At 43.0% G+C, this 72,089-nt stretch overlaps 1 pseudogene; it reads right to left on the bottom strand.

Annotated features, from left to right (window-relative positions):
- Positions 1-35,672: 35,672 nt before the first annotated feature.
- On the bottom strand, positions 35,673-65,428 carry LOC118992483 (LYR motif-containing protein 1-like; annotated as a pseudogene).
- Between the last annotated feature and the right edge of the window lie 6,661 nt (positions 65,429-72,089).

The following is a 72,089-nucleotide window of genomic DNA, read 5'->3' as shown; positions in this document are numbered from 1 at the left end:
CTACTCCATTTCCTATATTGTTCTTAACATTTCCCTGCTTATTCTGAACCTACCAATTTGTACTTCGTAATCTCACCACATTTCCTCCATTCTCCCCTTTCCCCTCCCAACTGGTAACCATCCGAATGAGCTCCATATCTATGATTCTGTTTCTGTTCTTCTTCTCTCTTTAGAGATTTTATTTATTATTATTTTTTTAGAGAGAGGGGAAGGGAAGGAGAAAGAGAGGGAGAGAAACATCAATATGTGGTTACCTCTTACATACCCCAAACTGGGGACCTGGACCACTACCCGGGCATGTGCCCTGACTAGGAGTCGAACCAACAACCCTCTGGCTTACAGGCCCATGCTCAATCCACAGAGACACACCAGCCAGGGCTATTTCTGTTCTTCTTGTTTGCTTAGTTTGTGTTTTAGATTGAATTGTTGGTAGCTCTGAATTGATTGCCATTTTAATGTTCATAGTTTTGATCTTTTCTTTTTCTTAAATAAGTCCCTTTAACATTTCATGTAATAATGGTTTGGTGATGATGAACTCCTTTAGATTTACCTTCTCTGGGAAGCACTTTATCTGCTTTTCAATTCTGAATGATAGCTTTGCTGAATAGAGTAATCTAGGTTGTAGTTTCTTGCTTTTCATCACTTTGAATACTTCTTGCCAGTTCATTCTAGGCTACAAAGTTTCTTTTGAGAAATCAGCTGACAATCTTATGGGAACTCCCCTGTAGGTAACACTCTACTTTTCTCTTTCTGTTTTTAAGATTCTCTCTTTATCTGTAACCTGTGGCAGTTTTATTGCCGCATCATAATGTGTCTTGGCGTGGTCCTCTTTGGGTCCATCTTTTTTAGGACTCTGTGTACATCCTGGACTTGTATGTCTATTTCCTCCACCAAATTACAGAAGTTTCCTTTCATTATTTTTTCAATTAAGTTTTCAATTTCTTGCCTCTCCCCTTCTCCTTCTGGTACCCCTATGATGTGAATAGTGGTACATTTGAAGTTGACCCAGAGGCTCCTGGGTCAATCTTCATTGGGTCAGTTCAATCTTCAAACTCCTGGGTCAGTTCATCTTCATTTATTGAATTCTTTTTCTTTCTGCTGTTCTGAATGAACTTTTTCTCTTCCTTATGTTCCAAATCATTGATTTGATTCTCAGCTTCATCCACTGCATTGTTGATTCCCTGTAAATCTTTTTAATTTCACTTGGTGCAACTTTCATTTCTGCCTGGGTCTTTTTTATGCTGTTGAAATATTCAGTGAGTTCCTTGAGCATCCTAGTAACCTGTGTTTTGAATTCTGCATCTGATAGATTGCTCATCTCCATTTTGTTTACCTCTTTTTCTGGAGTTTTGTTCTGTTCTTCCATTTGGGCCATATTTCTTTGTCTCCTCATTTTGGCAGCCTTCCTGTGTTTGTTTCTATGTTTTACTTAGAGCTGCTTTGACTTCCCAACTTAGTATTGTGGCCTATTGTTGAAAAGTGCACCCATAAGCTGGGTGGGCAGAGCCTTAGGTAATCTCCAGGGTGAGGCAACCTGTGTGAACTAGGTTGATGGAGACTCCAATATGGTGCTGCTGCCCTGTGGCTCTGTGCGAGGGAGGGCTCAGAAATGGGACAATGGCCACTGCCTGGCCTCTGGGGTTTTTGTCCAGGAGGAAGTGGTCCCCTTGCACTCACTCTGATACCAGACACTTTGGTTTCTCCCTATGTGCCAATGGTGTTCCTCTAGCTGCTGCCCTGGTGCTGGAGCCCTGAGGGAGTGAATCTGAATAAGTCTTACATCTGCTTGGGGCCCTTTAGAAGGAAACTCCTGAGAAACCACAATCTCCTCCACTACCCCAACCCTCAATGGTTTTTACAAACAGAAGTTATGGGGACTCTTTCTGGCACTGGAACTCTGGGCCGGGTGGTCTGGTGTGAGGCTGGGATCCCTCACTCCTGAGATTTCTCCTCCGATTTTTATCCATCACACATGGTGTGGGACTGTCCATTCTGTATCTCCATATCTCCTCCCCTCCTACCCATCTGGATGAATGTGACTTCTTTAATTCCTTGGTTGTCAGACTTCCATGCAGCTCAATTTTCTGATGATTCTGGGAGATAGTTGTTTTGCATTTTAGTTGTAATTTTTGCTATGGTTGTGCCAAAAGGTGAGCCATGTTTACCCATGCCTCATTCTTGACTGGAAGATGAGAACAGTGAGACATTTTTAATTGTCGCAGTTGGTCAAAGTAGCAGATTGACTTGCCCTGGAGAGTACAGTCACCTGTCTTGTCTCCATAGGTGTTGAAGGAACCTAGTGGTAATAGTGAGCAAGGAGTCAGCTGTATAATAAGAGCAGTGTGTTGTCTACTACCCTTTCCCAACCCATCTACAACCCTAATCAGAGAATACTCTATTTTGCCATTTGATCCTGAGATATGATTTGGAGTCGTGAGAGACTGGGGAGGCAATGTGGAGACATGTGTGTAAACTCCAGCTATCAAATTGAACAGACCCAGGTTTAAACCTTGTTTCTACAACCTCTTGTTCTGTGATTCAGGCAAATTACTAACCTCTTCAATCTGTTTGCTTATCTGTAAAATAGGAATAGTATTGTTTTTTTTATCAAAGACCTGTTTTATAAAGATTAGTTGAGATAATCATTTACTTAATGTGTTTAATGCATAGTAGCACAGTGAATTCTCAATAGGTAATTTTACATTAGTTAGGTGAATTATGCTTGTCTTCCTTATTATATAGTTTGGCTTTTAACGGAGTGAAGCAGGAGTGTTTTCTGATGAATCTTGGCCAGAACCATAAGTTTCTCTGTATTAGAATATCATTTTGTGAGACTTCTGAGGTTTATAAACCTCAGTTTATCCAGTTCACTTAATATATTTGGTTGCTTTCCAGGTAGGTCTATGTCACCAAAAAAGAGCACTGGACCACTGACCAGTGTGGCTCAGTTGGTTGGATGTTATCCTGCAAAGTAAAGGGTCTCTGGTTCGATTCCCAGTCAGGGCACTTACCTAAGTTGTAGCTTTGGTCCTGGTTGGTTGGGGCACTTACATAAGAGGCAATCAATAGAGGTTTCTCCCTTACATCAGTGTGTCCCTTCCTGTCTTTCTCCCTCCCTTCTCCTATCTCTAAAAAATAAATAAATGTTTTTTTAGAAAAGAAAAGAGAACACTGAATCTCTACTCATTGGATCCAAATCTAGGACTTCTGGCTGTCATGTCTTAGGTAGGTAAATAGATCTGGAGTATCAGTTTTCTCCTCCATAAGGATAGGCACACATATACTAGTTAACTCACGGACTTGTATGGAAGAATAAATAGTATAACATATAGAAGTGCTTTTCAAATGATAAAATACTAGGCAATTAGAAACTATTATTGTTGTCATCACTTGCAAAATGGGCAAAAACTGTGATCTCTGACTCTAAAAAACTAACACTACCAAAGACAGGACCATTCATTCTGAGAATTTAACCCTAAACTTTGTAGGGTATAGAATTATATTTGTAAAATAATAATAATAACAATGGAAAAAAGAGTTGTCATCCTTGTGAAAGTAAGCATCATCAGCTTCATAGAAAACCCTTTGCAACTTTATCTTACCAAGTAAAAGAAGTATAGGAACCTGTGTATGACAAAGCATTTGTCCAAATGCTTCTCTTGAGAGTAGAATTTGCCATTTAATTAATTATTTAGTTATAACACTTTGAACATTCTGTTGCTAATTATGATGGCAGAAAGGGGTACGCTCGAGGGAGGGCTGTGTCATAGCAGCACAAATACACACAGGTTTAAGAATTCAAGACCTTTAGCACTGGATGGGATCTTGGAGACAAGGGAGGGACTTGGTAAAGATGTAAAGTAATTTGCCCCTAATGTTGTTGCTCAAATTGGCAGCACTGACCACGCCCTACCCAAAGCTTATGTTTTGGTGGTTTTTGTGTTAATTTCCAAGTAGATTCTGAGGAGCAAGTAAGGTAAGAAGGACAAAGAAGAGAAAAGATCCTTTAACTGAAAGGAAATAATTTCTGTTACCCCTCACAAAAGAGTCTAACATGTTCACGAATATATGTGAGGAATGCTTGGCTTTTAATGAAGGATCATTTTTTTCCATGACGATAAAATGTCAAAATCAGTACATGGACTCTATTCTAAGGGAAAAGTATTAGAAGTTTAAAAAGGTTTCACACTCCAAGGTGTTTATTATAGAATCATTTTCAGTAGTGATGAATAGGAAAAATCCATGTGTTCAACCAAGGAAAGGATGTTTAGTTATGACATAGTCTATCCAGCATCGTATAGCCATTATGAATGGTGGTACCAAGACTATGAAATAAAATAAACAGTGCTTCTGTTATTGTGAGGAGAGAAAGGAGGACAGCATTGGGTGGACAGTACTGGCCAGAGGGAGTAATCAGAGTAGGAGCTTATTGTACCATAGGAGGAAAAGGTTAGTAGATATTCAAAGAATTAAATCAAGGAGAGGTAAAGGAAGTTGGAATAGTTTGTAGTGTTTTGACTGCAGGAATAAGGAGGCCAAGAACAGAGTGGGAGTGTGCCTAGGTGGGGTTACCAAGTCCATGTAGGCTGCATTGAGCACTCCTTATGCCCAGTGGCTTTGACAATGAGACAGCTCCATTATGATGAGAAATTCCACATGTAAATTTGGTGAATAGTCATAAGAGGTAATGACACGTTGGGAGAAGGTCCCAGGAAGAATGTGAGAACAGTCTTCAATATCATGATAGACAATTTATAACTGTGAAAAAGAGAGCGTGCTCTTGTGCCAGGAGATGGCAGGTCTTTTGTTTCTTCCCTGGCTTCATTGCAAAAAAATCAAATACTTTCCTCTCCACACCATCTCACCTGGGCATACCAGTGTAATTGTCACCTGGAAAGCACCTTCTAAGCCCCTTCTGCAAAAGCGGGTGAGGTTGCCCTGGCCAGTGTGTGGCTCAGCTGGTTAGATGTCTTCCCATAAACCAAAAGGTCACAGGTTCAATTCCCGGTCAGGACACATACCTAGGTTGCAGCTTTGGTCCCCAGTCAGGGTGCATACAAAGGGCAACCTATCAGTGTTTCTCTCCTTCTCTCTCTCCCTCCTCTCCCTTCTCTCTTGGAGAAAAAAAGAGCTGGTAGGGTTGTAGCAATTGTCATGGCCTGTTGGGTGGATTTCTCTCACTGTTCTTACCATTCCCCAGAAGGACTGAGGGTATCTAGAAAGGACAGCAGGCCAAAAAACAGGAGTCAACAGTCACAATATACCTTCACAGTATTATTATCAAAACCATGGATGCAGAAAAAAAAATCAGGAAGGAAACACATTCCAGTACCAACAGTGATTGCCTTTGGGTGATACCAACATGGGAGAATTACCTTCTTTTACATGGCTGTGGGTTTTACAGATTTCTTTTAATGAAAGAGTGTAACTATTATAATATGTAAGGATTTAAAAATAAGCACCAGCCTAGAGAATAGCACCATTTGGTGGCAGAGAAAATTTTCCTTCTTCTTTAATTTTATTTTGTTTCTCATTACTGAAGTGATACACACTTATTGTAGAAAATCCTTGATACTAATTCCCCTCTAGCTTCATTTTACTAGACTACTACTCTTATTTTTTCTTCAACCTCTCAAAAATGTAAGAAAGAGAAGAGGCATCAACTCATCAAGCTCTTGTTCTTTTTATTTTATTAGATTTTTTACAATATTAAGGTGAATAATGAAAATATTAACAATCTTCTTAATTTCCACCTCACCCAGATAATCAGTGTTAACACATGATTTGTGTTCTACCACCCTTTCTCTATTCTCATATTCAAAGGAATACGAATGATACTCTCATTTGAAATGATGCTTTACTAAACATATTACTCTTCTAGACAGGAGTCACTGAGACAAACTGATCGATCATCTATGCCCATCAGGGGAAAAGCTGGGACTTGAACCAATGAAAGTGACTGGAGTCTGAGCTCTTAGCCACTATAAACAACCACCCCCAGCAGAAGAGAGGGCCCAGAACCTAGCCAAGGAAGCCAGTCAGTGTTTAGGGGGAAAAGGATGAAAAGGAGCATGCTAGCCCACACTGATTTTCCCTCCTCCTTCTAAACTTCCAGCAGTACTACTCACTGACTTCGCACATCCTCTCTCTGCACCCACACCCCTTCATAAAGAGGGGCAGTTGCTGGCTCCGTACTTCCTGTGTTGGCCGCACTGTAGGTGCTCAGGAGATGGTGGGGGGTGGTAAGTTACTTTGGACAAAGCCTGCCTATTCATGCTTTGCAGATAGCTGTGCCTTTTGACTTATGAATGTTCCCAGTTGTTTGCTTTCACACCAAGCAACCTCTGGTTCTTGGATTAAGGGGGAAGGGTGTCAATATTTCTGCCTGCAAACAAGGTTTGATTCAGGTGATTCTCAACATGACAGACAATTTTTACAACTGTGAAAAAAACTGTACATATGTGCCAACTGACTTTGGGCACTTAGCGGCTCTTTTAATTAAAATTCAGGCAGAAATTTTGGATTTGTTACCGAATAACCATTGATAATACCAAGGAATAGTTCTGTGTTGATCATAACACATAGGAAATTGCCATTTGTAATTCACACATCACTTTCTTCCCCGCCTCTTTCCATCTTCATTCCACTTTCCCTTCTCTATTCTCCTCTTGTTGCCATTATCTTCCTGAAAAAGAAGGAAAAAGAGCTTTGTTTATTAAATACTGCATTACTATGAAATGTATATTGAAACTCTGATCTTCAGGTTTATAAATAAAGTCACAGAATTGTTATTTGTCACACGAATTCAATTTATTCAGTAAATACCTGAGGAGTGCTAATATAGCCTGCAGTGTAGCAGGAGCTGGGGATGTGAAGGTCAATCACAGTAAGTGTAAGTAGATGGTCTGTGGGTGGTGTGCAAAGGATGATGGAAATGTGAGTATATTATAGTGGGAGCACAGAGAAGAAACTGATGAGCGAGGGGGGGCGTGGGGAAAGACTCGGTAGAAATAGTTGTTTAGTTGGGGTTTAAGGATGAATAAGAGTTCTATAGGTGGTCCAGTATAAAAAGAAAGTGATTAAAGACAAAGGAAACATCATTTTGCAAAGGCACGGCAGTGAGAAGTTGCATGTGCAGCTGCCATTTAGTGATAATAGCATAAGATGGGCAGAGGAAGGAGGGGTACGAAACGGGAAAGAATAGGTTTGCAGGGGTTAGGCTTTTAACCATTATAACAGGGTCTTTAAATTTTTATTTACCCCTGCTATGTATCAGACACTGCTGTTTTACAAACACTAAGTCACTTAACCCTTGTGACAGTTTAGACAGACTGTTGCACCACCGAGTTGAAATAAGGGTTGTCTTCAAAAATCTGGGATGCTTGGTCAGGGTGTGGGAGGAAGAAACCGTGGTAAACGTCATGTTATAGAACCAGATCCAGAACTTTTAAAGGTTTTATTTTATTTATTTATTTTTAGAGAGCGGAGAAGGGAGGGAGAAAGAGAGAAGCAGTGATGTGTGAGAGAAACATTATCAGTTGTCTCCTGCGCGCCCTGACCTGGGGACTTGGCCTGCAACCCAGGTCTGTGCCCTGACTGGGAACAGCAACCCCTCAATTCACAGGCTGGTGCTCAATCCACACAGCCACACCACCCAGGGCCAGATTCAGGACTTTTAAATCCACATGCAATCCCTTGTCTGGCAATAAGTCGTTAGGCCCTAAGGAGATTGTTGGCTTGATTCTGGGGTAGGGAAGAGGGAGCCTATGTACAGTCACTGTGCTCCTGAGCCTTTTCATACACATGTCACTTGATCTTCAGTATCATCCTAGGAGTTTGCGGTGAGGCCTGGAGAGGTCAGACAGGCTCTCCAAATCACACAACTCAAAATCGAGGTTTCACTGCAAGGGCCAGAGAGAGCCAGACACTAGGAATTTTCCTCAAGCGACTCCAACCTGGCCTAGCTACAGGCAGGGGTCCACATGGTGCTTTCTTGGACAGTGTGTCATGGAGTGTAAAGACAGGTGGAAGAAAGAGCTCTATCCTTTGGTAGGCGGTATTTAAGACAAAGATCTGATGACACTAATGAAAGATCTGATGACACTAACGAAATATTTACTGGGACAGTCTGCTCTTTCTTTCTGAAGTTCATCACAAAACAAACATTTGGGTGGGGACAATTTATGACCAAGACTACCTCTTCCCCCAACTGCCAAGCTTTGATAGGTATGAGACAGAGTAGCTGAAATTAAGCTGCTCTAGAAAAATTGGTATATATACATACCATCATGACCCTAATAGTGATCATTTTAAAAGGTAAACTCATGGGAAAAAAATACTTAGCATTTCGCAGGACTAACGCCCAAGAACTTTGAAATCCTCATCCACCGGGGAGGTTTTTTCCTTGAGGTTCTTTATGTTGTACCTTGGTGATTAAACTGCTCTTAAACACACTCTTCTGCTCGAACTCACCTGTCTGGTATTGTCTTATTGGCCCCAGTTACAGAGAAAGGGGAGCAGGTACGTTAACTAACACAAAAGCTTTGGTGACTAATGGAGACTTTCTCTGCTGTCCCTTTTTGTGGTGTACACAATTTGCATTTTTAAGAAGCCTTGAGGCAGGGGTGTTCCTCCCCAAGGAGTGACTCTCCAACCATCAAATTTCTGACAACCCTCCTAGGGAGAACTGATTATGATAACAATCCTTGGGTGTTTTGCTCTGGTCTCTCATGAGCCCCGCACGATGCTAAACAGCCCTTGCAGGCCTGACTGACTCTCACAACAACCTGCCAGGGAGGCACAGGCATCCCCATCCAGAAAAGGACACTAGTTTTCAGAGGGATGAAGTCATTAAGGCCAAGGGAGAATAGAGCTGAGGAGTGTTTGGCTTCCAAGTCCTACCTTTTTTGACACTCCGACTGAGTGTCAAATATCTTCCCTAAAAGGAGATAGTAGGGTTCCTGTGGTCAGCTGGTCTCCATGGTGCTGGATGGCTTCCTCCACCTACTGCACCTAAGACAGGTACAGCATGCACCCACCCATCAATGAAAGGAGAAAGAGGCAGGGCTCTGCAGGTTCCTCCAGAACAAACACCACCCCAGAGTTCTGCCTGCAAGGCTGGTCACTTCTGTGGTCTCCACTTTACCCACTTGGCAGGACTTCCTGCTACTCCAGTAGGGTTTCTCACACCAAAGGATTTCCTCAAGTGAAGGAATCAAAAACAAAACTAGGCACCCAGGGCTTATTGTGACATCCTTACGTGGACATGCGCCAATAAACTCACAGTGAGTGGTCTTTTCAAATTGCCTTCAGGTGTTAGTTTAAGAGAGTAGATAAAAAAGAAAAGTTAAAAAGATTTTTAAGATTTGGTCAAAGGGAACGATGGATACGCATCGGGCCCAGTAATAACGCCCTGCGAGGCTGTCAGTTGGAAGTAAAGTGACAAGAGGGGCTGAAGGGAATGCCTGCATGGTTTATGGTCATACACTTGGATCACTTGGACGAATCCACTAGGTTGAGTTATTAGAAAAATGAAATGAAATGTTTGCCCTGGTTCCAGAATTTCCAACTGCCCCTGCAGGACCAAAAACAAAAGTCCTTTTCTGTATCTATTTAATTTTATAATATGCATAACAGTTTCCATGAAGTATCTTGTTCGGAATTCATCACCGCTTTAAACAAATGTCACGACCCGTTTTAATTTAATGAGTAATGTTATCCATTTAAATATAGTAGATCCCTTCTTGCCCTTGCTAAAGTTGCCCACAGGTGGGGACTTTCTCTATATAAAGGCAGATAACTAAGTACCACTTAGAAATGGAGAGAGAACAAGAAAAAAAGTGTGTCTGCAGTAAATATTGCAGCCAATTAGGCTTCATCATGGTAATTTCTCTGGTCTTGTAATATTTGTTTACTGGATTTTGTTGGGAAATTTTTGCCATTTCTAATTTGAGACTCGTCAAACCTCCACCCACACGTTTTCCTGCAGTGGGATGTTCCGATAATGGGAAATATTTTCTTCCTCACCAGACCCCAACTCAGTTATGAATTAGACATTCAAAGATCCAGACCCAAACATGTAAATCTGTTTGTACACAGATTTCTTATCCAAGAAAGCTCTCATACGTTTCCTAAAAACCCACACATTAATACTGCTTACTTTTCGGCGGGGCTAAAGGGGGGTCTCAGAGACCTACTCAGAACACGCTGGAGTTAAATAATATTGCGTGTTTTTCATTTTACTGTGATGAATGCAAAGCTATTAAATAACCTTTTAAAGAGTTGGTGTAATTATATGTAAACAGTAATGCTACAAAAAAAAGGTCAAGTTGTCCTGCCATTACATGTTTATGGATATAAACTAGATTTATGTTTCCATAAAACAGGGACTGACTAAACTAGATTAATTCTCCACAAACTAAACCAACTGTAGTAATATTTAGACACAATAAAATGATGCCAATTAAAACAATTTTATCTTTTGTGTCATATTGATTAATGGTGCACTCAAATTAACCAGAGACCTTAAACTCAGAATGGCTGGCAAAAGGCGTCCACATCTCAATGTTATTACCAACAAGAAGAGCCGTTAAGTGAGATGGCTGTGCAATAGTATGAATATTTAATTAATAATTAGTCATGTAATTTCTCCTCAGGAATTATTATCCCTCAAACTGGTTTGTGAATTTAATTATTAGCAGCCTTTTTGTTTCCATGTCCCCTCATTACTGTCAGGATTGATGTAACATAAACTTCATTAAAAATTAAAGCAAGAGTCTTAATTACAAGGCTACCCTGACTGAAGTTAGAATTAGCCAAGTCAGTGATGTGCAAATGAGTGCATTATTTAAGAAACATGCTGGAAGTAGTTATGCTAATGTAGAAGGTTCGCAGTAGCAGACCTTTTCACTTGCAGTTGCATATTCATTAAATGCACTATGCAAATTTAATGTAGCAGTCTTAGTAATGCGTTGTTAATTTATTCAGATTTATTGAGTACGACTTGTAAAAAAAGTCCAAATTTAATTACTCTATCTAGTAGGGATAACATGAGGAGCTAGCAGAGGTTTAAAATGTGTTGATCTGGATTACTGTAGTTTGATGGAAGACGTGGTATCAAAGGACACAATTTTGATAACTGGGCTTGAAAGAATATTTGATTTACTTATGGAATGATCTAAGAAATCACTAAAATTGCACATGCTCTTTCCCAATAGGAAAGTAAAAAAGTCTCGGTTGTATTAACTTAAGAGCTAAAGCAGTGCTGAGTCCACAGCCTAATGGTCCTAATGACTCTACAGAGACCCGTAAAGGTTATGGATTGAGCTCCGTGTGAAGCAAACTGTCTTTGTGGAAAGTTCATTGGTGGCCGCCTGCGCCGCCACGGTGCGCGGACGACTGGCGGGTGGAACCGCAGCAACACTTGCCTCACTCTCCGGTGGAAGTGCCCTGGTGCCCACATAGGGCGCTGTCTTTTAAGGTGGGTGAGTGCTTGGGTGAAGAAATCGTTCTTCAAAAGAGATCACAAACCACACCTGCGCCAGACACCCTGGCATGACATTTTCTAAGAGGACAAGCAGGGACTGCTCTTTACACATCTGTGCTCACCCAATTCCCTTAAAACCCTGAAATGTAGGTTTTTCGTATCCCCATTTTACAGATAGAAAACCAAAGCCGGGACTGGAATAGCCGTTGCTGCAGGTGGAAGAGCTGGGATTCAAATCCAGACCAGTGTTCCTGCCAAACCTGAGTTCACTGCTCCTCTCTTCCTCCTTTTCCTGCACCTTTACCCAAAGTCCCCTTCCATCCTCTTTCCTTCTCTTTCCTCTTTTTCTCTCAGGAATTCTTCTCATCTTGCAAGCCTCTTCCACTATTTCCACCTCTCCTTCCATTGCTCTCTCTTCCTCTCCCTCCTCACTCTCTTTCTTTCTTTCCCTCCCTCTATCTTCCCCCCTTACATTTCCTCCCTCCTTATATTCCATCCCATTCTTCACTTGTCCCTTTAATATCTTTTCCTTCACTCTCTGATTCATTCATATATACAGGGTGGGACAAAAGTAGGTTTATAGCTGTTGCAATGGAAAATATTACAATAATAAATAAATAATAACAGAAATAAACTGTTAAACAAAAAAACAGAAATAAACTGTTTTGCATACTCGCAACCATAAACCTACTTTTGCCCCACCCTCTGTACACCTAGGTGCGTAGCTATAATTTAAAAGGTGAAAATGGCTGACTTTTTTTTTAAGTAAGTGCTACAAACAGATATAAGTTAAATTGGAATAGAACTGTTTACATTTAACAAAGCCACCATGATAACCCCATGAAGACTGTGGTGGGAAAAGAACGAAGTACTCTCTCTGACCCCAAGGCTCGGAGACCAGTGACTATGTCATCCCTAGAAGCTTGGTTGGCCTAGAGCCCCCAACCCATCTTTTAAAATTTTTTTAACAGTTTCTTGGCTTTTATAATCACAAAAGTGAGTCCAGTGCATTTTAATAATATTAATATCTTATCTTGGTTTTGGAATATACTGCTTTGAATTGGTAAATCTTTTGGAGAAAAATCAATACACACATTACTGAGTTCCAGTAATGTTCAGGCCAAGTTATTATTCACCACTCCGAGTGCCTGGTTCTCAGCACCCACCTTTGGAGGTCATCCAAGCGCTGTGATAGATTTAGAGAGTCTGACCTGTAAGTATTGATCTCTGTCTGGCAGAAGGAAAAGCTGAGCACCTCACCTTAAGGCAGGCGTATGAATTGATCACAGACTGAAACTTGGCACCTATATAAAGATCTTTTTGAGTAATTAATTAATACAAATCCCCCAAATTAGTTAGGTGGCAAAACAGATGTTCTGAGTTTCCTGTATGAACCTTTTCTTAGCAGAATCGGATCTTATGCCCTGCTTCTGAAGCTGATTCGAATGAATCGGATTCGAGCCACCTCTTTCTGGATGCTGTCCATTGCTCTATTCCAGGCACGCCGTCCTGCCTTGGAGCACACTTAACTCTCTCCCCCTCTCGTGTCTGTCCCTGGATTACAAACTTCTGGGCATCAGGACTGATCTTGTTTGTCTTTGGGCACTGGCAGTGGTGGGCTGGTAAATGCTTAACAACCAGCTACCTAAAAAATAATAATAAGGCTTGGATTGTAGTGAACACTACAATTGCTCCCACCCTGTCAAATGCTTGGCATTTGATTCCCTTGGCAAATGCTCCCACCCTGTCAACTCCAAGCTACCAACACGACATCACTAAATGCAAAGCTGAGAAGAGAGAAACAGTGGTGTGCCATTATATAGTACGTCTAACCCACCTCACGGACACAATGGATGTAAATAACCTCAAGAATATGAGTAGAGTAAACTGTAGCAAAGTAAATAGGTAGTGATGAGTGTTGCATATTTATTACCTTGGCTTTTAATCTAACTAGTTACTTACACATATATACTTTTTAATAATGTCTATCCTCCAGTCAGCTCACAGAAGTCCATGATCAGCTCCAGCTTCCCAGCAGCTTTGTGGTTAGAAACACCACCACAACCAATGGTGAGAAAACGGACTGAGGCTATTTCTCCCAGTAATGTGGCGATTTATTATTCCTCTTAGGGGGAGACACCCAACCCCAAAATAAGTTGGCTCATGTTAAGAGAAAATCTGCAATTTTGTAGCATGTCCTCAGATTTTTCCTGCAAAAAGTTGGCATCGTGGAGCAGATAGACAAGTTTTTTTTTTTTAGTGGTGGCAGTGACGAGGGCATATTTATCACCCAGATACATGGGATGAGAGAGCAGTGAATCCGTGATGTGTTATTCAGTATTCAGCCCCCCAAATCCATGGTTCTGGCATCATATATACCAGGTACAATATTGGTGTGAGGGATACAAAGAGGTATTAGACTGAAGATACATTAGATACAGAGATATATGAGTCTGCTGGTGTGGGGTCAAGGATGGAGTCCCTGAAGAAGGGACAGTTACGAATCCACATAAAAGGAGGACGGGGCTGGGGACAGAGCCCAGGCCTGAGCCTGACGAGAAGCCAGTGTGTAACTGAGTGGGAAAGAAGCTGAGCTGGCTGGCGTGTAGTTGGCAACAGGGACAGGATGTGAAAGAAGCCTGGAACGGCACAGTGGTGAGTCGGTTCTGGCCCCCACTGCCCGGGCTCGTGCCTTGGCTATCCCACTCCCTCCCTCTCCGTGTGCCTTTGGGAAAATGACTTAACTTCTTTCTGCCTTGATTTCCTTTGTGTAAACAGGGGAATAAAAAAAGGCCCTACTCATAGGGTTGTTGTAAAGACTTATCATAAAGTGCTTAGCACAATACTAGGCAAATAGTAGGCGTGCTGATGATATCTGGTAGATTATTATTAGACTGCTTGGCACATGCAGGTCTTAATGCATATGATTTTCCCTTCGGATGAGGGAACTGGACCCAAAAGCCAGGGTCAGCAGGCAGTCTTTTTCTCCACTAATTCTCTAGTCAAGAGTGAAAAGTGCACATTGGCTTTTCTCCAATGATTTTAGAGAATGAAGCAGGGACCACACAAAGAGAGAAGTTTAGACTCTCCGTTCATCATCTTACTCTTGAGGCTGCAGAGAGGGTGCACCCATCCCTCCACAGGAAGAGGGAGAAACAGTCTCTCCTAGTCGTCCTCAGTCTTGAGCAAGTCACTTCTCCTCTCTGAACATAGTTCCCTCATTTTTAAAAGGCTCCTTCTAGCTCTGAAATTCTATGATTCAATGAAAAATACTCCTTGAACCCAACCTTCAAATGTTGGCTACTTTGCTGGCAAATTCGGGGACTGGGGAGAAATCACCAGGGAGATCGGGCTGTTATGACTTTCGCCTCAGCGAGTAGCCCTGTTATTGAAGACCCCTCAGTCATATAGGTTTTCAAATGCGTGTGGTTTTGCTCAGCTTGTCCTTCTGAAACGATAGTCTTAATCATAAATTCTAATTGAAACAGGATCCACCTCAATTTATTCCTAATGCCTCGGAAAAGCAGAACTGTTTCTAGGAATAAATTGAGATGGATTCTATTCCAATTAACAGTTTGACTCAGCTAAAGTGTTGTTAACCCACTGTTGTCCTCTGATCACCATCCAATTCATGGACAGCGAGTTGCTGGCCTCGCCAGAACTAGCAAGGTGATGAGAGCCATTTAGATATGGTCACCACTTTAAATGGTGTGGACTCAATTCCCTCCTCTCCACCTCACTCCTTATTTTCACCTGAGCTATTTAAGGGGCACTATCAGTAGGCTTGCTTCAACCTGTGGTTAAATTAAGCTATTTTCTCTGAATTGGAAGTAGAATGTTCCCTTCTTCTTCTGGCAGATTCTGTCTTAGAGAAATAGAACCAATAGAATGTGTGTACACAGAGAGAAGTTTATTTTAAGGAATGAGCTCATGTGACTGGGCCACCTGGCAAATCTGAAATGTGTGGTGTGGGCCAGCAGGCTAGACACTCAGACAGGGCTTCCCTGTTACAGTCTTGGGGCAGAATTCCCTCTTCTGGAAACTTCAGTTTTTGCTCTTGAAGTCTTCACTTGTTTGAATGAGACCCACCCACATTATGGAGGACAATGTCCTTTATTTAAAGCCCACTGATTGCAAATGTTAAAGACAACTATCAAATACCCTCACAGCAACATTGAGACTAGTTTTTGACTGAGCAGTTGGGCACCATAGTCTGGGCAAGTTGATACATAAAATTAACCATCACAGATTCTGTGGGTTATAGTCCCAGTCCCCCGAAGGAATCTGCCTAACCTTGAGACCTGGTAAAAAGAAAGGCAGCAGGCATGAGGCATTGTAACTCTGAGGGTCACCCAGTGCCACCCAACACTGAGGGGCAGGTTTTTATTTTAGATACCCTTCCCATATCACATCTCTCATGTCATGACTCCAGGTATGATTTTCCCATGGCAAGAATAAAAAAAGGCAGGACCATGCTTCTCTTTGGTGGCCCAGTAATGTCAGGCTCATAGTAATGTGTAAGCCCACAGATGCCAAGGGGGGAGTAGACATGAACCACAGAATTCTATCAACCAGTAGGTAAATATTCCTGATTAAACCCCCAGCCTGGCAGGCATACCTGGGAGATTTTGAGCAAAACAGAGCCTCGGATTTTCCACTTCCACTTGGAAGACAGGAAAGTGAGATGATATGAAATAGATGTGTGTGGAAAGCAAAGTGATTGGGTATTTACATCTATTTAATTAAAGAACACATTGTAACCTCTATTTACTTCTGTTTAATTAAGGGATTGCTCATTTAGAAGGAGACATCATGCTGGGACTTCTACTACTTTTGTGATTCAAAGCTCAGCTAAAAGAAGTATGGGAAATAGCTTGGTGATCTTAGCTCAGTCCCTAGTGGTGAGAACTTCATAAAGCCAATAGACTACCCTGCCAGACTTGCAAAAAGAGAGTCAAGGGGCTTATCAAGAAAATAATGTCTTCAAGACACCGGAGGTCATTCATGAGAATGTATGTTATTCTAGAATAATTCTAATAAAAGTTAGAACCACAGTGGATTCTTTGTGGGATAACCAACAGTATTTGAGTAGGAAAGGGAAGAGCCAAGGAAAATTATTAGAGCTTTAGAAGTTCCTAACTTATATGAAATTTTTTTAAAAGATTTTATTTATTTATTTATCTTTAGAGGGGAAGGAGAGGGAGAGAAACATTAATGTATGGTTGCCTTTCGTGTGTCCCCTGCTGGGAGTTGGCCTGCAGGGAACCCACCTGCAACCCAGGCATGTGCCCTGACTGAGAATCGAACCGTGATCCTCTGGTTCACAGGCCCGCGCTCAATCCACTGAGCTATACCAGCCAGGGCCTAACTTATATGAAATTTATTTAGTTTATTGACCAAAATAAAAATGCCCTCTCAGACAAATAATTGGCTCTGCTGAGGCAGAGGCAGAGGGTAAGAGGGAGGATAGAGAGGGGATGTGTTTTTTATATACATGACAGTTCCCATATTACTTAGGTATTGATTACATCTTTTCTGCATGAAGGAGGCATTTCAGGATGAAGGGGACTCATTATTTCATCAGACATTTTATTATCCTTTTCCACATTGCCCTGAGAAATGTCCCTAGAGTGCCCCTATTCTTTTTAAATTTCATGAGTCTCTGGTAAGTAGAAAAGGAGAATGGAAGGAGAGCTATTTGAGAAGAAGGAAGGAAGGAAGGAAGGAAGGAAGGAAGGAAGGAAGGAAGGAAGGAAGGAAGGAAGGGAGGAGATGGTGAGTAATTTTAGGGAGTGAAGAGTGGGCAGAGGAACGTTTGAGATTTCCATCCAGTTTGCCAGTGTCCGCCATATCTAGCTAGATCCCCTATGTCTATTAAACATCTCATTTAGCATCTACCAAGGTACTAGTTAGCTAAGAAGATGAAGCAATCAGTGGGGTACCACAAGCTTCCTTAGTGTCCTTCCTCTATTACCAGGAAGCAAATGTGCTTTTTATCAGTGGTCTCCTGGAGATGACACTCTCTACACTTGTCTAAATCAAAGCAGAGAATAGGATGACACAAGGAGATGAACCGCTACTGTCTTGATTGCTGGTTCTTTTTGTGCATGTCTAGATTGTAACTCCTCTAGAGAAGGGGCCACACCCTCTACCTGTGTGACAACCTCCCAGCACCTCACCAGTGCTTTGCACATTTTGAGTACTGGGTTAATACAAAAAAGATGGGTGAATGTTTTGCTTCTGCAAAGTTGATTTGTTTTACTTAAGCTCACCACACATTCTTCTCTCTCTTCCCAGAATGTCTTCTTTCTGGCTCTTCTCCATGTATCCAAGCCCCAGCCATCTGCCAAAGCCCAGACAAGTCCCTCCTTCTCATTGAGGTCTTTCAGACTTACCTGCCCTTGGCAAACAATCCTGCCTCCAAAGACCCATAACCACCCGGTAACCGATTTCCTGGTTGGTAAGGAGCATATGGTACCTGTTTGTTTGTTTGTTTTTTAAATATGTGTCCTGTCTCCTCAACTGATGCTGACTCTGTGCATGACCCATCTCTGGGTGCTCCCTACCTTCATACCCCAGCAAATGCATAGTTTCCATGGCACGATGACTTGTACATCATAGGGTCTCAATTACTGCCTGTGGTTGGTGATAGTTTTGATGGCTGTCTGAGAGGCTGCAACATAAGGTCCTCAAGGAAAAGAGCCCAGCCTGTCTTGTTCAGTGTTGGATTCCTAGTTCCTATTATGGGAGCTGTTCACAGAACAATTGTTAAATGAATAGTTGACTACATTTATGTTTAGGATACAATGCCTGGCTGCTAAGTCTGAAATCATACTATGAATATACATCAGAGTTCCTGACCACATAGGCACTTAAGGAAATACTTTCTCTTCCTCTTCCCTAAAAGTAGATTGAATTTTAACCAGTAGACAGCGTCTTAAAACTTCTGAGTAGAGAGTTAATTCAAGACACTTTTTTTTTGAACAGCTATAGGGAACCTATCCGAGTGGCAGTGGCTAATGTAGCCCAACCCCCGATTCACAAAACTGGCGAGGAATGAGTCAACACACAAGAACCAAGCCCACGGATCGTTTTTCCCATGGGGAATCAGGACTGCATCGTACCTAGGCTACCCTGAGGCTTGCTTTTTGCTAAAACTCCCTCACACTGAATTGAGGCATCAAAGGTTTACTTCGTATCTCTAAAGTAACTTCCTAAATTCTGTTCTAAACTTCCCAAGTATGGAGTGTAACCAGTTCAATCACTTTTCCCCTTGCATCTGTAACTTCTTTTTCTTTAAAGTAATTAGCAACATTCTTTCCTTTGCTATCTGTAAAAGGTAACCACCTAAAGTGAACCTGTGCATAGTAAATGAGGACCATCCTCGATGTGATGTACCCAGAAAAGCAATCAAAGCCTGTCCAGGCAAAGGTCAAGGCCCTCTCTCACTTAGAGAGTGGCTATGGCGTCCCTTTTCTCCACAGGACTTCTGTAGTTTGTTTGAATTTGTTCACAAATTCACATTCCTTCACGGACTCCGCTGGCCAGAATGCACATCAAACACCCACTACTTCAAGGCACTAGGCTAGACTGACGTGGCAGGAGTGAACGAGTGATGCAATACAGTCTCTCCTCCACAAGAGCTGCAGTAGTAGAGTTCATCGAGGAAGCAAGCAAACATCACAAGGAAGAATGTAAAGCAAGGAGTGGTATAGGAATAGAGCATGTGAGGTTGGAAGGATCAGGAAAGATTTCATGGATGTGCTAACTATTAGAAGAGATGAATTGAAATAGGCAGAAATAAACGAGAATGGCATTTAAGTGAAGGGGCAAAACAGGTATAAGGGTATAAAAGGTTATGGTATGCTAAAAAAAATAGCTAGTGGTTCAGGGAGCACAGGGGAGGAAAAGTAGGTGTTGAGATAAAAAGGTGAGCTAGGGCCAGCTGTAAAGAACCTCACTTATGGTGATAGGGCAATCAAAGAACATCTTACAGGCAAAGTGGGGCAGGGGTGGTATACTGCTTGTAGGTACCAAAATATTCTGCTCCCACCAAAACTTTTAGTTCTCCTAATTCACAGCTGAAAAGATGCTAGTTCTGTTCTATTTGTGGAAGTGGAGAATTGTTCATGAATCTAAATCACAGGGTGGATTCTCGATAAGCCTTCAACTCAGTTCTCTGTAGTTTTGAGGGTTTAGATTGTGTGCAGTGGAACCTTGGAATTCTACCGAGGTTTGCCTAGATTCCATAGGAGTTATTTTTTCTGATAGAGTAAACATCTATTTTTGTGATTGCTCATCTATTTTTGTAGTTGCTCAGACATTGGCAAAGATAAAACTAAAGTGCTACCTTCTCACCTGTGCCCCTTGTTCTAGACGGTTCCAGGACTGTCACTACTTCCGGAGAGAGCCAGAGAGCAGCAAAGAGGAAGAGAGAGGTGAAGCAGACTCAAAAACTGTGTCTAAAAAACCCTTAGGTGGGTTACTCCATGGGAAACTAACTAGAAGCAACCAGGCTTACTAAATTTTAAGTACTGTCAAAGCAACCCTGAACCTGGCCTATAAAACCATGTAATAATTCCAGCTGTAAGCAAGCCTTAGGCTCCCAATCTGAATCAGCAGGGGAAGCTGTGAAAGGGGTTCAGCCACCAGTAGGGGCCTCTTCCAACACCCACTTCAAGTGTGGTAACTGAAGATAAAGGACAAGGGGAGACTTTTTAGAGGTTGAAGTCAGAGGTCACATGGGAAGATCAATTTCTCTTGGTGAATACCCAGGATCTCATCAGAGAATTTCCTCCATGTGAGGCCATGGGGCTTTCCATTCTTTCATGATTTTTAAAATTATATTTTGTTGAATATGCTACTACTGTTGTCCCAATTTTTCTCCTTTTGGCTTCTTCCACCCAGCACCCCCCACTCCCCCAGACAATCCTCACACCACTGTTCATGTCCATGGATCATGAGTATAAGTTTTTAGGCTACTCCGTTTCCTATACTTCACTACACATCCCCATGGCTATTCTGTAACTACCTATTTGTACTTCTTAATCCCCTCACCTCTTCACCCATTCCCTTATACCCCTCTCCCATCTGGCAACCATCAAATGCTCTATGTATCTGATTCTGTCTCTGTTCTTCTTGTTTGCTTAGTTTGTTAGATTCAATTTTTGATAGATATGTATTTTTGTCAGCTTATTGTTTATAGTTTTGATCTTATTTTTCTTAAATAAGTCCCTTTAGGATTTTATATAATAATGGTTTGGTAATAGTGAACTCCCTTAGTTTTTTCTGGTCTGGAAAGCTCTTTATCTGCCCTTTGATTCTAAATGATAACTTTGCTGGTTAGAGCAATCCTGACTGTAGGTCCCTGCTTTTCATGACTTTGAATATTTCTTGCCAGTCCTTTCTAGCCTGCAAAGTTTCTTTTGAGAAATCAGCTGACAGTCTTATGGAAATTCCCCTGTAGGTAACTAACTTCTTTTTTCTTGCTGTTTTTAAGATTCTCTCTTTATCTTTAGCCTTTTGCATTTTAATTATGATGTGTCTTAGAATGGGCCTCTTTGCATCTTTCTTGTTTGGGGTTCCCTGAATTCCCAAGTGAAGCCAAGCTCTGGATCTGCTGGCTGCTGCTAGTGCCAGGCCTGGGGCCATTTAGCAAGAGGTGTGGGGCCTGAGGGCTCAGGGAGGCTGGCTGTTGCTTGTTTGAAACAATTTAGGAAGATGTGAAGCATGAGCCAAGACCAGCCATTCATATGGATAAGCCACTGTTAAGAGTGTAAGTTGGATGGGATGGAGCCTCAGGGAACCTCCAGGGTGGGGTAAACAGTGTTAGCCAGGTTGATGGAGTCTTAGATACCACACCGCATTCTGGCTCTACAACTCTGTGGGGATAGGGTTCAAAAAGGGACAATGCTTACATTTCTGTCAGGGAGATAGCTGTCCCTCAGCTTCCACCTGTGTGTCAGACACTTCGGTTCCTCCCTGTGTGCCACTGATGTCTTTCAAGCTGCTACCCTGGTGCTGGAGCTCAGCTGGAATGAGTCTGAGTAAGTCTGCGTGTGGGTTCTTTTAGGGAAACTGCGTGGGGCTCCAGAAGTTCCTTCCACTGATTCAGTCCTGCTGGTTTTTGCAGCCAGAAGTTATGATGTCTTATATTTCTGGCACTTGAACCCTGGGATGGGGGGCCTGGTGTGGGGCTGGGACTCCTTGCTCCTGAAATATTCCTCCCAAATTTTTATTAACTACATGGTGCATGTGGGTCCAGCCTGGTCCACAGTTCTACCCCTCCTGCCAGTCTGGATGGATGTGGTTCCCTTAATTCTGTAGTTGTCAGACTTCCATTCACTCAATTTCCGAAAGTTCTAAGTGATGGTTGTTCTTTAATTTAGTTGTAATTTTGATATGGTTGTGCAAGAAGGTGAACCTTGTTCACCGATGCTGCCATCTTGACTGGAAGTCTCCCAGCAGGATTTAAGCATTCTGTCAGCCTATGACTGCTCTGTGTTTTACATGCTATCGTGGTTATCCTGATTCTGCTCCAACTCTTATATGGGAGGTAGGACAGATAAAATATCATTTAGTTTTACAGGTTACCAGACATTGGGAAGTGAAATCTGATCCTGAGAGGACTGTGTATTTCACAGAGATCCTGGACTTAGAGATTTTGGAGTAATCTTCCTTGGCAAGAGGGCAGCATGTGGGAGGAAGAGGGTGAACACAGATATTGCAGATCAGAAGTATAGACGATGATGAGCAATGCTACCTGTCTTCCAATCCCCATTAGCTCCTCTGTCCATAGTAACAGAGTTGGCTGCCAGCTACTCCTGCCTGTCCAGCCTCCTTTAGAGTTAAATGTGATCATGTGGCTGTGTTTGCTAATGGAATGTGAATTGATCTTGGGACAATTATGATATTTGTCACTTTTACTCTGGACATTCTGTTCTTCTCCACATTTCCTTTTCCCTCTCCCTGGAACCTAGACATAGTAGCATCCCAGCTTTAATTGTGCAGATGGTGACAATGCCCTGGACATAGGTAAGTGACACCTTGGAAGGAACCTGAGTTTTTGAATGGTTATCCTGAACAGGGCTGCCACCTCAGTACTGTTGCATAAGAAAGACAAACTTCTATATTTTTGTGGTTCCAGTATCACTATAGAAGCTTAGCTTTCCCTGAACTAATGCACCAGATAACAGTGAATTTATTTCCAAGTACAACCAAGCATCACATCATAAAATAAACAGTCCAGCTCTCCAATTTGACCAGAGTCATGCAAAATGCCTCATTACCATTCTCTGGTTGCAAAACTCTTGAAAGTCCAATTTATTTATTTATTTATTTATTTATTCATCAGGATTGGGTCTTTTTTTAATTTAATTTATTTAATTATTTTCCAAGTACAGTTTTCTGTCTATTACTCCCATCCCATCCCATCCCACCCCCAACCCCGCTCCCCACCTCCCTCCCATTTCCACCCTTCTTAGTTGTTGTCCATATATCCTTCATATTTGTTCCTCTAAATCCCTCCCCTATTTCCCCTGAAATTCCCCCCCTCTCCCCTCTGGTCACTGTTAGCCTGAAAGTCCAATTTAAAACTATTGGGCCAAATTTTGCTTTTATATAATGTCAAACCATCTCACATGAGAGAACAAGATAAAAAAATCAAAATAAAATTTTTATTTATAACAAAATTTTAAAGAAACAAAATAAATGACATAGAATTTGGAGAATGGGAATGGAAATGCTCTCATGAAATCTACCCAATAACAAGATCCCAGCACAAAAAAAAAGTCTGGGATTGACTGATCTAGTATGGAGTATTTGAAGAGTACTAATTACTTTGTTTTTAAGTCCATATGGATGGCTTTACATGGCTTACCATCTATGAAGCTGAGTAAGAAAGAGTTGTTTGTCCACACATGCTGTGTGGTATCATACCACCTTATCTTTCCTCAAGCACGTCCTTCTGCCTAGGATGTCCTTCCAGATCCCTTCTTTCTCCCATAATGAAGTTATGCTGGACTTTAAAGCCCAACTCAAGAGCGACCATATATGCAACTTCCTGGGTTCCTCCCCCTCTCCCACTTCCATCTTTCCTTACAGCATTTGGTTTGAAGTGTTGGAGAAGCATCTTTCATAGCAATTTCAGTTAGTTGTTGTTCCATAGTAGATCAACCATGGACTAGTAAAGGTAAGGACATCTTATTTGTCTCCATCCTTTGTTCTTGGCCCACACCTGACACAGAGCAAGCTGCACACAAATAGTTGTTGAATTAAATGAATGCCCATTCCCAGATCCAACATATTTCCTACACCCAAGGCAGTAGAGCCAGTTGGGTGGGGGGAGGGGTGGCCCTGATGGCAGCCCCCTTTCTGTAATTATCCACTTCCAGTGAATAATGGGGCTTCAGTGCTGTGTCTGATTCTTTGATGAAGATGAAACTATTTAATCAGGTTTGGTTGCTCATCTCATCATCTTCCTACATCACACCCTTCCTGACGAGTTCATTAGCTGGAAGAAAAATTGATGACCTCGTTAGTTCTGCACATTGATTCACTTAGGACAAATGGAGCTTTAGAATGTCTCTCAAGTTGGACCCATGGAAGGACAAGGTCTCACTCTCAGGGCTATTTGGATATACAATGCCCGCAGTACTTGTGTGTGACAGGTTGCCCAGGAAATTTCTGTTCAAAATAGTGTCTTTTCTAGTGTAAATCTCCCTCTCTTAGCTTTCTCCTCATCCTGTTCAGTGAGGAGTACACCACTCCATCACAGTGCCAAGGGTAGGCTCACCTTCTCTCTACCTCCACCTCAAATTTTTTTCTTTTGCCATTCATTGAAATCCTATCCTCCAGGGCCTAGTTTAGTTCCTGGCCCCATTTCCATGCACAAAACATTCACTGCATCCTCAGGGTCATAACTCAAATGAGTTTGGAAATAGCAAGAGTTGGGATCTCAACCAAACGATCAGGCTAGGAGGAATAAATCGGGACTATGGGCAAGGACTAGAGAAAGGCTTGTGGTAGCAGAGACAGATGGCCTCTGTAAACTTAGCCAAGGATCTGATATGCTGAGTCTGCAGAAGCTGAAGGTGTGGCCAGTTCTGGTGATGTCCAGGGGACTGTTTTTGCAAGCAGAGCATGGCGGCCACGCGAACCTTGGTGGTAGGTGACCCTGAGGCTCAGGGGCAGATGTGGAAAGATTGTGCTCCTGGGTGATGCTCTGTCCCCTCTTCCTCAAATGTTCTTTCTCCTTCTCTGATTTCACTCTAGTTGCTTGACAGCCTTCTACTGGGCTTTCAAAAGTCAGCTTTTTCCAGAAAGCCTTTCCTGTCGTCCTCCCCAATGTTGTGGGTCACTCTCATGTCTGTGTTAGCTCTCCATCTTGAACACATTTTTAAAAAATCCTCACCTGAGGATATGTTTATTGATTTTGGAGAAAGGGGAAGGGATAGAGAGAAACATCGATCAGTTGCCTCCCATATGCACCCCAACCAGGGATCTAATGCACAGCCTTTCGGTGCATGGGCCAATGCTCCCACCAACTGACCCTGCCAGGGCTGAACACAATTTTAAAGCTGCATTTATCACACAGTGTTGTGATTATTCATTAAAAGATAGATTTCTTCTGCTTTTCAGAGAGTTTTTGAGAGTAGAGATTTTGTTTTTTGTATCGTCAGTGCCTAGCTGCCATCTAGATGTTAATAATTATCTGTTCAATAAAAGAATGAAGGAATGGTGAACATCAGCTTGCAGCTGGGGAGTGAGTTCACATGAGAAGTAGGTGAACTTGGGCCCAATGGAGCCTCAAGGTTCCTGCTGAAGTCCAATGACTAACTTTGTCACTTCTGGCAGAATAGAGTGTAACGCAGGGAAACTGAGGCAGAAGGTGAGTCCTGTTGCCTGGCCCACACGGTATCTTCTAAAACTGTTGAGATGGATTCTGACAGAGTTATTAATGTTTCGATACTTGGTAACGTTATTGGCACAGGTTCATCTGCTTCTTTCCATGGGTTGATTATGTTTATACTGGGTTAGCTCTTCACCAGTTTCGTCTTTTTAAATTTATTTTATTTTTTGAATTTAGATATAATTGACATATAACATTATATTTGTTTCAGGTATTACAACATAATCAGTATTTGTTTATATTGTGAAGGGATCACAATAAGTCTAGTTAATATTCATTATCATACATAGTTACAACTTTTTTCTTGCAATGAGAACTTTTAAGATGTACTCTCTTGCAACTTTCAAATATACAATATAGGAGTTTTAACCATAGTCACTGTCCTGTGCATTGCATCCCTATGATTTATTTGTTTTACAACTGGAAGTTTGTACTTTTCAACCCTGTACCCATTTTGCCTCCCACCCCTCCCCACCAGTGGCCTCCTGTGACCACCAGTTTGTTCTCTGTATCCATGAACTCAGTTTGTTTGTTTTAGATCCCACATATACATGAGGTCATATGGTATGTTTCTTTCTCCATCTGACTTATTTCACTTAGCATAATTCTCTCAAAATCGATCCACCTGTGTTGAAACAAACAGTACAAATAACAAGGTCTCCTTTTTAATGGCTGAATAGTATTCTATTGTGTACCACAATTTCTTTACCCATTCATCTGATAGACACTTAGGTTGCTTCCACATCTCGGTTATTGTAAATCATGGTGCAATAAACACGAGGATGCATCAAGTTAGTGTTTTTGCTTCTTTGGATAAATACCTAGAAGTAGAATTGCTGGACTGTATGGTAGTTCTACTTTTACCTTTTCGAGGAACCTCCATACTGTTTTCCACAGTGGCAACATCAATTTACATCCCCACCAACAGTGCACAAGGGCTCCCTTTTCCCCACAGCCTTGCCAACACTTATTTCTTGTCTTTTTGATAATAGCTATTCTAGAATGTGTGAGATGACAGCTCATTGCGGTTTTGATTTGCATCTCCCTGATAATTAGTGGTATAGAGCACCTTTTCATGTACCTGTGGCCATCAGTGTGTCTGCTTCGGGAAAATGTCTATTTAGTGGTCTTCTATTATTTAATTCAATTGTTTGTTGGGTTTGTTTGGTTTGGTTTTTTGCTATTGAGTTGTGTGAGTTCTTTATGTATATTGAATATTAACCCCTTATCAGATGGATCACTGGCAAATATGTTCTCCCTTACAATGGGTTCCCTTTTCATTCTGTTAATGGTTTCCTTAGCTGTACAGAAGATTTTTAGTTTGATATAGCTCCACTGTTTGTTTTTGATTTTGTTGCCTTAACAGCTTCTTCTCTTTTGTGTGTTTTCCATGGCTATGAATTCATAGGCTGCAGCGCAGACACATGGCTCATTTCTGGGCTAAACATAGACAAGACATCTGGGACATTGCAGGCCATCCTGGGGCCATGCCCCAGAGCCACACTTATCTGGGAGAGAGTGTCAGATGGAGATCAAGGAGCAAAACCTCACTCAAACTAATGTACATAAAACAGACAGTGCAGGGACGTTTCCCAGGCGGTCAGTGGGACAGCTCTGGGGACACACCTGTTAATGTGATGGATCTCCATCCTGGAGCTTGCTATTCACATGCCACCTGCACGTGACTACTGCTTTTTGTCCCTGAATTCCTGGACAGAGGCTCCAACTGCAAAGTAGCTCACATTGGTTTGAGAATCTCTCCTGGACCCAGGCAGAGAGTCCCAAAGTAGAAGGGTTGTTCAATAAAGACTGACATGGAGAAGAAACTGGGAACTTCTCTGTTTGCAAGGCAAGGTCGTGTAGGAGCCATAACTTAGAAGAACATTAAAAGAAAGAAGCTGGGACTAAGAGGGAGTGGACCAAACTACCTAGGAGAACAAAGGCAAGGCAAAGTTGAGGATAATTCTAGAAGACAGTAACAGGTTGTGTAACAGGAAGTGAAAATGGCTTCCCTTTGTGAAGTGCTTCCCTCTTCAGTTTACAGAGCGCACTGCTGTACGTTGCTTGCCTGGCAAGTTCCTCAAGGATGGAACTGAGTCAAGTTCAAACCTGTATTCTTTCAAATCCCACTCGTCAGGATACACATGCTGATAGAAAATCTGCATCTGGCGCATACCTGCAAATGAAATACTCAGTCCTATGGTAAGCCTATGAGGCAGACATGACATAAAGTTGCCCCACTTGATGGCGAAGGAAACAGAGGCTCAGAGTAGATCAGTGACATGTGCAGATTGTAGAATGACATACAACCACAATGACATGTGATTTACAACCATGCAGATTGTACATGATGAAAACAACTCCAATCCACACCTTTCTCTCCTGGAAAATTGGCCTTTCCATCAGGAACATGAACTAGACTTTTTTTTTTATGAACTAGCTTTAAAGATCAGGGAATGTGAGAGAGAGCATGGAGCAGGGGACAGGAATAATTCTGATAGCATTACTGTTTTGACAAGGTTGACCTTTAACTGAATTTCAACCTTTATACGGTCCTTTTAGAACTTAAATTATAAGCTTTCAGAGTAAGGACCTTGGTGTCTTTTTTATGGGCTGGGGTGTCCTAGAATGTCTGTAAAGTGAGGGCGGGAGCTTAGCTTCCATCAAACAAATCTGCCATCCACCTTCCACTGGGCTGGTTACAAAGACATCTCTGTGACACGTAGCACCAGAGAGTGACATCTGCTTGCAGAGCTTTCCAGGGAGTTTCAAGGACTTTGTTCAGAGCCTATGAAGTCCACCTGTTCCATCTCCCCTGTAGGAGCTGGAACAGAAAAAGTGGGGGTGGGGAGTGCAGGGGCAGGTTATAGGCTTTTCTAAAGCAGTGCTCCCCCCCGCGCTTGTCAAGTTCTGCTCTCACTTTTCCCTGTCTCCACCTGTAAATGGTAACTAGGCAGGAAAGGTTTGACGTTGACTGAGGGGAATCAGGATTCCATTTTTGATGAGCTGACAAATGGAGAAAACTCATGTACTATATGGTTGGGGGCAATGGCTTTCTCTTTAATTTGTTATACTGGTTCTTATCCATAGATGTTTTTTCTTTCTGAAGCTTGCCTACATTCCAGGGCAAAGGCAAATGGCCTGAAGCCTTTTCCATCTTCCACTGGCTGTGGTGTTTTTAACAAGCCACTATCTTGGATCCTTTCTCAGTAAGGGTGGTGGGCTGCTGGATGTCTTGACCTTCGTCCCTCTCTACCCTCCTGAATGTTCTGGGACACTGTCCCCTCTGTAGGAGAGCTGGCTGTGTGGACAGGTGCCTTTGACAGAGCACAACACCCCTACTGTCTGCGTCACATTGCCTGCCACCCTGAGCATCTGTATTTCCTGAAAACAACCTTGAGATTTAGCTATAATGCTGTCCCCTCTAGGCTCTGTGACTTAGTCTATCACCAGAGAGGGTTTGGGGCCACCAAAGCTGCTGCCCCTAGGGTATGGTGAGTTGTGGTTCTGCATTAGAAGTTTAAACCAAAGTGACAAGTCTTCCTAAGACCCTCCTAACAAAAATGAGTTGCTGGTTGGTGTGAGGAGTCATATGGACCAGAACTAGTACCAGATACAGTCAGCCACCACTGAGAAGAGAGGCTGTCACGGGGACTAGACACCTCCCCAGTTTCCCAGTCTGATTGATTTAGTCAATTACTGTTGCCTCCAAGGCACCTTGGAGTCACCTGCTGACCCACAGATAGACTGCTCCTGTGTCACGTGCCCATCTCTCCTCCAGTCAGTGGCCGCCCCTGGGCAAGAAAGAGCTGAGTGCTGACTCCCTGGTAAGGGGGTTGAGGACAGGGCTACCCTAGTTAAAAGGTGGCAGTGGGTGTGGCAGACACCCTGATGTCATGCTCAGAACAGACAGCCCATGACTCATGTAGAAAGCCCGTGGGGAAAGGGGTAGGGTTGAAGAAGGTGGCTTTGTTTGCCAGCATAAGACCTTGGACTTGAGTGAACACAGCCATAACTCTTTTTTGCTGCCATAAAATAGTTATAGAATGCCCCTGTCTGTTTCACACGTCTATTGTGACTATTTCAAATAGCTCCTGCCTGCTCCAGGCCTGTCCTTCATGACAATTTAAATTAGGTCTTGTATAGTGATTATGGTACCTATCTGGGTATTTTTGTTTTGTTTTCTGCTTGTTTAGATTTCCTTCCCTCGTGTGTCGGTAGCACTTCTCAGGTTTCCACTGGGGACTTACCCCCGACTTCCAGCCCACGTGCTTCGTATGGAGCCGGGCCCATTCCCATTTCCATCCTCTTGGATAGAGTGATCTGCTGAGGAATGACCACAGGGCCCAAGCCTGACCATTAAGAAACTGCTTGCTACTTCCGCTGAATTTGGGAAAGAGACCGCCTCTTTCTGAGATCACAGATTCTAACGTGCGTACAAGTGTGGAACTGCGGGGTCATCTTTGCCACCGTGTTGGCCCGACAGAAGGGAGCCACTAAGAGTCAGAGGCATTGCTCTGATTAAAGCCTTTGAGCCCTTGCACTGAGACAACTAAGCCTCTGGACATCTCAGTGGTATAAGCGAAGCCTTTCCTTCCTGTCACCCTTTTTTGTAGCTAAACGTGGTTTCAGTGAGCTTCTGCCATGTGCAGTCCTGAGTCCTGACAGATACAACAATATTCCAAGGGGATGAAAACTGGGGGACATAAGAAAGAGATTTGTCCTCTGCCCAGTCCCAGGGTCATCCCTAGGGGCCCTCTCTGATGCCCCGGGCCCACGGGAAAGCTCTGTCCTGGAGAATGAGTTCTAGGTCCTGGGATAAGAGGGTTCAGGAAACTCTGCACTCCTCTCCACTCCCCACCAAGGTCGGGGTTAAGTCAGTGATGCCGGGCTGGCTTTTTGAGGTGGACTCCTAGAGGACAGGCCTAAAATGCATCTCTTTGGATTCTCTCTTTGTATTTAGGCTCTGAGAGTCCTAGCATGGTCTCGTGCTACTGGAGTGTTCCCTGTCACTGTTGTGACAGATGGTGCTGGGCTGCCCTCGATGCAGGACCAAGTCCTGTTGTTCGATAGAGCAAGGGTCTCAAGGTCTGGGCAGTCCTAAATGTTATTTCTTGCTAAATATAAAAGGTAGCATATTATTTGTAGATGCAGCTGTAAACGGGATAAGCTGACAGGAACTCAACCTGGTAAATGTAGTCAGCTGCGAAGTAGAAATCAACAGGCATTAGACCAAAGAGTTCATGTATTGTAAGTAGTGGCCAAACCTCCCTTCCAGGAGGAAGAGGCTTGGGTGTGTCTCCCTGTCTCCTTTACTTGCAACAACCATATCTCATTTTTTAATACAGCGTCCCCCGTGGTGAGTTCAGTAACAATGTCCCCCGCACGGACTACACAGGCAGGTACTTTAAGGTTTGAAGAAGCACTGCCTCTTCTCTTCTTTTTCTTTGGGGACCTCATTTTTTCCTGGCCTTAGGATGGTAAGATCTCATTAGGGTATGAGTGAAGGAGAATGAGGCCAAAGAGTTCGCTAGGCCAGATCATGGCCCTGTCTGCTCAGTCACCACAAGGCCTTCTCTCCTGCCCTATTCCTTTGTTCTGACTCTTCCTCTTCCCTGTCAATACCCTCCTGGTGCAGCTATGTGCGAGGGTCACTCTGCTGACAGTACACAGGAGAACACCAGCGCCTGGACCAAAGCTCTGCTCCCTCATGCTCCCAAGCCAGGGAGATTTCTACTCTTCCCTACTCTGTGCTGTTGGGCTCAGAGCCTCGCTCCACCTTCCTGGAAACAGCTCCTTCTGCTTCTGACCTGCCCCGTCCCCTCCAGGGCCAAAGGCCAGTCCATGGGAGTGGGGACAGGTGGTACACTATCTCCCTAAAAGCCCATCTTTCTCCTCCATGCATAACAACCCACAAGCACAAATGACTCAGGTAAATTCACAGCCAGAGTCCAGCTTGATCCCAAGAAGCTTAGGAGCTTGAAAAAAGTGTTTACTTTTTAGTGAACTACAGAATCTACTTTTCGATGTCAAGTGTTTACATGAGAAAGTTGCTTTTGTTCACTTGTTAACAAAGGGGTCTTTGCACATCAAGGCAAGTTTTCTTAATTGGCAGTGGACTGATTTTTCTCTCCAGTAAATAATGATTCTGGGCTCTCTTTCCTGCTTACAGACACCATTAACATCCCACAGGAAGTGGCGTGTGTACCGAGCTCCTTGATTAACTAATCTCCAGGGAATGAACCTTCTTATAAGATGTGGGGCTGTGCTCCAAACACTTTCTAAATCAAGCAGCTGAGCTGCCCACACTGGTGCGGCAGGCCAGGACCCCCTCCCCAAGCACAGCTCCTGTTTGCACTGCCACACTGAAGGCGAGGGCACAAAAGCTGTCAGCCTGTGAAGTTGTTCCCTGTCCCATTTCTGGATCCTTCCATCTCTCCTGGGTGGGGATGGTCCTCATAGTCACTCTTCCTTCTTATTGCTCCCTCTTCTTCCTCTTCCCCCAAGTCTCTTTGCTCCCCCCAGCCTACTTCTCTGACCTTACAACAGTGAAAAATGAAACTAATTTACACTGAAACCAAATTACACAAACATTTGATTTTAAGCTGAAAATAGGATTCTTTCATTCCTGTTACAGGAATCCCACGGACGAGGTAGGTCTCAGCAGTCAGGTAGAAAGATGTTGCGGGAATGAGTCTCCTGAATTAGTTCAAAGTCTGCTTAACTGGCTGTGAATGCAGATAATAAAGCCGTAGACCTTTGCCACCGTCACTGGGTGGAAACCTGAGGGCTGTTTCACGACCTTTTCCCTCTGAACTATGGCCATTGTCCGGGGAGCAAATCCATCCCCAGGAACAGCTTCTGTGGGGCTTGGCGCTGCTGCAACCTAGCGGGAGGGGCCTCACCAAAAAACACAAAATTACAGAAACAAAATTAGGTATGAATGGGCATGTGTATTTAAAATTATGATAGGAATAAAGATAAATTATGAATTTAAAAATGTATCACAAAATTCGGAAAAGTAACACGAATTAGACCCATCATTAATGATCTGCTTGGCGTATTTCTAAAATACTTTTCTCCCAGTATTTTCTAGCTGGAAACATGTTGTCTTTTCAAATATAAGACTTTCCTTTGAGAAATCTTAAAGGTAATTTTCTTTAATTACCTTTAAGGTTGACAAAAGATTATTTATTTATTGACCATTTAGATGATCATTTTTTTTAGCTTTACAATTGTTATCAGTAACATCACATACATTTTTAAGAATGTAGGATTGTTTTTCAATTTGGCAAAAAGCTCAGTTTCTTTCCTTTAAGAATTCAGAACATTTCAAGTTTTCTTGTGCAAGGGCTAATCTTAAATATTCTTTGAAATGATACGAATTAACCATGTTATTGTCGAAGTCCTCCTTTGGGCACAGAGTATGTGAGTTCTGTGTTGTCTTCAATCGTGTCATATTTTATAGAGATACGTAAAAGCCTGACTTCATTCAGTATTTTCATGAAACAGCTTAAAGCCGTCAACTTGTCATACAGGTGTCTGCAGTACTGCTTACAGTTTGTGCCTGTAAATAAAAGAATTCTTATATATTCTGTCATGCAATTCTTTTTTTTATTAAATATTATTTATTTATTTATCTTTAGAGGAGAAGGGAAGGAAAGAGGGAGAGAACTATCAATGTATTGTTGCCTCTCGTGAGTCCCCTGCTGGGAACTGGCCTGCAACCCAGGCATGTGCCCTGACTGGGAATCGAACCACAATACTGTGGTTCGCAGGCCCGTGCTCAATCCATTGAACTACACCAGCCAGGGCTATTCTGTCGTGCAATTCTTACCAAAATTCTAGAAAATATATAGTCATTGTGTAGCCTACACTACTGAGTTTATTGTTGACAGGAGATCCAACTTCCGTTCTGAGTAGATGGTGATGGGAACTGAGTCCTCTTTATAATTTTCCACATCTGATGATCTGAAGACCTTTTCAGGTAACCACGTTTTGCGTTTCTCCTCCCTTAAGCACGTGTGTCTGAAGTCAGATGGCAAAGGTGACAGTCACCGGTTCTAGCACCTCTTGCTCTGTACCTTTATGAGCCAGCCAAGGGGGCAACAGGAGTATTCCTAGAAGACATCCCTATACCAGGATGGTCGGCGACACTGGCATGGCCCTATGTGGAGGAGATGCTGAACCACATCAGTATGTAGGGTTCAGTACATCCACTGAACCCAAGGAAATGGATTCCCCACTCAACTCCTCCTTAGCTGGATCCCCAAGACATTCATAACCACTTACACCACACACACGAGGGTCCGTATGAAAGAGGAGGAATGAGGTGAGAAAGAAACTGAAACCACCTGCTAACAAATTCTGGCTAACGTATATTACCTTTGCAAATTCTACAAACACATACAACCATGTGAGCAAATTGTTAGAGTCTGGATGGGCTTTTGCAGGAGAAGAGCACTGAAGTTTAATTTCTGCTAGCATCACAGCTCATCTGCCTCTGCTTACGAACTACGGGATGTGTGTAAACCGATGGGCCTCTGCCTCTGCACTTGCTTTGTCCCTGACCTGGAGTGGCACTGCGTTAACCTGAGTCCGGCTGCCCTTTCCTCCAGACTGCCTGCCTGGACCTCATCTCCCTCCACCGCCATCAGCCTTCTCAGCCAGAGCCCAGGTCAGACCGACCTTCTCCATCTCTCCTGCCCTCAGCTCAACACTATTTCCTTTACTCCAAAAACACCTGGCACAGTTTTTCACTGTCCTATTTATTTTTATTTTCATAGGCCATCAATGATCTTTTTTGAATCCTGACCTCAAGATGTGTTTTTATTGATTTTAGAGAGAAAGGGAAGGAGAGAAAAAGAAAAACATCAACTGGTTGCGCCCTATACGTGCACTGACTGGGAATTGAACCTGCAACCTAGGCATGTGCCCTGACTTGGGATTGAATCTACAACCTTTGGGTGTACCAGATGATGCTCCAACCAACTAAGCCACCTGGTGAGGGCAGCAGTGATTTCTTTTTTTTTTTTTTTAAATATTTTATTTATTTATCTTTAGAGGGGAAGGGAAGGAGAGAGGGAGAGAAACATCAATGTATGGTTGCCTTTCGTGCGTCCCCTGCTGGGAGTTGGCCTGCAGGGAACTGCAACCAACCCAGACATGCCAACTGCCTACAACCCAGACATGTGCCCTGACTGGGAATCGAACCGCAATCGTCTGGTTCGCAGGCCCGCACTCAATCCACTGAGCTATACCAGCCAGGGCTAGCAGTGATTTCTTTTTACACTGCAAACCCCCATTTATTTCTGCCTGTGTGCTATTCTGTATTCTGCCTATATTCATTCTCCTAGGCTTGAGATTTTATTTATTCACTAACTTATTTTATAAGATTTGTGTTCATTGGTAATGCCTGTCCTCTTTGGAGGTAAGGAGAAGTGATGCTGATGTACAAGTGACCTGCCATGGGGATTTCACCTGACTCCCAACACACCGGAGTGTAAATCCTCTGTCTTTTCATCTCTTCTTGGTCCATTTTTGTCAGACATAATTTGAAAGCCAGCTTTGACCTTGCACATTCTAATTATGTTAAGGCAGAATACTTATAATGATGCAGTATGAGCTTTCAGATCCTAAGTGCAATCTTAATTACATGCTTTAAGATAGAGTAAACACATGCATTTCACAGAGACATGTGCTCTGTGTGTGTGCATGAAGGAGGCTGGCATGGGTATCCTATAAACATTCCATGGAAAACCATGGTCAATCCAATGGCGCACTTTTTAAGGGGTGCTATCCAGAAATTGGAAGGGTCAAAAGATGAAATACACACACAAAAAGCCCAGTTTTAAGCAAATCTATAACTTAAAAAAAGCCTAAAAATATTCTGAGGGAGGTATGTCATTTGATAGCAGCCATGAGAACTCCCAGCAACTGGGTCATTTCTTTGTAGTAGCTCACATGTCTGGTGATGTCATTTCCATGAGAGGACTTGTCATTCAGTCTTCAGTCTTCCTCCCACAGACCTTAGTCTTGTTTACAAATGATGCTCCGAGGAGGAAGTAAGGTCCCTGCCCCCTAGGATTAGGGTGGTCCACTCAGGCCAGAAGGCCCTGACAAACTGACAGCCCACATCAGGTGCCGAGTACCAATGTTTTGGAGGTTGTTAAGAAGATGCTTGAATTTTCACTCCAATCAAGTAGAAAGGTTTTGTCGTCTGGTTTACATTGGAGTTCTAATTGGCCCATCATTCTGAGAAATAAATTTCCTTCTGGATTAGGAAAGCTCATCATGAGACTTGAGTCAGAGTTCAAAACGTTTCCTCAGTTTTTCCTGGCTTTGAAGCCCTGGCCTCGTAGTGGGGTAAGCCCCACTGCAGGCAGATGAATTGGCCTTGCACAGGGAATCCGGTAATCAGTCTGATTCCAGTCCTGGCTGTGTGTTGTCTATACACTGCTTAATCAGGTCTGTGTCTGTGTGTTTTTTGTTTTTCTGGAACAGCATTCTGGCTTCATTTAGCATGTGCTGCTTTTCTTCAGTTATGTCTTCCATCTTCCCTGGTGCTGCCTGCCATTTCCTTGCCAGCCTAAAAATTTGGCAGTGGAGCCCTGGTGGGAATAGCTCAGTGGATTGAGCATGGGCCTGTGAACCACATGATCGCGGTTCGATTCCCCGTCAGGGCACATGCCTGGGTTGCAGTCCAATTCCCAGCAGGGGACTCACGAGAGGCAACCATACATTGATATTTCTCTCCCTCTCTCCTTCCCTTCCCCTCTAAAGATAAATAAATAAAATATTTTTTTAAAAATCTGCAGTGGAGGCCAAGAACTTCTTGCTGTTTTGCTGTTGTCACCTCTGTGTCAGTCCTGCCTGCCCCCACCCGCAGAAGCTAGGTTTGAGCATTTAGACAAAGAGTTAGTTCCCCCAGCATGCATCTTTGCTAGTTCACGGGTGTGTTACTCTGCTAGGGTCTGGTTCAGCTCTTGGCCTCTGCCCCTAGGTACCTCTATTTTGTTATTATCCCTCAGGGTTGTTACTTGTTTTGTTTTCATCTGTCACTGGATTATTGATGCAGTGAGTTAGTCAGGAATCTTCCAGATGCAGGTGATGGACATCCCAACTCAACACAGCTTGGGCAAAATGAAGGGGAGTGTTTTTGGTTCACGTGACGGAGATGGCCAGGGTTAGTTCTGACTGAAGCACAGTTGGATCCAAGAACACAGGCAGTGTTGCCTCTTTTTAAATCACTTCATCTCTTGGCTCTGCTTCTCTCTAAGTGGTGGATGTATTCTCTTCTGTAGACGGGCAGAGAGGTACGTGCCTCCAGCAGTTCCAGGCTGACTCTATTACAGCTTATGATGTAAGAGGAAAGAGATGCCCTGTCTTCGTTGACTTGTTCTATTAAATCCTGTGGAATGACTCTGATGGTCTCTGCCTTGGTCACAAGCCCTTCTCCTGGACTAATCCCTACAGACAGCGCGTGGTGAGCCAGGACTGGCCAGACCAGCGTCACTTGCCCACTCCTGCCTCCGGGGACTTGGACACCACACTTGGCACCTGCTCCTCAAATCTTACGATTGGGGTGGGAAGAAGTCCCTCAAAGGAACAGAGATAAGTTGCAACAAAATATACCCCCTACACATAGGCAATGCTAAGTATTCACATATGAAAATTTTTTCACTAAAACTGACATGCTATCTTCCCTGTGTTCCTAAATTTGCAATTCTCTTCCATCAATGTGAAAGTCATTTAAAATTAGCCTGGTCCACAGCATCTTGCATCATCTATTCTCCTATACAGTTGACCCTCGAACAACATGCAGGTTAGCGGCACCGACCCCCACAAAGTTGAAAATGTGAGTGTAACTTTTGACTCCCCCCAAAACTTTACTAATAGCCTACTATTAATCAAAAGCCTTACTAATAACATAGACAGTCGATTTACACACATTTTGTATGTTAATATGCATTATATACTGTATTCTTATAATTAGCTACGTAAAATAAAATGTTATTAAGAAAATCACAAGGAAGAGAAAATACATTTACAGCATTTATCTTAAAAAAAACTCATGCAGTTCAAACCTGTGTTGTTCTAGGGTCAACTGTACTTCAGTGAGGTCCCATTATATGTCAATTTCCCAGGAAGCCAATACTGAAACTATGAGATTTATGTGCACAAGGAAAGAGGAGGCAGTAAGATTGGGCAAAGGAGGAACTGAACAGCAACATAGTTGCAACAGAGGTTTCGGGTGATCTTAAGGGAGCTTTGGAACTAGGATGGCACTTCAGACTTGACCTAATTGAGGCAAGGGAGGAACAGACTTGACAGCCTCCTTTGATCTGCCATTGAATGGAGGCTGCCCCCAGAAGCAGCACTGTGGCGAAGGCAGCTCCTTGGAGAGGTCTCAGCTGTGAGCCAGCAGTAGCCAACACTCCTAGCAGCCTGGAGAGTGCATTGCCAGGGCCTGGAGGGGAGTGCCCTGCTACTGCATCCACTTCAGCGGATTTCCAGAATGGAATACAGATGCGACATAATTCTACCATTGAAACATTAAGGGCCAAGTGTGATCTGGTATTTTTCTTCATGATCACAGATATCATCATTCACTTTAGAGTCTATACTTTAAACCCTTCTTTCCAATGTGATTAATGTTCTTTTATGTTTCAAAATAAATAATGTATATCCAAATAGTGATGTATTTTATAGACTCACTATAAACATGCCTTAAAGATAGAAAGCATAACAGTTCTGAGAGCACATGGTTATGTTGTTGTCTTGTATGTGGACTTGGAACCCTGCCCGCCTGGGCTAATTATCTGGTGATCCTTAAATGTTCTGCTCTTTCAGGCCAGGGGCAGCAAAAGCACTGCACTCAAGACACCACTATGGTTAGCGTTCTTTCCTTCCAGCTTCCCAACCTCCCAGCAGCCCATCAATCTAGTCCATTGGAGTTGGCAGGTATGATGAATCCTGCTTAGCATCCGCTAAATCAGTTTGGGCTCCTATAACAGAATATCATAGACCGGGTGGTTTAAACAACAGATGTTTATTTCCTGCAGTTCTGGAGGCTGGAAGTCTGAGACCTGGGTGACAGCATGGTCAGATGCTTGGTGAGAGCCCTCTTCCGGGTTTGCAGATGGCTATTTCCGTGTACCCTCACATGGTAGAGAGAGAGCAGCTCTGGTCCCTTTGTCTTTCCAAAGGGTACCAATCCCATCATGGGGGCTCCAGCCCCATGACCACAACTAAATCCAATTACCTCCTGAAGACTCCAGCTTCAAATAAGCATCCCATTGAGGCTATGGAGTTCAATAATGAATTTGGGGGGGGCGGGCGGAAAGCAAACATTCAGTCCACTGCAACATCCCCGGTTTAGACCTGAGGCTATCTGCACTCAAAATTCACTTTTCTAAGCCTCTTTAGCTACCTTTCTTGGTTTCTTTGGCCACTAATTATTCCCATAGTCCTCTTCTTAGAATAAGAGGCTGTTGAACCCATTCCTATGTACAAAACCCTGAGACTTGCTCCATGTTCAGGCCTGTGTGGATACGCAGGTAGGACTTCCCTTCCAGCGAGTCCTCTGCTACCTCTCCACTCTTCCTGATTTCCCCACCAGCATTGTCTCACTGGGTAGATGACTTCCTATTTGAGCTGAGCTGTAAATGGGTTTAAAACAGAAATCACAAATGGCATGGCAAGGGCTATATTTTGTAGGCAGCTGAGTTTTGTTTGGCCTACACAATGTTTTTAAAAACTTAAGCCCTGGCTAGTGTGGCTCAGTGGATTGAGCGCAGGCCTTCAAACCAAAGGATCACCAGTTTGACTCCCAGTCAGGGCACATGCCTGGGTTTTGGGCTAGGTCCCCAGTGAGAGGTACATGATAGGCAATCACACATTGATGTTTCTCTCCCTCTCTTTCTTCCTCCCTTCCCTCTCCCTAAATATAAATAAATAAAATATTTAAGAAAATTTGAGCCAATGTTCAACATTCTAGAGATTTCATTCAAATAAAATTTGGATTTCCCTTTCTCTTAAAAAAAAAAGCAGATGACTCAGCAATAAAATTATTTCTACATGGCAACTCTTGGCTCCGGCTGAATAGCTGCTGCCTCCAGACCTCCGCAGTGCCCACCACACACTTCCACATTACACCTGCTGCCTTTTCCATTTATGTGTTACCCACCCAGGTTCTGTGGTTTACAACCCTGGTTTAAGTTAACATTCTTCCTGTTGGTACTTGGCATCCAGTGCAAGTTAGTAGCAGTGAGGAAGAGCCAAAAACATGATGCAGTCAGGTCAGAGGTAAAGAAGGAAATCAAGCCCTAGGGTTCCCACTAACACCGTTTTCTGATGCAGAGAAATTGGGCTCACCTCCTTTGTCCGTGTCACAGAACGAATTCCACATCTGTGGAATGCATTGTGTTTTTTGACAGATGGTCCACAGTGAATTGGTGGTAACCTCTGCCACTTGTTACGCATCTGTTACTAAGGAGACTCAGAAGGTGCTAGAAAATTCTGTGGCATGTTCCCTCCTCCTGGGTCCTGGACACTGCCAAGTGAAAATGTGAGATGCACTGACAAGGAGGAGAGTCTTTTTTAAACATAAGGAGCAACACTCGGGTTTCCCTGCCTCGTGAAATATTTCCTCAGTCTGGCTGGGTAACTCAGTTGCTTAGAGCATTGTCCAAATATGCCAAAGGTACAGGTTCTATCTCTGGTCAGGGCACATACAAGAATCAACCACTGAATGCGTAAATAAGTGGAACAACAAATCAATCTCTCTCTTTCTCTCCCATCCCTCCCTAAAATTAGAAATTAAAAAAGAAATATTTCCTCTATCAACCAGCAGAGTATGCCCATGGGAACTCATGCCAGCCTGCATGGCAGACAGTGGCTTATTTTAAGGCTAACCTGAGGATGAAGAGAACATAGAAAGAAAGGGAAAAAAATTAATGATTCCATATTAACCATGTTCCTTCAATACAGTTAATTTTTTAAAAAAAATCTATGACATCACAGTAGCAGAATAACTAATGGTGGCAAGTGAATGTTTTTTTCAGTGAAATATGAGAACTACTTGGATTACACTGAGCCCTACCAATTTTAAAGGCAAAATACTTTCCTCTGAGTCTTACCAATTTTAAAAACTAAAGAAGTGCATTGTGTTGGGAAGAAGCAGTGTCTTCTTTTCAGGGCTGGGGGTGGAGGGGCTGACGCATGTGCGGACTTCATTACACTGAGTACTCTGCTCCGAGGTGGGTTCATTCTCTGCTTCCCTGCCCCCAGCCCAGGCCTTCCCTTGGCACACGACTTCCTGTAACATGGACATTTCTTAATTTGATGGGTTCATTAGTCTATTATAGCTTTTCCATAGCTGAAGTGGACCACAGCGGTGATGAATGGTTTATCAGGAAAACAAATCAAGAGTAGACTTCATGGACAGTCGAGCAACACCTTAATCAGGAAATCCAAAGGACCAGCAGTGGTGAGGGGAGAGGGAAGGACATTAGGATCGCCAGAGAATTTCTTCCCCTGGGTCTCCTGAGTCAGAAACATTAAAAAATCTAATGCAGCTTTATTCTCCATCCTCCTTTAAGCCTTAAACGCCTGCCTTTTGGGCATGGACTGTAATAGACTAGGGCTTTAGGACCAGTTTCTCTGAGAAGCAGCCGGTGTTCAAGAAGGGCCCTTGACACCATTCTGACTTAATGCTAGACACATCTGCGGCTACTTGGACAAAATTGACATTGTCTGGAGTGCAAAGCAATCGCCTAGCACAGCATTAGGGAGCATTTACTCTTGAGCCGTGCTACCAGACAGCAAATCTTGACCTTTAGGAGTTCAGAGATTAGATTTTGTTGCTGCAGGCATTGAAGATATTGTTAGGAATTTATTGCTATTCAAAGCAGATTTCAGGGGTTACCTATGGGTTTAATTCATCGCATCAATCATTTTTGGGAAGGTTCTTTTAAAGCCAAGATAGCTTCAAATAAAAACTAGGATTACTTTTACATTGATTGTCAGTAGTTGCTGAGGAGCAAAGGGGGAACACTCTTGAGATGCTGTTAAAGTTTTGGTATTTGTTCCTTCCCCAGCAGCAATTCTGTGAGCTTGGAGAGAAAAGGCCTGTTTCTTCGAGAGACGTGTGAGGCCATTGCTGCAGGAACAGGCAGGAAATGAGAACAAGGATGTGACTAACATCTGATGTAGATTTCTCCAGGCCTTTAATGCGTTCAGTGCACAGATCTGCAGGTTATCTCAAAGTGCATCGTTTAAAAATGAGACCTGTTTAAGCCAACAAAGGTTAAATGGGGCTCACTGTGGGGGGGGGTGCATCTGTGTGCAGCCATGGAGAGTGTGGGTGCACACATACAGGCGGCCTCTCTTAACTGGAGGTCAGTCTGCCAGGTGCCCAGCCCTCTTGCTCCGAGAGGGTGGGGACGTGTGTAGGAAAGGTTTCTACGGGTCTCTGCAAAGGAAGTGCTGCATGGTTACGGGGCTCCTGTCATGTGCTTCCCTTCTTTCAGCAGACTTTTATCTGATCCTTATTGATTTTTATTTACCGTGTAGTTCCTGTATTAAACTCTTTTCCTCAGCTCTCCAATCCATAGTTGATTAAACACCTCAGGGAGAATTTATGTCCATGGTTTCTCTTCATCTCTCCAAATTTGCTTCTTATTTCTCAAAAGAAGGAGTTTGTACTAGATGATCCTATAGCATTGACTTCATTGCAACTAGAAGGCAATAGCATTGCCTCTGAAGACGGGAACAACCGCAGCAAAAGAAGCAAGAACAAAAGAAGCCTCCGAAGGGGTGGATGCAAATGTGAACACAGGGAGAGAGCTGTCGCCCCACCCAATAATAAATGGGGACCTGAGACATCAGTGAAAGGTTACCTGCAGGTCAGAATGTTTAGTTTAAGGAGCCAGAATGATAGATAAATATTGTAAGCTGTAAGTTAGAAAGATTTTTATCTAAAATTGTCAACACTTAAAAGTTCCACTGCTGGAAAGGGAAAGCTTTATTATCCAGAAAAAATCATGCCTTTGGAGCAAGTTGCTGCTGCTAAAAACCTGAGACACTTTTAGGGCAGGTGAGTATCAGGTGAGCTATGTACATTGGTGACAATGCTCAGCAACTGTGTCTATGGGGAAATAAAAGGGAACTTCTCTTCTCTTCCATTTGAGTGAGAGACACAATGGCCAGGCCATTCTCCCCATCATTAGTAGAAGAGTCCCTGTGTGCCAGGCGTAACGCCCCATGAGATAGGAAGTATTGCCCATTGGTCAGCAGGAGAACCTGAAAAGCACAAAGTTAAGTAACTTGCCTAAGGTAGCACAACCACCAAAGCACATCCTTGGGCTTCACATTCAGCTTTGCCTATTTGAAGGTTCTTTCCAGCACCATTAAACCAAGCTATGGCTCCCACACAGATGAGGAACTGAGGCACGTGCAGCTAAATCATCTTGAACAAGTTGTGGGAAATGACCAAACAAATATTTTATTCTCAGTATGCTGACCTTCGACTAACTGTACTTTTATAACTAAATTGCATATATATTAATAGCCACTGTGAATTCATAATTTGCCAGGTACAAATAAATATTTATGCACTAAACATGCTGTATAAAGAACGATTGCTAATTGCTCTTGCTCTCATAGAAATATATTCAGATGTGCAGTATAAAATTTGAGCATTTCTACCAGGCTTCAAAACCAGCCTGATGTAGAGACTCTGATTCACCTACATACAAATGTTCCACCGCCAGTGGCGGTTTCCTGGATAGCCAGGGGAGCGATTTACCTTGCAGCCAAAGCTGAGACTGGGGTCTAGTGTCTGAGAATTCACGGGCAAGGATGCAGTTATATACAAGGAATCCAGTCCCGTGGCTGCTGGAGGATTAATTGGGCTCAGCCCTTATACTCCAGATGTGGGAAGTGAATGAATGGGCTGATTCGGACTCGCTCGACTTTATTTATTTAAAACTCTTTTATTGCAAAGGCAATACATCTTTATTGCAGGATATCAGAGTAGCAGAAAGAAACAGCAGAATTCAGCCACAGTTCTACCAACTAGAGACAACAAAAGCAAACACATTGGGATGTAGGTATGTAAATGTAAATCTATACTGTTTATTGAAGAACCGTAATGTATAGTCTGTTTTGTGACCAGTTTAAAAATATTGGGACCATCTTTCCACATCACAAAATTTTCTACAATTTTATTTTCTTTGGCTGTGTTATGACTTATTGAATGGATGTATTGTTGTCTATTTTTATTTAATGTAACCACTTGCCTAAAGTGTTTCTGATGAAGACCCCAGAACCACAACCAGATGAATGGAGGTCTTTAAATACTCCTGCCCAAAACAATGTCTTTGGGCCTTTTCCCCCCTTCTGTTATGTCTACCTGGGGTAAACAAAAGTGACAGGTCACCTCCCTTCTGGTCACACCAAATGAGATAACGTGAGATAATGTATATAGAACCTCTGAAATACGCCCTGGGGCGTGGTCAGCACTTACTACAGGGCAACTCCCATTCCAGTCATTCTAGCGATACCCGGCCCTGGTGGAGTACGAAACCTGTGGCTCCTGGTGCTCCCTCCTCTAGGTTACGGTCACCACGGGAAAGTGAGGCGACTGCAGCCCAAGGTGCTGCCGAGACTTACCAACAGACGGTCCCAACACTAGATTCTGAACCCAGACTTTTAGATTCTAAGTTTACTAGAATTTCTGTCGTAATTTCTATGAGGGCAGAAAATGAAATAGCGAAAGGAAGGAAAGGCAGGGAGGGAGGGAAGAACAAAACAGACAAGTTGAGATGCATGTGCTAAAAAGATAGGGATATGTAGGCCCTGTCCTCTGTGGGCAGGCAGGCGGGGGCTTCCGGGGGCGGGCGGGGGCTTCCTTGTCCATTCCGTGTGCCCCCGATTGCTTATCTCCCACCAGGTAACAGAGGACTGCTTTCTCAGGCATAGGCTTCAGACTCTGGATCTCAAAAGACAAAGCCACTTTTCTCCATGATTTTGCAGCCTCCAAATAATTGACTGCAGGGTGGAGAAGCACCTGTTAAGAGGAGACACCTGGCCCTGGGACGACAGCTGAAAAAGCTGGGCCATGTGAGAGTCCTGCAAATTGTCCGAGTCCTGGTTTCCTTGGGGGAAACTGAGGTAAGTGATTACAAGGATATGAAATAATGTAAATAAGTGTGCGTATATGCTTGAATTGCCAGGCTCTATCAGGAACTCCACAAGTGTTGGCTCCCATGTTCCCTGTGCCTGCAGGTTACATTAGAGGGAGTATTGAAACCACCTGGGTGGTCTGATCATCTTAAAGGCTTCGTCTGAATCCGAGAGCCTGTGATTTTGCAAGTCGATGAGATTGTTTGTAGGTCAGGGGAGACAGGGCAGTAAGGTAAACCAAGCCCCAAGGACGGAGCTGATGCAGGCACACCTCACTTCCCAAATGAAAGGAAAGACCCTCCACCCGCAAAAAGATTGCCACTCGTTTTACCGCGATACTTGCTTTATTGCCGTGGTCTGGAGCCCAACCCACACTCTCTTGGAGGTAGGCGTGTACTTTTTCTTTCTTTGTATTGAATTGATTGGCGTGACACTGGTTCATAAAATTACATAGGCCTCAGGTGTATGCCACCATTCGTCCCCCTACACCCTTTTCTACCTGCTCCCTATGCCGTTCCTTCTGGTATTCAGCATACTGCTGTGTGTCTCCGAGTCTTCTGTACTTTGAATAAGGATTCTTCTAAAATCTCTGGCATGTGCATGGAGTAGGCTGTGTTTCTCTAAAACAGTGGCAACAGTTTGGCCTGGGAGACCTTACCAGCCCTTCTGCAGTCTCTCCAGTATCTCCAAGATGACTCGGATGAACACATAGTCTATACAAAAATGTTTGCATACTGTGAAAATTCAGCATCTAGACAAGTCCTCTAACTGTCCCCCACCTGCCATTCCCTGAACCCCTCTCATCTAGAAAATTGGGAGCTGCCTTGCTCTGTTACTTGATGACTTGATCAGTGAGTGAGGAAGAGGAAAATGCGCACCCTGTTCTAGTAGTGCTGGTGGATAGTGATTCCTTGGATGACAGTCAGGTATTAAGGAGCTACGTTTTTTAGGAGGCCAGTGAACCACCCCCATACTCCCACAGTCACCTCACCTCCCTCAGCTCCTAATGCAGAATGGCCATGGGAGAAACAGGCGCTTAGAAGAACATGTCATTTGGGGCCGCAGGAGGAGAGCCCAAGGGAAGGTGTCTGTCCTGTGAAATATCTGATCCCAGAGCAAGGGGCATAGTCTTTGCAAAACAGCAAACTGTTAGACTACTTTTATTTGACATTCAACTTATTGGTTCTTTCATCCATTCAATTAAGCAACATGCATTTATTGAACAGCTTGCGAGGCCCTGGAAATATCACACTGATTGGCAAGGCCCCTCCCCTCACTGGTTGCAGTCTAATGCAAAGGAGTTGCTTTCAAATGCAGGAACGTAGGGTTTGGTCTGCCTGGCCACGGTGGGCTGTCACCTCACTTCACCAGATCGAGGGAACAGCCTGGCTCTCCTGGGCACAGCGCCCCAGCACCCTGGACCCCTGCTGAGCAAGACTCCCAGTTTGGAGGTAGAAGGATAGAACCACTCACTTAGCACATCAGAGACAGAGAAGAGCAGGTGGTAAATCCTTTGCAGGGTTTTATCCATTGCCGCAAGGTAATTCTGAAATAAATGAGCCAAGTCAAGGATACGGTGCTTATTAATGAATCAGACCTGAAATGTTCATTTATTTGCTTCCTGTGCTTTGTGCTAGTTTTTAAGGGTCTGCTCTCTATCCGTTATCCTGAGTTAAAACAACTTGGTTGGTTCTTCTCTCCTACCCCATCCTGAAAAGTATTTCCCATTTTACATTTCTATGTTATCCTGTTTTCTTTTGGTATCTTAGTCTTGTCTGAGCTCAGATGTGGCAGAGCAAATAATTCTAATCTATTTCTGATCTTTGTCCCCAACTTCAGGGTTCCCTTGGCAGAGACTGTCCCATTCTGGGGATAAGACAGGGAGGAAAGGGAGGACATGGAAGGCACAGTCACTGAAGTGCCTCCCGTGTGAAAGGCGAGGTCATGCTGAGTGTGATGGTAACTGCTTCCCCAGATCCCTATTCCTGAAATCCTAACGTCTGACAGACTGTCTGACATTCGTAATAAGCTCCCTGGCAGGCAAAAAGGGGACTGAACTGACATAAGTCTACTTGTAGGCTTGTATTTATCCTACTTAGTATGAATATTTATACATTTCATTAAAGAAATACTAATGTGTTTAATTATGAGATGTTGCCACATACCCTTTTGGGGGTGTTATGTAATTTATGGAAAATGCCCCATATTACATTTCTAAAATTCAAAAAATTCTGAATTCTTAAACACATTGGTTTCATGGGTTTCTTTTAAGGGGTTATGGAACTCTATTTTTTTTTCAGTCTGTGTTATGATCTCCTCCTTATCTATTATAGAGAGAATTTTTAAAAATATTCTTGAAGCAGAAGAATATGCTATATTCTTCTAATTATTATACTTGATTATACTATAAAGCAGAAGCTTCCTAAAACTACTTTTTGTTTTTTACTACATATGCTTTCTGCCACAATACCCCAAATTAGCTTTTATTTCATGTATACTGTGCTCAGCACCCTGGAGTATTTTTCTAATTAAAAAAAGACCTTAGGTATTTTTTATATCTTATTTTCTTTTGTTTAACATCTTCATTGAGGCATCATACACATATAAAATTCACTTGTTTTGAGTCTACAATGCAATGCCTTTTAATGAATTTATGAAACGGTGTGACCATCATCACAATCTGCTTGCAGAACATTTCCATCACCCTCCAAAGCAACCCGGTGACCATCGGTAGTCACCTCCCATTCCCACCCCCAGGGAACCACGTAGACTTTCTGTCTATCATCTAGATACCACACTAAATGCTAGCCACTGTTGCACACAGTCCTGAGGAAACTGGGGCTCTAGTTACTAGCAAAAGATGAAGCTGGGGTTTGATGCAGGTCCTGATGACTCCAGAGTTCAGCATCTTTCCCAGGGTTCCCAGAGGAAATCAAGCGAGGCCTCTCAGTGGATAGGATCAAGCACGGATGTTGGAGAGTGAGGGACCACCAGCCAGGGAGTGAGCAGGATGACCTTTAGGCTCCAGCCAGTTCTGAGCTTCCCTGAGTCTATAAACCCATAAAACGCTTCCAGCTAAGCCAGGGACTTACTTTAATGAATAGATAAGAATGATGTGTCATGAACAGACTAATTGCATATAAAAGAAACGCTTCTGAAGTGTGCACTGTGTTCCCTTAAGCACTTTAAACGCCCCCCAGAGATGCTGTTTGCAGTCACAATTTGCATTATCAATGAAGAGGCAGTTTGACAAGCAAAGGGAAGCATGGGCCTTGCCCTGATTCAAATCATCACACATTCCAGCATAGTGGTGTTCAAATTAATGAACCTGGTTGATAGATTTATCCTCTCGGCTTTTTAAATTTGAAGTTGGTACTTCTGGTGTAATTGTCCTGGTGTGCTGGTGTTGCCGTTACATAAGACGAGTTGATAGAATGAAATACCTCTACTGTACTTGAGGAAACATCTATTATGTTGTTGTTATTATTGAGAATTAATAATTTCCTCTCTGTCCATTAAGAGAAGTCCATGATCAAAGCCAGCCAGGTTTGCCTCCAGCCCTCCCAGCCGTCCTTTCGGCATTATACCTCTCCCCCTCGGTGGCACAGGTTGTTGCCTACCCCTCTCACCCTCCCCAGATCTAAAGGACTGTGTGTTCTATCCGTACCCTCCGCCCAGGCCAAACCCAGGCCTAGGAAAGACTTATGATATGTAATTTATGTCTTGATATATATTTAGATCCCTAAATCCTCAAATAGAAGTTCCAGGCCCCTGGGTTTTAAATCCTGCGGCAATTTTGAGGTAAAAAATTATTTGATCCCTGATCAAATAATCCCTGATGGACTTTTCTGGGTGCTTTAAATTTTATTGTGTATTGTTAAAAGGTAAACTGAGGCCTATTAAAATATTTAAGAGTCTATTTGAGCAAAAATTCATTTATATCAGGCAGCATCCAATCTAGCACATAGAAAGGAGCTCCAAGAATCTGTACAAAATGAAAGATTTTTCAAAAGGAGAAGGGAGAGGGAACAGGAAGTCACACTGGGCAAAAAAATCAGGTTGGTTGACACATGCACTGAGTCACAGTGCCATGGATGAGACATGGATGAGACATGAGACAAATTCACACGGACTACCGAGTCCTGTGGAGGAAAAGGGACCGCACGGCTACTCCCTCAGGTGGGAGTGCCTCAGAAAGGCCTGGCCACTCTCTCAAGGGGAGAGCGCACTGACCCTTGCCTAGACAGGCTTTTATTGGGTTTAATTTGGGTAGGGATACAGGTACAGCTCATTAATCATTGTCAGACAGTAAGGATCAAACAGTAGATAGCATACAAAGAACTGTTAGGGCTTCTTCTAAGTCAAGGTCTATCAGCTAAGAAGCTACAAAACTTTGTGAAACAAACTCATTTCCTGCTCCAGCCTTTATCATTTAACTAAGAGCATTCTTAGCAAAGCAGGCTTCACAGGATTTTACATTTTCTTTCTCAGGCATGATCACAGGGGAGCCTGCCCTTTCCAGCACAGAGCTGCACTTCAGGCTTAAGTCGGGCAGAGGAGGCAGATAGCTGAGGAATTAGGAAAAATGAGGAGTCAGGCTTCATCAAAGCTTAGGGGCTAGGGTCCATCACCCCCTTTCTCCATAGCCCCCCAAGGCCTTCCCTGTGGCCTCTGCATGATCATGCCTGTCAGGTTGTTTCCCCCCTTGGGGAATCTTACCCATCATTGGTTAACCAATCAAGCATTGGGGGCCAGTTATAGAAAAAGGAGCAGAAGCGGTGCTCCTGCCAGGGAGATAAGCTTTGTCTCCTTAGTGGCTTATGGTCAGAAGGTCTCTCATTCAGCCTTAATCATGGGGGGTTTACAGCTCCTGAAACCAGGCAGGGCAGTTCCCAACAGGTGGTTATTGCAAAGTATTCCTTCTTTCAGGGGATGGGAAGGGTCTGTCAGCAGGTTACCTAACAAGTGCTTATCAGGTGATTCCTAATTACCTGTTTAATATTTTATTTTTGGGAGAGCCAAAACTGTAATTAAGTCTTGGTTCAGGGACATGGCACTGGGCATAAGCAACTCCATTTTGGGCCTGTTGTCTTGTTTTTTAATGACTTGTTATAATTGACATCTATATATCTTTTTGGTTGGCAAAGAGCTTTAACCTATTTCCTATCACCTAATTATCATGATGATCCTATGAAGATGGTCCTATTTTCAAATGTTATTAATTAATTTTATAAATCAATAATGTTATCATTACCAGTTAATGATAATAAGTGAAATAAGGTATGTAATGCACTTATTACTGAGCTTTCTAACTTAGAGAGTACATGAAATAAGTTAGTTTTTGAGTGTTTTTTTTATTTGTACCCTTACTTTTAGAGACAAGGACAAGGAGGCTCAGAGACTTGAAGGAACTTGCCCAAGGTACACACAGCTACTAAGAGTGGGGTGGGGGATGACATTTCATGTCAATTTTTTCTGGGACATACCTTCCATAACAGCTTAAATAGCATGGCCTTGCCCAAGGTTAGGATACCCATTCTGCTACTTACTGGCTCTGTGACCTTGGGCAAGGCCATACTATTTAAGTTTTCTATCAAACTATGTCACTGCCAGTAAAATCACAGGCCACAAACTCAAGGGCTTGAGCTTAACGCTTGAGATAACGAATTTCCCAGACATATAATTCTTCACCCCTTCTTGGTGATCTAGAGGGAGGACACAGCTTTCCTTCCACAAATGACAGCAAAGTGGTTTGATTTAGAATTAGAAATGTATATACTTGAGCTATTTTACTAGGAGTAAAATGCTCCCAAAATGCTTCTCACGTGACCCTGTGAAAGGACCCCATTTCCACCAGTGGGATCCCTCCATGTTGCATTTCCCCTTGCGATGGGTTAGATATGTCCTTTGTCACAGTTGTTGCTGAATAGCAACTACTTTAAAAGGAAGTGTGTAGACTGAGGATTGAAGATCCGATTTCAGAGTGGAGCCCAGAGGCTCCCAGTTAAGTGTGAACACTACGAGAAATAACAATGGGGAGTGAGATATGCTAAACGTGTTATACATGAATTTACATTCAATAAAAAACCCTTCCGGCTATAATTATCACATTTTTGCTAATATTGAGATTCTAGATGTCAGACTTAATATTTAAGTAAACTAATTAAAGAATGTTTTTTCATAGCCTTGACAAACAATCATTTTCATAGAAAGTTTTCAAATGCATTTTCTGGGGGGGGAGGGTGAAACTGACTGATGTCCATGACCAGCATTTGGTGGCAAAACCCCAGCAGCCACTCGGCCCCTTTCCTCTCCTCCATCCCTTTCCACCTCCCCCGTTCCCAGCTCTGTTTTGTGTTCTTTTGTTAAGGGCACTATTTTCAGACACAGTGTCAATGCGTCTTTTTTATGAATTTGCCAAATAGTTCTAGGTGGAATTGTCTGTTAAAATTTCATCTTTGGCTATGGCACATCCTGACTCAAATTGGCATGCTCAGTAGGGCCGTTGTCACATTATAACAGGGAAAATGCTTCATCATGTGTTATAGAACAGGATGGAATCTTTGCTGAGGAGCTCAGGGATCAAAGCGGAGGGAAAAGATTAATTTTTATGCATCGAGTCATTACAGAGGGAGAAGGCGACATTAAGATTGCCAGGGAGGAGATTTCCTCCTCTGATATCGACACAGGGGATGTACTGGGAGGACGTGGGCTCTGTTCTCAGATTTGCTTTTACCTTTAAAGCGCTCCTATCGAGGTCATAAGCTTGTTTACACTTATTTCAGGTTTCACAAAGGACCTCCCTTAAAAAAAAGATATCATTTTCCACGGATTTAAGTACATCTAAAAATATATCGATTGTTTTATTCCATTAAAAGGGAGCTCCATTTCAGACAATTTTGAAAATAAAAGACAGGAAAAAAGAAAAGGCAAAGAATTCACTTTTTATTCTACCGTCCTAATCCAGCAACTCTTGTGGTGTATTTTCTTTTCATCTTTTGTATGATGCTGCTCTGTAACATGCTTGTGAGCACATGTACATGATTTTATATCCTGTTTCTTTTGTTGACCTCATATTATACTGTAAGCGATAATATGCTTACACAGATTCCAGCAGCTTACACAGATTCTCTCAAGCACATGGGTCTGGTTTATTAAGCACTCCTATTAAGGTAACTTCCTTTTTTTCCTATAAAATATATATTTGCACATCAGGATTTTGCCATATTTTGATTTATATTCTTAGAGTAAATTCTCCAAAGTGAAATTTTTGCATCAAAGGTTATAGAGATTAAGATTTTGCTGTAAACCACAAAATTGCTTTCTGAAAGAACTACAGCAATGGAATGTCCCTATATTACGTAATTTGAAATTTTAGTTAATTTGTACCTTGGGAACTTTTAGAAAAGGATTATCATTTTTATATTTTATTTAAAATGTTTAAAGATTTTATTTATTTATTTTTAGAGAGAGGAGAAAGGAGGGAGAGAGGGAAAAAACATCAATGTATGAGAGAAGCATCAAACAGTTGCCTCTCAGATGCCCCCAAGTGGGGACGTGGCCCACAACCCAGACAGGTGTCCTGACCAGGAATTGAACTGGTGACCTTCTGGTTCACAGGCTGATGTTCAATCCATTGAGCCACACCAGCCAGGGCTACTTAAGTGTTTTGCTAAATCACAAAGCATCATACGTGGCAGCAATTACTATTCTTATTAATAATTACCTTCAATAAATAAACATGGTAACATTTAATGACATAACATTAGTACAGCACATGCCTAGAGCAGCTTATAGAGTGATGAGGAGTGTGGACTGGGGAGTCAGGCTGCCTGGGCTCAAAGCTGCGCTCTGCTACTTTCCAGTTAAGTGATCTTAGGTCAAAATTTCTCAGCCTTAGCTCCACTGACATTTGGGGCTGATCATTTTTTGCCATTGTTGTGGGAAGCCTTCCTGTGCATCTTAAGATGTTTAACAATGCCCCCGGCTTCTATGCCCCGCTTCCCATTGTGACAACCAAAAATGTCTTCCAACATTGCCAAATGTTCCTTGAGGGCATCACTTCCCCACCTTAAGAATCATCACCTTCGGCAAATTGCCAAAGCTCTGACTGCTCAGTCTCTGTGCATAACATGGAGATCATAGCGGCACTGCAAGGAGTCATTGGGTGGGCTCCACAGGTTCCTCCCTGTGCAGCGTGAAGAAGAGAGGCGGCCACTGACCAGGCACTCAGTCAACATCAGTGATTATTTTTTTTTATTTTATTTACTTATTTATCTTTAGAGGGGAAGCAGAAAGGGAGAGGAACATCAATGTATGGTTGCCTTTTGTGCGTCCCCTGCTGGGAGTTGGCCTGCAGGGAACTGACCTGCAACCCAGGCATGTGCCCTGACTGGGAATCGAACAGCGATCCTCTGGTTCGCAGGCTTGTGCTCAATCCACTGAGCTACACCAGCCAGGGACTATCAGTGATTATTAATACTGAACTCCTGTGACTGCTTTAAGCAAAATGCTTGTTTGTTATTTTTACTATAGAAATGATTGCATGATTTGAAAAACTTAGGAAAGTGTCAAGAAGCTAATAAGAATGTCCTGTAACCCTAAGAGCCAGGGACAACCCTCTTAACCTTAAGGTGTATTTTCTTCTTATGCACCTAGAAGAGCTCCTAGCATACGGTAAATGTGCCGATGAATCTGAAATGCAAGATCAAGTTGTATAGATTATGTATAAAGTTTGTCTCCTGTCTTTCTCCCTTACTACTGCATTGTGGATATTTACTTATTACATTTAGAAATTCTTTGGAAAGATGTTTAATACATGCAAAATATTAACTCTAGGTGTGCTCCCTAATTATTCAGCATATAATTTTGCGCATGTAAGTGATGTTAGTTTTTTAGAAATGCTTTTTTCTAACTTTTTATTGTGAAAATTTTCAAGCATGTGGAAATCGAAAGAATATTACAGTGTAACCCATATTTTAAATGTATTTTAAAACATTGTGGCCTATTTCCTCTCTTTGTGTGTCTGTGAGTGGATGTGCGCATGGGCTTGCATGAAAGATCACTTAAAAGTAAATTGCAAACATCATAACATTTCACTCTTAAAGACTTCAACATGCCTCTCCAAAGAAAAAGAACACTCTTCTACTTAACGTTTTCTGAATTCACCTGATCGTTCCCTTATAGTTCATTCAACTCATTCCTGGAAGTTAGAACTAAAGTCTGAATTGGATTTATGTGAACGATTTTGACCAGAACACTTCATAGGTAACTGCATTGTTAGCAGGGGATGGCATCGGATTGTTTTATCGTCAGTGAGGGGAAGTTCAATTCCTTGGTAAGGCAGTGACCATGAGATTCCTTGACTTAGAGGTGGCCTTTTTCCCTTGGCAACTAGTACACATTCTACAAGGTGCTACTTTGGTGCCCTGTGACCATCTCATTCTCCAACTGTTTTTAGCATCATTAGTGATTCTTGCCTACACAATTATTTTACTGGGAGCTTCAAATGGTGATTTTCTAATTCTGTTATTTCACCTACATTGAATAACTACCATCCTTCGGGAAAGAAGGGTTTTCCTTCTTCAAATGCAGGGTTAATGCTTAACTTACGTTCTAAGTACCAATTCAGAGAATGAAATAAATGAATTTTGTTTTTACTGTTTTTTTTTTCAGTATTACCATAGACTAATAGATTTTTCTTTAGTGTTTTACAATCGATTTTCATTTTCAGATGCTCAAGTTGCCTGATGCACACCCCCGGAAGGCTTACTTCTGTGTCTTTTGACATCGCCCTGTAATTTTGGGGCTTCCTTACATTTTGGCTTAGCATGTTCCAGACTGACTTTTACATCACCTGCCTCAGCTCTGGAATGAACATTTCCCCACAGAGCCTTCATCCCATTTAGTCCTGAATGTTATAAATAACCTTTTGATGAATATCTTTGTATGTAAGATTTTTATCAAAATTGTTAGATTTGAAATTACTTTGACACAGATTGTGAACTTTTTAATGCCTTCGATATACTTGCCAAGTTGCCATACGGCAGGTAGCAATAATATAAAGTCCCTCTTATGTTTGAGAATGCCTATTGCCTGAATTCACACTGCCATTAATTTTTTGTATGGTAAATAACCCTCTTTATTATAAGTTAGGACTGAATAGTTCCGTTTCATGGGTGTGTGTAAGTCTATGTTCACATATTTTGCTCTTTTTCTACAGTGGTACACACCTGGGGTCATGCATTCCCGCCCAAGCAGGGTCCATTTCCCTTTTAATAGAGATTAAACTCTCCCCGATACAATTCACGTGGAGGGACCATCATGGGCTAAGTGGGTGAATATCAAGCTGTGTGCCGTAGCAGCTCAGATCCTTACAGGATAATTTGGTGGGAAGAGCATGTTCTTTGGCATCAGACAGACATATTTCTGTACCTTCACTCTGCCTCTTTCAGCAGTGCGATCTTGGATCTGTCTTCTGTGCTGTTGCAAACAAATTTTCTAGAGTGTTTTCAGTGTATTTTTGACTATCAGACATTTCATTTTTAAGTGGTCACCTCTATATACCATTTCCTTGATGATGCCATTCTTTTCTCTAGTGCCTAGGCATTCCTCAGCCAATACAGGAAAAGTTAAATATTTCTATGTAGTTTCTTCCAACTTAAAAATATGAAATAAAAATTTTAATATTTATACTTCAAACCATGTAGAACATATTTAGGGATATAGTTTAAGGTGAGTATTTAGCTTTTTTTCCTAAAAGCCAATTTTCCTTACATCACATGAAGGATAATCCATTGCTCTCTCTCTGCTATGTGACTATTTCTTTACCATCTATGTAATTCAATACAGATAGAGATATATTGATATGTGTTTCAATTCATAGTTACCTGTCACTTTTTGCACCGGCACTATAGTGCTTTAATTATGAGGCTTTTTAAAAAATATATTTTAAAATACTGGACCCTTCTTAACTCTTCTTTTACATTTTTTTCAAGATGAACTGCAGAATAATTTTGTTATTTTCGGAAAGGAGCTTCTTTTATTGCCCTTAGAGAAAGTTTCTCACTTTCCTATTGGGAATTTGGGGTTTTGTAGTAGTAAACTTTGCTTTGGGGTGAGGTCCCATGCAATAACCGAATGTACTGGAAATTTTGACAGGAAGTTCTGAGAGGGATCACGGTCAGCGATGGTCAGGCTTAGAGGCAGTGAAAGACTCCTGAAGCAAAGAAAGACATCCTCTCTTTGTGGCATAAAAGATCAGTGTGGATCCTGTGACCACAATTTCTACTTCAAAAATGGATACCTGTGGTCTGATAAGTGGAATGATATTTATGGGAGTAGAAGTTAATGAAATTTTAAATCTGAACCTCCCTGGAAACTTTGAGGCCTGTCTACTTTTTAGTCACGTATCCACTAGATTCAGACATTCCTTTAGGGGTTACGTGTTTCCATGCAAGCGGTGGATGGAAATTTCCTTTTAATAGAGATTAAACTCTTCCAGATATAATTTACATGGAGGGAGCCATCATGGGCTAAGTTAGTGAATATCAAGCTGTGTATTGTAGCGACTCAGATCCTTACAGGATAATACGATGGGGAAGAGCATGTTCTTTGGTTTGTACCCTCACTCTGCCTATTTCAGCAATGTGATCTTGGATAATAACAGAGCTGAGAAAATCAAATGAGATGCATTATATAATGTACTCAGCAGTGCCCGGCACATAATCAACACTTAATCACAGCAGCAATCTTATGCCTGCTACCAATACAATGACTGCTACTGCTATTATTATTGTTGTCATTTGGTTATTGTTCAGGACTGAGGTGACTGAGAGCTCCTCAAGGACCTCAGCTCTGTTGAATTGCCACATGGAACCTCACTTACAGTCAGCTCATTCTATCAACAGTTGATTGACTGCTCTGTAGCTTTGATAGACAGTGTGCTTTTTTGTAATGAGGAGGTCAATGCTAACTACCAATCCCCTCTATGGGAAGAAGTACAGAGCCAGAGCAATGACCGAAAAAGTCAAGGGAGGGGGAAATAACATCAATGCAGAATTTTAACACAAAAGCAATTAATTAAACAAATAAACAAGAAACCCCGTCTGTTTTTAGACTCTCTCATAAGAAGGCATACTCTGCGGCATCTATAATTAAATGTAGCTGAAGTCCAAGCACTAACATACATGTTTGCATAGTATTAAGTAGTGTATTTTGTGCTCTTTTCTTGGCATAACAAGGTAGTGTTTCTATTTTTCTCTCTTAAAAGGAAATTAGGACTGATTACCATCCTCATAGCAGCCTTCACAAAAGAGGACAACCTTTTACAGATTCAGCCTCTGATTTATATGTGACATTATAGAGCTGTCTGGGCACTTGGATCATTCCTTCAGACATCTCAAAGTGGCACATATGGGGTCATTAATCAGCAGCTCAATATTTTATTCACATACTGTCTGGGATAAAACAGGAGGCAGATGAGAAAGGAATTATTAGTAACATAATGCATCAAAATAATCACGTTTTTAAGTGAGCAAGGGAAGTTAATCAAAAGAATTAGCATGGCCAAAACCTTAGGCATCCTAAGAAAAAGTAATTACAGGTCTGACCAGTGAGGAACACCAAGCTCTACCCCAAGTTGCAGTTAGAGAGGTTTTTATTTCTAGATCAGGATAAACCCGTAAACTGATTAGAATAAGGTGGTTAAAGTCTCTATAAACCACTACAGATAGCCTGAGATGACAGGTAGCTTCTTTTACATCTCTCTCTCCTCTCCTTTCCCTTCCCGTTGCCAATGCCTTCGTTCAAGTCTTCATTCTTTCTCATCTCACTTTGGACAAGCATCCCAATATCAGTCTCCCTTCATCCTGGCTTCCTCCTACCACTTTCGTTTCCCCCTTGCTACAAGAACTATCTTTCTAAAACTCAGGGCAGGCCCTGTCACCTCCACCTAAAGTTTTCCTGTGCTTTTTTTATTGCTTAAGATTTGTTCACTTTTTTATACATATGTTATACCTCGACTACAAATGGGAAGGAAGTAGCATGTTGAGAGGGTCTGGGGAGCATCCAGGTAGCAGGAGCTCCACGCTTTAAGATTCTGAAGGGAACTCATTGTGATTATGTTGAGTGACAGCAAACGGCCATTGTAGCTGAGTGTACCGACCAGAGAGAGGGACAGACAGAGAAGGACAAATGAGGAGGCAGGGCGCCTGAGAGGGTTGGTACTTTGTTCTAACAGAAATGAAACTCCATGAGAGGGTTTTAAGCAAGGAGAATGTCATGCGATTTGATTTATGCCTTAGAAAGGTAACTCAGACTTTAAAAGATAACATTTGCTACTTCAAAGATGCACACAACATTATGGAGGAAGAACTACAAAGAGCAAAAATGAGGTGGGAAGGCAGGTTAGGAGTCTGCAGCTCCAAGGGGAATGTGATGGTAGCCGGGACTAGCATTGGAAGTGTGGAGAATGTGCATGTTCACCACATTGCATTTGTCCGTTGAACTGCTGGTGACCATTTGGGTAATTTCTAGTTGGGAGCTACTGCCAGTAATGCTCCTATGCATATTCCTGTACTTGTCATTTAGGGCACACATAAGCATTTTTATGGAGTATATACCCAGGAGAGGAATTACTGTGTAAAAGAGTGTAGTAACACTAACATTAACTGTATACCCTTGTTACTTCAGCACACTGAAAGTTGATTACTCAAAACACATGCATCTCTCCTCTGGGGGACTTCTGTGAGGTCATGGTTGCATATTTAGCTCCCATGAGTCAAAACGGTCAGAAAATTAATGCCCCCTGCTATGAACTGAATGTGTTTGTACCCCCAAATTCATATGTCGAAACCCTAAACCCCAGTGCAATGGTATTTGAAGGTGGAGCCTTTGGGAGGTAATTAGGTCAGACAGTGGAGCCCTTGTGAGTGGCATTAATGCCTGTGTAAGAAGAGATACACAAGAGATGGCCTCTTTCTCTCAGCCACGTGAGATCTAGTGAGCCAGGTGACTGCTGCAAGCCAGGAGTGTCCTCTCCAGAACCTGGCCATGCTGGCACCCTGATCTTGACTTCCAGCCTCCAGACCTGGGAGAAATAAATATTTATTGTTGAAGCCACCCAGTATGCTATCTTGTTATAGAAGCCCAAACTGACTACGACACTCCCAGAAGGAGCTCTTCACAGGAACATGGTGGATGAAACTCCAGATTCCTCGCTCTTTATTTGGACTGTCTCCAGGCTTGTTCTACATAGTCCGTCATAGCCCCCCAGCAGGACTGAGCTCCAGTCGCCCGCTGTGATCACTGGGGTGGCGAGGCACTCTAATTGGCTACATTACTGTCCCTGTATCACTTGCAAACTCCCTGCTGTTTCTATGTTCCTTCTAGTCCTGGCTGCCTTGGTTGCTCTTGATGCCTTAAAATAACAGGTTTTGTTGTCCTGTGTCTAATTTTCCCCAGCTTCTGGAAGGTAGAAGGGCTAATCTGGCCCATGCTCCTTAGTGATAGAAGAGTGAAACCTCTGAACATTTCATGATCGCTCCTTCTATTACATAAGTCAGTTGCCTTGGTAATGTTCAGTCAGTCATGTGGACTGACTGTTCCATCTAGAATTGTCAACAGTGAAAATGGAGAACACGCTAGAAATGGGAGACCAGAATCAGTCCTGGTGTGCCCCCAGAGGAATGCTGATGTAGGCAATTCACTCGGTAGCCTTTCAACCCTTGAATGTGTGGAAATGGAGATGACATGACAAGCCAGTAGGCAACTTTCACCATCAGAATGAGTACTTCCTTCTCTACATTTTCTAGGGAGCATCAGTATGTTTCTATACCTAATGCCTTGAATAAAAAAGCACTCTATGTCAAATTGCTGAAAGTAACCTGCTTACACGTGTTTCTAACCTAACTACACCACCTTTCAAAGCATCTGTTACACATCCAAGTTTTTCCACCCAGAGTTTTATTTCTTTTTATCGGTTTTAAAGACTACGCCTAACACACAGGTGTGCTTTTTTAACACGTCGCATTTTCTCTCCTGGTATCTCCCTCCTGAAATTTTTTGAGGAAAATAAAAACCTGAGTCATTTATTACATTTGAGCTAAAACTTTCTCCCCAAACAGACTGTATGTACTATTAAAAAAGGACCAAAAAAATAAAAAATATTTTCTGAGTTACTGTCTTTTAAAAATGATTTTTTAAAATATATTTATTAAGCATCTACTATATGCTACCAATTGAAGAAACAGTATAGAACAAAACAGATTTTTTAAAAATCCTACCATCATGGGACTTACATTTCAGCAGAAGATGACAGAAAAGACACATAAAACACACAGAATGCAAATGAAAATAAGTGCCATGAAAAGCAGGGAAAGAATACATCCTTTCACTAATCAAGCCAGATTCCACCGGAAGGGGTAGAGAAGCCCAGTGGGTCAATCCTGGAGTAGGAGAGGCCCGGTGTCCAAATCAGGATGGGTGTTTCTCAAGGGGGCCTTGAGTTACACAGCTGGGAAGAAGGCCTAGAATCACCCATGGGAGGAATTATTGTGCTGTGTGTCCGGTCCAGAGTAAAGAGAATAAGACAAAAGCAGTGAGAGCCAAGTTGAGAGTCGGGGGTGGGGAGGTGGCACTGAGTCAAGCGTAAGGTATCAGTCTGTGAGACGGGGTCAGAACCAAGGTCAGGGAGGATGGCATGGGAACGGTGAGCTCCATGGCACAAGCTACAGGGCACCCCTTGTGGGCTAAAGAATGCCAGCCTGCCCAAACCAATGGCCAACCCTCACTTCTAAGACTTTGACTGACAGTTTCCAGAAGTCCTCTTCATGACATATGTTTTACCTTATGACCTTTTTTGCTACTTTTTCTCAACATGGAAGAGTGCTGTAGAAATGATTTTATATATCTTTTTGATTTACACTTGAATGGAGAGTCACGGTACTTCCCGGGGTGAACAGGCCAACAGCAAGCTGAGGATGCCACTGTTTGAAGTCTTGACTCGAGGGCTGTTGAGTCTCCTGAGTCCACTGCCCCTGTTTGGCTCCTCCTTTTCCCCACCCGCTACTAGCAACAGACAGCTTCTGCCAACTTATACAAGTCCTCCCTCTTGCCAGCAATCAGAGGATGCCGAACAAGTATAGTCTCCAATGGAGTCCCACACAGAGGGGCTTCTGCCTGATACTCTGGAGCATGAGGTACCCCCTAGAATCATCCCAGTCTGTGGTAGGGGAGCATAGCCCCCATTTTTTAAGTGGAGAGACCCCAGTATGATTATTTCTTTTCACATGTGCCTCTCTCCTTATCTCTGTTGAGCTGAGGGAAGAGAAGGTACTGGCAGAAATTAAGCCTGAAAAGCAGTTCTTAAAATAGGCAGACCCTAGCTTGGTGATAAACTCCCTGTTTGTGAAGACACCTGAGTACCCTTATTTCATTCTTGTCCCCATTATCTACTTCATTAGATAGTTTCCATTAGCCATGGTTGTCCAGGCAATAAAAACCTGTCACCGTGAACACTCATTCATTTAACAAGGCACATAGTCAGGTCCCAGCATGTGCGCAGCCAAGACTTTGTCCTGAGCCATTGACTCTCTTAACAAATGCTGCCCAGGAACATGTCTGTCTAAGGCAGCATCTGCTCTCATCAGTTAGGTATTTGGGTTCCACTTTTAAAAGGTGCCTGTGAGTACATCTGCATTAGGTACCTTGTGATAGATGAAGCGAACACCCAAAGAAGGACCGCATCCATTGGCCAGGCCTGAAAACGGTCCCCACACTTAAAACATAGATGAACTCTCACAGACACTTCCTTTGATTCATTTGAACCCGCAGCCTTTCTACATCTACGGAGTGATGGTCCTGTTATACAGGCCTGCTGTAAGAAAAATGTACCATGAAATATTGAATATCCATTTTATTTACAGATTCCTGCTGAAAGATCTCTGTGGGGGCCAAGTGATTTAGGTAGTTGGCATATCATTCAGATCCTTTGCTAGAAGTGATTAGTAAACTGGATCATGCCTTCCGCTGAGATTTCTCTGTCACTAATCATTTGATAGAAGAGTTCATTTTTATTTCAGGTTCCTGAGCAAACCGAACCTAGTTTTATAAATGTACCTGGATACATCTGGGTGTGATTGCAAAATGAGTTTAACCAGGAAGATAAAATAATTTTATACTATAGACGTCAAAGTTTCTGAAAACAAGGAGAGAAGGAGATTAATTGGGACTCCTGTCTTGGAATGACAAAATGCAGCTGTTGTTGACATCTGCAAAGCCAGCTGTCAGTGCTCGACTTGCCAACATCTCTTGTTATGCATGGGGAGCATGTCTGTTCACTTTCATTGAAAGAAGGACACAGTCAGCACATGTGTTCAACAAGCGCTACAGCATTGATCTGAGAGCAGAATAAAAGTGATTTAACTAAAATGCAAGTCTTCTTTTTGTCTCAAAATATGATACCACTTAATCTATACTACGGCTGAAATGCATTCAATATATTTGGGCACCCTGCCTCATCTACCATTCCCCGATACGTGAAACCACCTCTCTTTCCTTCCCACCTCCCCACCACTCTGTGCTTTCAACAGATTCACACCCACAGCTGAAAACTCAGAGAGCATGTCCTGTTTAAGCCCTCATGAATTTGACCATACCACCTATTGGGTCTAGAGTGCTTTTTCACTGCCAAGGCACTTTCAGATAGATTTTCACATTTGACTCTCATGACGCCTTTATGAGGCTTTTTGTGTCATCGTCCCATTGTGCAGATGAGGAAACAGACGGAAGGTGGGTTGGACAAGTTAGGTGATTTGCCTGCCCTTGGCCCATGAGGAAGTGGCAGAGCCGGGGTGAGGCCCCGGGGTCCAACAACAGAGGCTGTCCTTCCCCATCATACCTAGGTCCTGCATTTCTCTTTTACCACCTGCACATCAATATGCCGCTTTGTAATTCAGCCATGGACCTGTATGAAGACCAGGAGCAATGAAATAAAAACAGCATATTTTGACACCTTCTTTACTTAGCACACCTTATCTTGTAGAGGAGCGGTCTTCTTTCAATTCTTCTACCTGGAAATGACTTCCCCTCACATGGCAGAAGAGACAATTGCCTACATGGGAAAGGACCCTCCTGTTCAAAACCATCCCCATCCAAAGGCTGTTGCTTGGAGAGCCACCATTCTTTTGGGTACCTAACTCCCTGTGGACCTCTTTTAAAATGCACATGCCCCTGGGCAAGGTGGTACATTGCTTTAATGGGTGCTAAGGTGTTATTGAGTCACCCAATGCAACTGCATACAGACAGAGAGACCTAGGGCATGTGCGGGAAAAACCCAAGCCCTGCAAAGGGAGGCAGGGCAGAGAAGAAGAGTGGGAACACTTTCCAAAATGATTTCAGTCGGGAGTTCTCGGGACTGAGAACCCAGGAGTGTCCACTCCAGCACATCTCCACACTGGCTGCCTGAGAGCCCCGCCCCACCTCTGAGGTCACTGGCTGAAGGAGGCCTGGGCCCCCTTGGCTTTGAGCTCCATGGACTCCTGCTGGCTCACCTTGTGCTGTGAGTGCACTTCACCTGGGCTGCATTTAGCCGGGCCAGGAGCACAGGGGCACTGTAACATGTGCAGGGTGACCGCCAGAGTTTTGTGGCTGGGGAAGCCGAAGGTGAGTATCTCCTGTTTGTGTCTCACAAACCCCGGGCTGCTCTTAGCGCAGTGACTGCTCTGATCGTTATGCCAACTGAGTGGAAAAGCAGGAACTTTCGGGAAGTTCTTTTTCTTGTGCTGGGAGAGAAAACGTGCTGGTAATAAAGAAATATGGATTAAGGTTTAATTTAGGATCAGAGTCCTAACCCTTTTCTTCGTGGATTGCTGCCCCAAGGTGGAGGAATCTGAAATTCTTCTGACTTTTTAAAAAATTTATTCACTGACCAATCCAGTAATGTCTTCTTAGGACATTTTTAGTTTCAAACCAGTAATTTGATTCCAGAACAGGATGTGTTAGGGGTAAGTGGTTCCAAAATAAAAGGTGAAACCCCTGTGGGTAATTGCTTTTCACACTTCACACCCCACAATTGCAACTAAGTTTGTCTAGGTGAGCTCAGTTGACCTAAATCGCCAGGGGCTAACTAGTCAAGTGGGTGGTCCATACATTTCTGGTTTCCCGTATTCTCTGCTGTGAGCTTGCACAGGGCCCTAGCTGTGCCTCTTTGGTGTGGATTTAGAAATGATCACCTCTGGAGTTTATGTCCATCAGGGACAGAGGGAAGGAAGGAGGGGGAAAAGGAAGGGAGGAGGAGAAGGAGACAGTAGCAGGATTCCTCTGCGTCTGTGTGGATTGAGTCTGGGTGCCTAACCATGAAACTCAGCTCTTTCAAGTAGAGCTTCTGGTACAGTAAATATGAGAAGGAACGTATGTATTCCTTATGTGTGGTGTGGGGACCAAGAAGAGCGATAGTCTCTAGCTAGAATTCAGCCAAGAATTCAATGGCAAATATTGAAACAGTGAGTGTGAAATCGTGTTGAAAAACAGCAGGCCTCCCAGTGAAGTCACTGTTCAAGTATCTTCTTCCAAATTAATTCAAAGCTCTGTGAAAGAGAGCTGTTTGGCTCCCACTTTTGCTCCTGGCAGCCCCAAGTGCTTTGACCAAGTAGATAGCCCGTCGAGGAAGCTGCACTGGGCTGAGAATAAACAGAATGTTCCTGGGATTCTCCAGGGTGCCAACTCCTCTCAAATTAGGCAAAAAATTATTCTTGGCTCATAGTTCAGCTTCTACATTGCCAAGTCCAAGGGAAAGTGGCCCTGCCTGGACTTCCCTGCATGGCTGAATGCAGCCCAACACTGGACTCCCAAGACTCCCTCGTCAGCCAAGTAATGACGTCTTCATTGATCTTCAATGATCCCGTCTGGCCATTTCCCTCACCTGTTATCCTGGAAGACATCATGAGCAAAACAGCAGGAGAACTAATTCATCTTGAGGCCTGCAATTTCCTGGGTACTTATGCATTATCGAGGGAGGCTGAGTAGAGTTTCCTTCAGGTGGATTCCTGGACCTCTGCCCTCTTTTATTCTAGTAGAATGAAGCAGAGACAGACAACAGTCATCTCTCTTCTTTCCAATTCCCCCTATTGCATTCCCTTCATATTTCCATTGCTCATAGTTTTTATGGGATGAGAGAAAAATATTTTAATTTTTTTAAAATTGATTTTGGAGAGAGGGGAGGGAAGGAGGAAGGGATGGGGAAGGAAGAAAGAAACATTGATTTATTGTTCCACTTATTTATGCATTCATTTGTTTGCTTGTTGTATGTGCCCTGATCAGGGATCAAACCCACAAACTTGGTGTATCAGAATGATGCTCCAACCAACTGGACTACCCAGCCAGGGCATACCAGGTGAGGGAAAATTTAAACTAAATTTGAAATCAGCGAAGAGAAGGATTTTGCAGTTGACTAATGTAATGCCCAGGGTTCCATTCCCAAAAGTGACGTGGGTGAGACCAGTGCATGTTTCAGCCAGAGGTACTTGGCCCTTCCTAGAAACTTCTTCACAGACCCAGGGGGGATGTGTTTAGTGCTCTTTCCAGAGTTGTCATGAGACAACTTGAAAGAGAGAGTCCCAAGTAAATGAGCAAGTGTAGACAACAGATGAGAAAACCGCCAGGCTCATGACAAGTGATCAGTCATTGTTAGCTATTATTCATGTCAACTATTGTCTTCAGTTTACTGCTAAGGACACTGAGGCCCAGAAATATAAAGTGACTTTCTCAATACCGCATGGAAGGCCAGTGGCAGGGTTGAACTGGTCCTTCATCCTAACAATCTGCTCCGTCGCCTGAACCTTGGTCATCCATACAGTGTTTCGGGGATGAGCAAAGAGCTAACATACATGAAAGGTGTTCTGTAACTTGAGAAGAGGCCTATGTGTACAGGAAAGCACGCTCTATTGTGTGAGTGAAGGTGTCTCCAGGGTGGGGGAGGGAGGGTATGATAATGACAACCCAAGGCCTATGAGCTCATGTCAGTCACCTGTCTATATACTTTAGGTGAAGGTGATAGATGGATAAGGATGTGCGTGTATGGCCAGAGTTTGTGAAAGCACAAGAAAAGAAGGTGTGGACTCAGCTATGAAAATAACGCTCACTCTCTCTGCCAGGCCCTCAACCATTCCAGGATGAACCTGTAACATTCGCCTACAGTACTTGGGAGGAGTGGCATTTGCTTCTTTCTATTCTTCTTGTATTTTTTTACACAAAAATCTGTGTTTTAAAAGTTTACATGTCTATTTCTACACACCTATCACCTACTGAAAAAATCTTTATGGGACAGTAATACCAAAACAAAACATGTCCTCCCTGGGTCCCCTGACCAAGGGTTCTCCCTCTGCCAGGGACACTTCGTGCCAGAGCATGCCCAGCAGGAAGGCACGAGCATGGCAGAGCTTGGAGACGTCGCAGTTCTACCAACAAGTACTGAGCGCCCACCCCATACCAGCGATTGTGCTAAGTACTAAGGATGAGACGAGGAAGCTCTAAGGACTGAGCTGGGGAGAGAAGACACCTACACTGGCAATTTCAAAATAATGCAGAAAGCACTAGGCAGCAATGCGTGTGTGGGATCCTTGGTGGGTGGCAGTTTCCTAGAAAGGTGATGCCTGAATTGAACCAAATAAATGGTGAGGGAAGGAGAGTAGACTCTCGGTGGTGAGCACACAATGCAATATACAGATGTTATAGAATTGTACACCCTAAACTTATATAATGTCATTAACCAATATTATCCCAGTACATTTAATTAAACTTAAAAAGACGATGGGGGTAGCTGGTTGAAAGAAGGGGAAGGTCAATGTGTGTGGAGAACTGGCGTGAACCAGGATACGGAGGAAGAAAATGTGGGGGAGGGGCAGGGCAGAGGAGACCCTGCCTGCGGTTTGATATTTCTGTTATTATATTCAAAGCCCGGGGAAGTTAGTGAGAGGTAAGGTAAGCCAGCCAGCCACCTAGGAATGGTAGGCAGGAAGACACTAAATCTCAGAACTTTTAGCCAAAGCAAGGACAAGCAAAGACATTGTGAAGACCCAAATAATCAGGCCGCCGTGCGGAAGACGGCCGGATGTTTATGACGGGGTTAACGCGGGCAGAGGCCGGTTCTGCAGCAGCACCGTTGCTCTGGGCCCTTTATATGTTACCTGTTCAATGTAGGAGGCAGACAAAAAGCCTCGGTGGAAATGCGATCCCAGGTGATGGCAGGGCCTGAGATTCTGGGCAAATCCAACGGAACTGCTGCCCAGGAAGTCCTCAAGAACACTGGTCTTTAGAGGGCCGTGAATGTGTGAAGTTCCTTTCAACCTTTTATGTCTATTTGTTTAACACTGAGTTTCATGTTTACTGAAATAATTCAGTAAAATTACAATGAGGGAGAATCTTCTAAGATAACTTTTTTTCTCCAGATAAGAATAGACCTACGACTACTTTTTAAAAATTTGGATAACATAGACAAGTCTGAGAAATAACATTTTATATGTAGCATATTTTTTATTTTCAATTTTTTGTACCAGAAGCCAGTGAGAAGCACTAGGTTTATCCATTCTCTTTGTTGTAGCCCAGGTTTTCCAGACACCAGGGCTGAGGCCAGGCTTATCTGTTATATATTATCAGTGAGTGGCATCACAGGGCGCAAGAGTCAAGGATCGAGTGATCCAAGCGGGGAAGGAGAGGGACCCAATGCATAAGCAAGCTGGCTGCCTCTAAGTGCAGTATCGCCAGCTGCCAATCTTGCCAGACCTCTGAGAAGCGGCATCCTGCCTTTATGCTCTCCACTGGCTCGGGGTGCATATGAGGAACTCAATATGCATTTAAGTTCTTCACTGTGCATGTATGTCTTCATTATGACAGAAAAGGCTGCAATCCCTGTGCTCCTCGGATTATTTTCTTAGAGAAAATTATTTAAACTATATTTATTGTTACAAAGTTTGAGGGGGGACTCTTTAAGCAGAACTTAACTGGAAATTTTAGATCCACGTAATTCTATTTCCTGGGCATTCTGGTTAACAGACATTTTGTGTTTACTGTTTTCTGCAATTGAATGTTTCATTTGCAAGAGAGATGTTCCATTCATTTAACAGCATTCTCGTGTGTGTGGGAGGAAGGTAGGGAAGGGGAAGGTGAGGTGGAACTACTAAAGGAGATATATTCAGTTTTTTTGCAAATTCATACACACTTATCCATAAAACTCCAGGCTGCTTTATTTTTCAATATTACAAAGTTAGAATCTATTTACTTTCAAATTCTTAAGGTGCTTTTGATTCTCCCTTGACTAATACCAATCTTGGGACCTCCACTGAGCACCTGACTTACCGCACAGAGTGGCGGGGACAGAGTAGCCAGAGGGGAAGTGCAATACTATGGTCCACATGTAAAGTGCACACATGTAAACTTGGTTGAAGATTAGACTAGCCAAACTTGTCACCTTCCCAAAGTGGCAAGACCAGATCCAGGAATGGGAAATGAAGCTGAAAGGTCAGAGCCAGGTAAGCCCAGGAAGTGAGGAGGGGAGCAAGGAGAGAAGCAAGTAGGAGGAATACGAACCAGGAATACCTAGAATGAAGCCAGAATACCTCCAAACTACTTCTTACCAGTTTTTACAACTGCTGTGAGCAAAAGGCCATGACTGAAGAGTCCAGGCCAGCCAGACAATTGACCTTGAACATGCCCATATCTTCTGCCTCCCAACCCCACCCCACCCCCATTGGGGTCCCGCGTTCCCTCATAGGGTGCTCCTAGCTTTTAAGAGAAAATTGCACTGCCATTTGCAGAGGGTATGAGTGTCTGAAGCTCTGCCTCAAAAAAATCATCTTGAATTTCTTTCCCTGATGCATAATTTATGCTACAAAAGAGAAAAGGAGAGTACATTACTATTTGCATAATTCTGTTAACTCTGGAAACTGACAGGGCAGCACAGCACAAGGTGCGGGAACCTGGCCATCCTTGCGTGCCTGTGCTCCTCAGTCAGGTATGATGACCCCCGGGCCAATCTTACTGGCCATCATTCTCTATCACAGACACACTCACCTCCACTTCACTCGCTCAATATTGGACCCAGACTGTTGGATCTAATATTTAGCTCAAGTTCAGCTGCCTACTTGGCTGGCCCAGGCCTTTAATCCAAGGTCTTTCGCCCACTTAAGTTGTAAAAACTGGCAAGAAGCGGTTCTGGGCCTTCCAGTCCTCACTTTTCCTCGGTGTTGGAATGAATCTGAGAAACTGGCCTGTGCTTGCTTCCTTGGCTTTTTGGTTCCCTTGGTGAATTTGGATCTTTGCAGAACCGACTTGACTGCTCTGTTGGAGAAGCAAAAGGAGGCTTGTGGGACTGTCCTCCCCAATAAAGATGTCTTCTCCAAATCAAGGCAACCCCTCCCAGCAGAGTGGGCTGGGAGCACACTGTCAGGCACTGGGGGAGAGGGCGAGTCATAGAAAGCGTGATCCTCACTCTTAACGTTTGGGGTCACAGATGCCTTTGGAAATCTATTGAAAGCTATGAACCATCTCTCAGAAAAATGCACTGCCCCCCTGGAAACCTATCTCTAGACCCTGGTTTTAAGAATCTCTGACTTATAGAAGACAAATGAAAAACAGCAGAAAACAATGTTATGATCAGGAGCTAAAATGAGTGGTACATGTGTGACTATGTGAATGAAAATGGACTTCTGGAAAATGGCAAACACTGAGACTATCTCTCAAAATGTGATCCGGGAGTGTGTGATCCAGATGAACATTCAGAGGAAAACCCTGAATTTCAGAGGCTCCAAGAAATGGCTGTCTCAGATGTGCCTCCTCCCCAAACTAACATCACACATTAGGCTTCTCAATGGTTTTCCAATAAACACTGGTTTTGAGATAAAGTGACCTGAATTCCTCACATGGGCACTATGTCTTTGCTGCCCATCAGCTGTGTGTGAATCATGTGGTTTGGTGAAAAACACACTCGGAGGCCAGGGAGTCAGCTTAGAGGTCAGCTTAGAGTGTCTAATTCTGTTTGTGAAAGAACTCAAAGTCTTCCAGAAATTGTGCAGAAAATCACCTGAGTCCTGGGTAGTAGAAAATCAGAAAAACTAGAAACAATCGAGAACAGTTTTGGTTTTAACAGCAAATACACGTTCAAAGTACAGTTTGAAAATGACATCCATTTAAAACCTAGAATGACAGCATCCCCCAATTTTTCCCTCCACAAGTATTCACTGAGAGCCTACTATGCTCTAGGTCCAGATCTTTGCAAAATGAGCAAGACAGAGCTGAACCCCGGCCTCACAGAACTGAATCCCAAAAAGATTGCAGAGACCACCATCCCCCTGGTCATTCAGTATATGAAGAAAGCAAGGCCCAGGAAGAGGGAAGACCAGCCCAGGATCACACAGCTAATTAAGGAGTGAATTTGGACCAGAGCCCAGGGCTTCTGGCTTTATAAGGCATGATTGTGTTAGTAAGAATATGACAGTGAAATCAAGGGGATGGCAGTATTTCACTATCAAACATTTATTAAACTTCTACTATATTCTGCATCCATTCTTGTCTAAGGCCAGAGATGCTTGATCTTCTACGATGTGGTAACTACAACCAATTTTGGTTAGAGAAGCCAATGATTTCAATGGGGTGGCTTTTTATGTGGACAAACAGCAACCAAACAATCAAAAGTTTATGCAGGGGATTACAGCCAACTCTTGGGAGGAAAAAATAGGAAAAAAGAAAACAAAAGAGAGAGGAGACAAATGGCAACAATAAAGCTGTCAAGCAGAAACTGAGCCATGTTTCAGTAAAGCAAGTATTTACTCAGAGGAGGTTGTGTTGCCCTGTGTGACCTTGTAAACCACCCCTGGCAAAGAGTACCAACCGCCTGGGAATCCACGCGTTTGTTTGTTTGTTTGTTTGTTCGTTTGTTCGATCATTCGCAGAGCCCAGTCAGCATGAGAGCAGCTGAGAAGACAGCATGGGGGGTGAGCACACAATGCAATATACAGATCATAGAAATGTGCACTTGAAACCTATATGATCCCATTCATCAATGTCTCATCAATACATTTAATTTAAAAAAAAAGAAAGCTCAGCCACCTGAGGGGAAAAATTCCTGACCAAAAATACTTTGGTGGGGTGGAATTCCTAACACATTTTGTGCCTGGGGCTTGCAGGTGGGCCTTTGAAATCTTCCCTCGGGATTTGGCAACAGTGTGGTGCACTTTTATTGATGTAACCCTTTGAAAGTGACATGATTTGGTTACTCAGTTTCTCTTTAATTTTCATCTTAATGTCCTATCATTAGACTATAAGTATAGGCACCCAGAAGTGAGTCATTTAGAAATGCCCTCTGGGGATTTGGTGACTTGGGACTGCAAACTCAGAAGGCTACAGGCTGAAACGTGGCTATCAGACCCACAGGACGAGTAGTGTTGAAAGGAACCCACTTGCCGCAGTGGCCAGGGTGCAGGAGTACGTCCTGATGGCTCACGGTTTTTGTCTGAGGTTGGTGCTCACCAATGTCAGTTTCCATTGGCTCCAAGAGGGCCCTGGTGGTTTGGGTTTAAATTTTCTCTTAAAGGCTTGGGTTTGGTTTTTTCCTGCTGGTGTTTTGTGTCTGTGGAGGTTTGTAGGCAATGTCATGGCAGCTGGCTCCTCCCTGTAGTTCTGTTTGCTTCAGAGCTGTCTCTCTTTGGTGTGGGCACCTTAGGGGTGGAGTCATGTGAGGAAAACCCTGGGAGCCAAACAGCCCCGAGTTTAAATCTTCCAGTAAGTTCTATAGCATCTCTGAATCTCAGTGACCTCTTACCTGGAAAATGAGGATACTCGTTTGAAAAAGTGTCCTGAGGCCCAACTGAAACAAGGTACTTAGAGTGCCGAATGCAGGGCCTGAGTCAGCAGCAGCCAAAAACGTCAGCGATCCTTCCTCTTCTCTGGGTTTCAGTGTGGTTTCTGAACTTCTCCATCTCCCAAATGGAGCTCGATGAGGACCACACACAGGGCTCCAAAATGCGTTTTTCTCTGGCCCACTTTCTAGAATGGAATTTGACTATCTAGAATTGTTTTTTCTTGTACATGGGCGAAGAGCATCGAAGGTCGAGGCCCTGTTCAGGAAAGGGCTGATGCAGCCCTCCTCTTCGCTCTCGTCAGGGCCAAGGGCCCCAGCGGTGTGTGTCTCACACGAGGGCTGAACGTGCGCCAGAGAGCACCTAGTCCAACCCTCTCATTTCGAGATGAAGAAATCAAGGTGAGAAGGACGAACGGATGTGCCCATCGCTGTGCAGACATTTCGTTTCAGAATTAGGAGGATTAACGTCTCCTATTTTTATAGAGAGTCCATCATTTTCCAAGTGCGTTTGTATATATACTTTAAAATCACTTTTTGTTTTTTAATTACAGTTGACATACAATATTATATTGGTTTCCGGTGTACCCCAGTGATTAGAGACTATGTAGCTTACTAAGTGACCATCCTGACGTATCTAGTACTCACCTGTCAATGCA

Source organism: Sturnira hondurensis, unplaced genomic scaffold (genome assembly GCF_014824575.4).
Source record: "Sturnira hondurensis isolate 20B ecotype Veracruz unplaced genomic scaffold, ASM1482457v3 Scaffold0008196, whole genome shotgun sequence".
In the NCBI taxonomy this organism is placed as follows: domain Eukaryota; kingdom Metazoa; phylum Chordata; class Mammalia; order Chiroptera; family Phyllostomidae; genus Sturnira; species Sturnira hondurensis.
This window is presented reverse-complemented; position numbering and strand designations above follow the sequence as displayed.